Below are 72,089 nucleotides of genomic sequence, written 5' to 3'. Positions count from 1 at the left end.
TAGATATTTAAACAGTGAAAACCTGAAAGTTTAGGACTGTAAATCCCTGTAATATAAATATAACATGTACATTTTAACATCTAGACGAAGTTCCTGAGTTATCGGTGTTTGAATTATACAAAAAACAAAGAAAATTACTAATGTGACTAGATATAATTTTATTCAAATGTTTAATCTCATAGAATACCAATAATAATTTACAATACATATTCACGAAAGATGTAGGCTGTATCTAAAGAAGAGAAGGACTGAAAATTCCCATGAGTGCAAAGTAACTCAAACAAAAGAAAGAACACTATCACCCCAACACGGGGCGTTACTGTTCTCCTTCACCCCAACACCGGGGCGTTACTGTTCTTCTTCTTCTTTCCTTTGTTTGAGTTATTTGGCACTCATGGGAATTTTCAGTCCTTCTATTCTTTAGATACAGCCTACATCTTTCGTGAATATGTATTGTAAATTATTATTGGTATCCTATGATTAAACATATTTTAATAAATTTATCTCCATTTCCCTTATAGTTTTTCTCCACTCATACAAAAACCCTACTTAGGAATGGAGGAACAGTCTTTGGATAGAAAGAAGTGTGTGGCGGTCGGGACGCTCCTCCGAGGCCGGCTTAGCTCCTAGTAGAGGCTGTAGCTGTGCTCAGCCTGTGAGGAGCTTGGCAAGCGCTGCTGTGTGTCACTGCCTCCTAAGCGTCCTGACCCAGACTGCAGATGTCGGATCAGCTCAGACAGCAGCAGCCCTCCTGTAGGTGATGAGCTCCATGCAGCCACTCGCTCCTGCTGCCATGTAAGCCATATTGCTGTGCAGCAGGTGGTGAGGAGTGGGACTCGGGACACACAGGAGAGCAAAACGAAGGCAACATTACTGACTTTGGGGGCATTATTGCTTAACATGGGGGTATGTGAGGGTTATTACTTGTATTACATGTATTGTCTGTAGAAATCCATGCAAATTTACATTTTTTTTGTTTCTTCTTGGTTGGTACAGTGTGGCAGTGAAAGCCACTGAGATTTGCATACTAACCTGTACTGTATTTATATGCAGAGTCTAAAGACTCTTGTAAGTGCCTTCAAATTTCCCCTTACAATTTCCACAGCTGTCCAGTAGATTTCCTTTTCTTCCATGATCTGCATGATATCACGGACATGGCTAGCACTGTGGCCAAACTCCTGATTGGCTGGCTGCTAGCTCTAACAGCAACCAGCCAATTAGGACCACGGTCACATTGCTCTCCCCTTTTCTCCCTTTTGTCAGTCAGGCTGATTAAGCCAGTCGGCTGAAGAAATAAAAATCCGGAGGATGGTTGGCGGTGTAACTTGGGGGCACTTTCAGAATCTGTAGACCCTGCATCTATATAGAAGTAAATATATATGCCCCCTCCCTGCCCACTTATGAAATAGAAAAGTTTAGTTACTCTTTGAGAATTAACAGATAGTCCTCTTTTTTTTTTTTTTTTTTTTTACTTATTGCTTTTGACATATAACTAATTTTGAAATCTAGTTTGGTTTCAGTTACAGTATATGAAAATGGTCTGTAAATGCACTTAGCGTAGGCTGAGTTCACAAGGACAACGTATAGTTATATTCAGCTTCTCTGTCCAAAGGAGAGGCTGGACAGAACCAAATATAATAGTTTGCTTCCCTGTTTGCTGGAACGGGGACAGTAACTTACTGAACTGCTAGTGCTCAAAATATTAGCACTTTTTTTTCTTCCTACATGCAGGCCTTTTTTTTACCCCCCTATTTTAAAGCAGCCTTAACATTTCTAGTACGAGCAGTTCAGAAGGCTTGTATCCTTATTCAAGTTATCGGGGAAGCAAAAGTCTTTGTTTTGTTGTATTCAGCCTCTTATTTTTGACAGAGGAGCTGAATGAAACCCCCCTGACCCCCAGCCTTAGCTTTACAAGAAGTGTTTTAAAGAATAGCTAAACTTTCAAACCAGTTTAAATCAATTGGCTTCCCCACCCTCATTCTAACTTACCTTAGTCCTGCCAGTTTTGTGTTCCTACACTGTGGTATCAGCCATGGTTCTTGCCATTCACACCTGCTCTGTCTCCCTGACATCCACCCAATATTTTCTCTGGCAAGTGTCTACATGTGTAGTCACCCAAGATGGCATCAGCCCCAATCGGAGGCTTCCTTTTCCTGTGAAATCTGATTAGCAATAAGGAAAGGAAGGCTCTGATCAGTTCTGGTGCAATCTTGGGTGACTCCATATGTAGTCACCAGCAAGAGGAAATATCTGGTGGACATTGGGGAGACAGAGTGCGATGCAGCGGTCAGGAGCGCTGTACTGCTGCAGGACTAAGTAATGTCATAACAACAAGGCCCGAGGAGACAATAGAGGTAAACTTGCTTAAAAGTTTAGCTACTCTTTAAAGAGCGATTGTCTTTACTCATTTGTTATACCTGTAAACAGGAAAAGCTACATTTTAACATATATTACAACTTCTGCATTTCCACATAGTTTATGTGGGTCTACCGTTTTTACAGAGTAGCTCATGTCGTCGTAAACTTCCCAACAACTGTCCTTTCTTCTACAATATGAAATGTAGTGGTTTCCTTGAACATGCATTATAATGGCTCCTAATGTATAACGTATATCTGATATGATCACTTGAGTGGGGAATTCAGAGATTCGTTGCTTTCTCGGTAAACCAACACGTGGCTCTATTATAAGATGTGGTCCTGGTTTGTAGATAATCGTAGTACGTTGGCTGCAGTTGGGTGTACATGGTTTATTAATGACCTTAGATGAAATTTGCATAGCACGCTCAAAACCATGTTTTACATCATTAGTGTTGATTGGCCAAAAGATATTGCATCGTTCTTTGTTGTTTTTACATGTGACATTTTGACATGTAGATATTTCTGTTGAACTGGGGATGTCTTTTAAAAACAATTCTACTGTATGGCCAATGTAATCTTCTGCATCCAAACTCGTAATTCCACCTAGAAGTGTGTGGCTTGTGTAATTTTCCTGTATCAACTGAGCTCTCTTTCTGTACATGTTTTGATTTGCCCCAAATTCCACAAAATACTTAACAACACCCAAAAATGGGTTTTCTGAGTTAGTTATGAAGTTTCTGTATGAGTCATAATCAACAAACATGGTTGACAAACTATGAAGCAAAGAGTCAAATGGGCAAGTATTATTGACCTTATACACGTTATTATTTATATTAATGGTGTTCAAGAGATTCCCATTGCGCAGGATACCTAAAAGTTTTCGTGAACAAGGATCATCAATTATTTGACATATATTTGGATACGGCGTTAAATATGTTGGTCTCTTCTTGAAAGGTATGTTGAGTGGGAAAAAGTAAATCCTTGGACTTCAACGATTTGTTATCACATTCATTTTGTGCTATGGGAGTATGTACAATTTTCAATTGAGAGTTGGTTTTGCCCCGCCAACATTCTTCTTCCCTAAGCTCTACCACACTCTGTTCCGTGTTCCTACTTTCTAAAACACTTGTTTCTTTCATAAATTGTTGAAGAGGCAGGAGAGTGTCTGTCAGTTTCTTTATGTGTTCACTAACAACTTCTTTTTCATTACTTTTTTCCTGCTGCCCATGTTTGTCTATGGCAGATTCATCGATGACCTCTTCCTTTTGCAATGTTACTAAACTGTTACTTTCTGTGACATGTACAGCAGCTGCCATTTTTGAGCGCCCACACAGAGCACTTAAATGCAATGCAACAAATTTGTCAACTCGCATTGGAGTTTGAATATGCTGAAGAATGGAGTTCTTCAAAAGGCCAAAATCTCCCTCAACTGATGCAGAAGAGGCTGTTTTATTTGGTGATTTAAAAACTGGTTGCATCACAGATGTCCAAATAGGAAAATACTTCAGAAGGTGAACTAGTTTATGAGAAAAATCTGGACAGAAGTAAGGGTTTGGCTGTTCCCCTTGTTCTAGACTTGCAGTTTCTGCTTCTTGCACAATGTCATTTAGCCATCCTGACAGTGGCTCACTATAGTTCTTTTCATTTTCATCACTGAGTATTTCAGTCTCCTGACAATTCTCCAGATACTCATCAATAATTCTCAAATTCCCAGTCTCAATGCAATGGCAAAGGTATGCCTTTGATGTTTTATATTTTGATGTTTCACGATCACTGATGTTACCTGTTGTCTCAGATACACAAAGAATAAAGGTACTGAGAACAAGCTGTTTAAGAATGTCAAATGATTCACACTTGACCAGAAGTCCAACACATCGTATATAGAACTTCCTCACAAGTTTTGCATTTTTTGGAAAGCACTTCCACCGACATACAGTTTTAATCAGGTGGGCAACATCTCCTCGTATATAGCATTTCGGTTTTTCACTTTTATTGCCAAGTAGGAGGAACAAGCAAGTCCTCAAGTATGTGTTAAGGCTACAGTCATTTAGAGCTCGTGACAATGCACCAAGTAATGCATGAGAAAAGTCACAGACACATTCTTTAGGCAATTTCTGCACATCCTTTATCCATTTTTCCAGCCAAAAAGTTATAGTTGGAGTATCTTGAGTTTCACTCAACATTTGAGATACACTCATTTGTGTATTCTCAAAGTTAATAACAATCTCATATAAAAAAATATGAGCAGACAATTTATTTTCTCTTTTTATTTTTAATACCAAACTCCCTGTGGCATCTACTTGAATGCGAGGGAAGCAATGCTTTGAACAATACTTCTTAAAAATATATATTTGTTCCTTTGACCAATAATGAACAAAAAAACCATCATATGAGATAGTATGAATATCTCCTGCATACTTATGAGTACTCTTCATCTGAGACAGTGATAAAACTGGATCTTTCAACTTTGGTGTACCAAACATCCTATCCATAGCTTCTTGCCTAGCATCTTGACAAATTCTTAGTGATGGTATTGTTGGTGGTTCCTTTTCTCCAAATGCTATTTCGGAATCAATTGTTTCTCGTCTCCAATTGGAGGGTAAAGTTTTTAACATTTCTTCTCCAAGTTTCCTTCTCTTCTCACCTGTCAACTGATTTTTTTTGGAGTGTGGTATGGGTCTTGTGTCAGGGGCTCGAACATGAAGAATTAAAGGGTTTCCCAGATTAGGTTCCTCTTCTGCAGAAATATACACTGCTGCTTTGCACTCTGTGCAATGCCCATTTGCAGTTAAGAACTTTCTTGCTTTGTCTTCACCCATACGAACTTTGTTCCTCCTAAAGGAGAAGGCACATGGGAGTCCATGCTGTTTATAAAGAACCTCTGTTATAATAGAAGTCCATGCGTGTTTTTTGAGCACCCTGCGCCTTTTTGCTGTCACCCTCATTATAGAACACTGTTTTGGGCTTGATCTCTAAGTATTGGTCATAAGGGATTAATACATGCCATAGAAGTGTTGGTTCTCGTCCCTGTGTGCGCACAAAGCCACCCTCTGAAGAGTGTTCCTCTCAAGAGTTTTCATCAGATGTGCTTGTGTCAGGCCACAACTCCTTAATTTCTGTATCTTTTGATTGAGGCAAGATGTTATGTTCCATACGTAAGAACGTCTGCAGATCATACCTATTTTGAAATACATAGTCATGTATCTGTTTGGGTTTAAATATAGCCTGGGAAGTTTCTGATTCTTCCATCAAGGAGCTATATTTCTGCAAGGAGGGGTGAGAACATACTTCCCTCCAGATAGGATCAGAGGCTGACTTTAACTCTCCATTAGCATTGAAAATGCCAGGATAAGATTTTAATGTGTTTTTTAATGTCTGACTATCAATAGAGGGTTTTCGTGGCATCTAAAAACAAAAATAGGAAAACAATTAAATGGATAAGCTAGTATGTTTTTTTCTTGTCACTAATAAGATATTAAAAGGTATATGTCTAGTTAGTGTTATGCCACCCTCACATCAGCCATAGACTCAGTCGCTCCTCTCATGCATGTTAAAGTGCGACAAACCAATAGGCAACCCTGGCACAACAACCTCACCAAAAAACTTCGACAAGCATCCAGGGTCGCAGAGTGGCGTTGGAAGAAAACACGCCTGCCAGACGACTTCACTGCTTTCAAACAAGCTACACTTGCCTTTAAATCAGCCATCACCTCTGCTAAACAGACCTATTTAACAAGCCTTGTATCTTCACTATCCCACAACCCAAAACAACTGTTCAGCACATTCGACTCTCTCCTCCGCACACCACTGCCACCTCCAACTCCCCATATCTCTGCTGAGGACTTTGCCACCTACTTCAAAAACAAGATTGACCAAATAAGGCAAACCTTCACAGTTCCACCACCCCAACCGCTCCACATACCAGACCTCTGCCCCTCCCTAATAACCTCCCTCTCCAACATCACTGAAGGAGAGCTTACTCATCTCCTTTCCAAATCACGCCTCACCACCTGTGCACTTGACCCCATCCCTTCCCATCTGCTCCCCAACCTCACTAACATGATCATTCCAGCCCTAACCCATCTCTTCAACCTATCCCTAACTTCTGGTACCTTCCCCTCTGCCTTCAAACATGCCACCATAACACCCATCCTCAAAAAATCAAACCTTGACCCAACTGCTATGCACAGCTATCGCCCCATATCACTGCTCCCATTTGCTTCCAAACTCCTTGAATAGCATGTCCATGCTCAACTTTCCTCCCACCTCTCATCTAACTCCCACCTTGACATCATGCAATCTGGCTTCCACCCCCCACCACTCCACTGAAACTGCCCTGACCAAAATTACTAATGACTTACTAACAGCCAAAGCTAACGGACAATTCTCCATCCTCCTCCTTCTTGACCTGTCCTCTGCCTTTGACACAGTTGACCACTGCCTCCTGCTATATATTCTTTCTTCCTTTGGCATCAAAGACCTCGCCCTATCCTGGATTTTCTCATACCTTTCTGACCGCACATTCAACGTCTCCCACTCCCACAATACCTACTCATCCCGCCCCCTCTCTGTTGGAGTCCCCCAAGGCTCTGTCCTGGGGCCCCTACTTTTTTCTATCTATACTCTTGGCCTAGGATAACTCATAAAGTCCCATGGCTTCCAGTACCACCTGTATGCAGATGACATTCAGATCTACCTCTCTGGCCCAGATGTCACCTTTCTGCTGTCCAGAATCCCAGAGTGTCTATCAGCCATATCCTCATTTTTCACCTCTCGCTTCCTAAAACTCAACGTAGACAAAACTGAACTCATTATCTTTCCTCCACCTCATGTATCTTCCCTACCCGATCTATCTATTATGGTAAACAGCATCACGCTCTCTCCCACATCTGAAATCTGCTGCCTTGGAGTAACTCTCGACTCTGCCCTGTCCTTCAAACCGCACGTCCAATCTCTTGCCACCTCCTGTCGCCTGCAACTCAAAAATATTTCCAGAATCCACCACCCTCGGATCCTTCAAACAGAACCTGAAAACCCATCTTTTCAGGAAAGCTTACAGCCTGCAATAACCATTCTGCCGCCTCACCACCGCTGCCGCCTCACCACCACCAGAGCTGCTGCACCCCTGACCTTCTGTCTCTTCCCCACTATCCCGTAGAATGTAAGTCCGCAAGGACAGGGTCCTCTCCCCTCTGTACCAGTCTGTCATTGTAAATCTGTTTACTGTTAACGATATCTATAACTTTGTATGTAACCCCCCTTCTCATGTACAGCACCATGGAATTAATGGCGCTATAGAAATAAATAATAATAGTTTCAAATAAACATTACTGCATGTAACATGGAAAGTGATCCTACTTAATTGCCAATACACCATGGACATCTCAGTGTTTTGGTTGGAATTTCATTGTAAAGTTGAACTGTCATCAAAAAATAGATTTTGTTTAAAGGGTACCGGCACCTTTTTTTTATTTATTTTTTTTAATTCTGTCATGCTGTGGCTGCGGGCCACAGCATGACAGTAAGGTATGTGCGGCAGTGCGGCGGGACATGTCCACCAATGCCGCTGCACCGGCCGGGGGCCCCCCTACCCCTGCCGAATCTGGTGAGTGGAAACCTTCAATGATCTGGTGATGAACCAGTTCTTTAGGCATAACGCCACTGCCGCTGAAGCCCACCCACCCACAGCCATTGAATGGGCCAAGAGCCAACGTCACGTGACGCAGCAGTCTGCTGCATCATGTGATGTTGCAGGGGGCGTGGCCTTCATTCCAGGAAGTGACCGCATCGCAGCCACTCCTGGCCTGCCCCCGGCGCAAGGACCTTGACTCATTTAGCATTTTGCCAGATCAGTCAAGCGATTCCTGGCTCTGGTGGCGGTAGGAGGGGGGACGTTGCATTTGCAGCAGCACTGCGGGCTGCAGGAGGCCTCGGGCACAGCTGCAGCTGCACACCGTTTTCTGTCATGCTGTGGGCATCAGCCACAGCATGACAGAATGCAGAGTAAAGGTTCAGGTACTCTTTAAGGCTTTGTCCATGCTCACAATTTTTCCCCATCAATGACTGCCATCATGGCAGGAAAGAAAAAAAGGTGAGGTGACGGTCCCATTCACTTTGAATCGGACTATCATTACAATTTTTTGTTTCCCCACTACTTCACCGTCCCGTCATGTCATCGTAAGACTGGGTGGGAAAGTAGTGGGGAGAAAATGCTGCTAGCAGCCTTATTCTTGTCGTCATTCACTGATGGTCAGAGCACGGCCTGTCGTCTGCCCCTCAGAGAATTAATAATTTTCAATGCAGTTTCATTTCTCTGGCCCCTTCTCCTCTGGTTCATGAGCTGGAGGTGGTTGGATCGCTGACATCTGGCACACTCTCGTGTACTTGCAATCTGCACATGAGCCTGCATGGAAGAGAACAGTGCCAGCAGGGGAGATCATCAAGTATACTGGATGATGTCCGCCATCTAAACACAGAAGCTGGAGGAGGAGACAGATAAGATAATTAGCTGCCTCAGACGGCATGCCTCTGCACACCCATCAGTCTGGGAATGCCTCTTTAGTGGTCTGTGAGTGCCTCTTTAATGGGCATCATGCTTTTCTTTTGGATTTATATATGTTGGTGTGCTTAAAGGGAATCTTCCACCTAATGCTACCCTATGCAGCTGTCAGCAGGCCTGTATTGTCCTGCAGACACACAGAATAATGACACCAGTGGCGCTCCACTCCGAGGTGCTGTCTGGGTGCTGCAGCGCCCGGAACTGGGCGCATGCCAGCTATCTAATAGCACGACTAGGCTGGTCATGTGGTCACTAGCCCAGCTCTGCTGCCAGTTCTCAGCATTTCAGTGAAGCATTCAACACTCGTGTGAATGACTAATATCCTATATATGAATAAATTGGCAAACACAAATAACGTAATGGGGAGGCTTGAAGTAAAGGACTGGTGGCAGCTACTTGTCACATTTTCCTATTGTGCACTTATGTGCTTAAAGTGGGATTAAATTTCGTAACACACAGCTCTCTGCATCCATTCTCCTGCTGCCATCCATATCTGCACACACTGACCAGCAGATCCATACACACACTCATGCACAGATTACACACAGTGAATCAGACCTTCCTGCATAGAAATATGCCATACGTAGGAAATCAATACCGACCTTCACATTTAGTGATCACACTTGTACGAGGATGTGTTTCTCTGCCTGCTCTTATGACTGAAGTGAAGCTGAACATCCAAAGGGTCACACACAGGGTCAAACAGAGGGTGGGATCAAAATCACTCAAAAGTTGATACATTGTGTTGATAAAACTACATGCAAATGTAAAAGGAGCTAAGTGGGTTTTCAAGCCATTGCCCCACCTGGTTTTTCCACATGTGGTTTTCAGTGGCATCATGCAGTGCTTAGGGAGCTGATGAGTATGTGATCGGCTCCATCATGCTCCGCTCCTCTGTTCCGCCGCTATGCCACCTGTTGCATTTCCTGCCCTGTATTTAGCTTTCAGGTAACTTTTGATAAGTCATAGACGCATATCAATGTTTATCTGCTGACGTAGGCTAAGTTCACACTGCTTAAATATGACACCTGTTTTCTCTGAGCCGGAATTAAACTCTGAATGTGGTACTGCAGGGGTTCCTTGGTGTCTCCTGCTGGCGGGGTGACGTCGCCCCTCCAGTTTCCTATGCTGGGGAAACGCCAGGGAACCACAGACAAGCCCTGCAGTACAAGACCCACAGGTAGCCGACAGCAAGGGAGGCCATGAGTACCGGTGCCGCTGCAGCGAAGCGGGAGGACGATGTGCAGGGGAGCACTGCTCACCGGCATCCCTCTGTTGTGGCACTGTAAGGATTCCCTGAGCTTTCCCGCTGGCAGGGTGACGTCACCCCACCAGCGTTCTGCAGCCTGGGGAAATCCCGGGGAACCCCTTCAGCACCATACATCACATGCTCACATTGGATTACAGATCAGCTACTACCAGGGGTTAAGTTCTGGGAAAAAACTGTGGGAACGCACCAAGATTTCCTACTTGCCCCCACTCTGATGAGAGTTACACAAACGTAGTAATGAAACAATACTGCCATACTGTGACTGAATAAAACACCATGCAAAGACCAATATTACTCCTATAAAGTGACCGTACATAGGCAGAAACTAGCTACACGGGCGCTCTGCAGACCGCACTAGTGGTTATGTTACCTTTAGGCCTCTTTCACATGATCATATGCGTATGCGTGCGTTAAAAATGCAGCGTTGTCACTGCGCATTTCCCATCATATTTCACGCAGCCCAGTGATTTGTATTAATGGGCTAATCGTGTAATATGCTACAAAATAGAACATCCTGTAATTGTTATTTTTTTTTTACACGCATTTGCGTATGCATGAAAATAACGCATATGAGAATAAACGCATCGGTTTCAATGGGTACATTTCATCGTGAAGTACACATGCATGAAAAACACATCGTATTACACGACAAAACTAAGATCATGTGAAAGAGGCCTTATATCCAGTGGTCACATGCGACGTTTGCTGTTACTGGGGTCATTTGCTTTTCCTATTTCTAGTCTAGACCGCCACAATGAATTTTCCAAGCCGCTACTTGTCTCTGTAGGATTTTGCATTCAGACAGCTACGGGTTAGCCCTCCCCAGAAAATGATCGGAAATATCTCGGGAACGAAAGGAGATCTAACGTTAATTTTTGCTGATCAAACCGGATCTAACGAATATCTATCAGAATCCATCCAAAAAACGGCAAATTTCAAATTAGGGGGGGCTAACCCGTACCTAACCCCCCACCTGACACCCCCAATATCTCGGGAACGAAAGGAGATCTAACGTTAATTTTTGCTGATCAAACCGGATCTAACGAATATCTATCAGAATCCATCCAAAAAACGGCAAATTTCAAATTAGGGGGGGCTAACCCGTACCTAACCCCCCACCTGACACCCCCAATATCTTGGGAACGAAAGGAGATCTAACGTTAATTTTTGCTGATCAAACCGGATCTAACGAATATCTATCAGAATCCATCCAAAAAACGGCAAATTTCAAATTAGGGGGGGCTAACCCGTACCTAACCCCCCACCTGACACCCCCAATATCTCGGGAACGAAAGGAGATCTAACGTTAATTTTTGCTGATCAAACCGGATCTAACGAATATCTATCAGAATCCATCCAAAAAACGGCAAATTTCAAATTAGGGGGGGCTAACCCGTACCTAACCCCCCACCTGACACCCCCAATATTTCGGGAACGAAAGGAGATCTAACGTTAATTTTTGCTGATCAAACCGGATCTAACGAATATCTATCAGAATCCATCCAAAAAACGGTAAATTTCAAATTAGGGGGGGCTAACCCGTACCTAACCCCCCACCTGACACCCCCAATATCTCGGGAACGAAAGGAGATCTAACGTTAATTTTTGCTGATCAAACCGGATCTAACGAATATCTATCAGAATCCATCCAAAAAACGGCAAATTTCAAATTAGGGGGGCTAACCCGTACCTAACCCCCCACCTGACACCCCCAATATCTCGGGAACGAAAGGAGATCTAACGTTAATTTTTGCTGATCAAACCGGATCTAACGAATATCTATCAGAATCCATCCAAAAAACGGCAAATTTCAAATTAGGGGGGGCTAACCCGTACCTAACCCCCCACCTGACACCCCCAATATTTAGGGAACGAAAGGAGATCTAACGTTAATTTTTGCTGATCAAACCGGATCTAACGAACATCTATCAGAATCCATCCAAAAAACGGCAAATTTCAAATTAGGGGGGGCTAACCCGTACCTAACCCCCCACCTGACACCCCCAATATTTCGGGAACGAAAGGAGATCTAACGTTAATTTTTGCTGATCAAACCGGATCTAACGAATATCTATCAGAATCCATCCAAAAAACGGCAAATTTCAAATTAGGGGGGGCTAACCCGTACCTAACCCCCCACCTGACACCCCCAATATCTCGGGAACGAAAGGAGATCTAACGTTAATTTTTGCTGATCAAACCGGATCTAACGAATATCTATCAGAATCCATCCAAAAAATGGCAAATTTCAAATTAGGGGGGGCTAACCCCCCACCTGACACCCCCAATATCTCGGAAACGAAAGGAGATCTAACGCTAATTTTTGCTGATCAAACCGGATCTAACGAATATCTATCAGAATCCATCCAAAAAACGGCAAATTTCATAGTTGGGGGGGCTAGCTACGGGTTAGCCCCCCCCTGGAAAAGATCGTAAATATCTCATTTTGTAGGGGTGATCTAACGTTAGTTTTGGTTTATCAAACCGGATCTAACAAAGATCTAACGAATGTAGTCATTTTTTACCCAAATTCTCACTAAGGGGGGGCTAACCCGGGGGTGGTGTCTTGTGCTGCTGTATGGACCCGAATACCCGGCAGGGGACCTCTGAAGAATACGCCGGGGCGTCTATGTCCATGAGTAATGGTGAGACCGAACCATTTTGTAAATGAGCACTCATACGCACGAGCACTATTATGTCTGTTTATGTGATGTCTCAGGTTTTAATGATTAAAGGTTATGTTTTACTTTGAGGAGGTGGTAGCACCCTGACTATAGCGCAGACCAGGCGAGACACCTGTCGGTCCGTCCCAGCACTACACATAGCCAGCAGCAGGCGGTAGACAAACACCACGGCGTGCAGCAGGGCATCACCTCAGTCTAGGGTGCGCTTCTGCACGTATGGCGGTGCAAGCACGGAAGCAAGCTTCTATTTATAGAGGCGGTGCTAGCACGGAACCCCGGAAGTGCGTCATCACAGGTGCTGTGTCAGAAAAGACGGTCTCCAGTTGTCATGATCGCGGGGAGATGCCAGCGCATGCGCAGTGGCTCAAAGTGTGTAGAAAGGACATGTAGCGTGCCGTAGTCATGACAGCGGGTGGATGCGCGTGCACTCCTGGCTCCCACCACAGACATCCCTTCCAACTTTATGCGCCCCCAACTCCCACCACAGACATGACACTGCCCCTTTTCGCCTGCAGTTTCTCACTGACTATGGAACAATTCCTCGCAATCATCCCAACTCCATGGATGACCAATGCGTCGCATACCAGCAATCAAACGCGTGACGGAAATGACGTCATACCGACCAGACGCCCATACTGTCTACTGTTGTATGGCACGGGATGCCGGCAGTGACGTCACCGGCGCGTAGTCTGCACGTCCCGTTCTCTGGGCCAATAGGAAATGAGTTGTGACCCATAGTCTCCTCCCCTTCCTTGTGTCCGCCTGCGATCATTACGCCACAGGTACGAGCTACTGTGGAGACGGTTCCCGGCCCTACTGAGACTGGGAGTGATGGAGGGCGGCGACGCCAGGAAGGTGAGTGTGCAGCGGAGCGGCTCCCGCCGTGTGACTCCTTGTTGCAGGTGAATAACTCTCTTGTGCCGTTGCAGAGGGCGGCTGAGCCGGAGGAGGACGCGCTGTCAGACGACGACTACGTGCCCTATGTCCCGCTGAAGCAGCGCAAGCAGCAGCTGGTGAGGCCGCAGGGCTTTGTGTTTGGTCACTTTCCTGGGATCGTCCCCATTGTGTTCCTCAGTGGTGGTGACAGGCCGACACGCTGCGTATTCCCGTTACTGTGGGGTACGGGGACAGCACACTGCGTATTCCCATTACTGTGGGGTACGGGGACAGCACACTGCGTATTCCCATTACTGTGGGGTACGGGGACAGCACGCAGCGTATTCCCGTTACTGTGGGGTACGGGGACAGCACACTGCGTATTCCCATTACTGTGGGGTACGGGGACAGCACGCTGCGTATTCCCGTTACTGTGGGGTACGGGGACAGCACGCAGCGTATTCCCGTTACTGTGGGGTACGGGGACAGCACGCAGCGTATTCCCGTTACTGTGGGGTACAGGGACAGGACGCAGCGTATTCCCGTTACTGTGGGGTACGGGGACAGCACGCAGCGTATTCCCGTTACTGTGGGGTACGGAGACAGCACGCAGCGTATTCCCGTTACTGTGGGGTACGGGGACAGCACGCAGCGTATTCCCGTTACTGTGGGGTACGGGGACAGCACGCAGCGTATTCCCGTTACTGTGGGGTACGGGGACAGCACGCAGCGTATTCCCGTTACTGTGGGGTACGGGGACAGCACGCAGCGTATTCCCGTTACTGTGGGGTACGGGGACAGCACGCAGCGTATTCCCGTTACTGTGGGGTACGGGGACAGCACGCAGCGTATTCCCGTTACTGTGGGGTACGGGGACAGCACGCAGCGTATTCCCGTTACTGTGGGGTACGGGGACAGCACGCAGCGTATTCCCGTTACTGTGGGGTACGGGGACAGCACGCAGCGTATTCCCGTTACTGTGGGGTACGGGGACAGCACGCAGCGTATTCCCGTTACTGTGGGGTACGGGGACAGAACGCAGCGTATTCCCGTTACTGTGGGGTACGGGGACAGCACGCAGCGTATTCCCGTTACTGTGGGGTACGGGGACAGCACGCAGCGTATTCCCGTTACTGTGGGGTACGGGGACAGCACGCAGCGTATTCCCGTTACTGTGGGGTACGGGGACAGCACGCAGCGTATTCCCGTTACTGTGGGGTACGGGGACAGCACGCAGCGTATTCCCGTTACTGTGGGGTACGGGGACAGCACGCAGCGTATTCCCGTTACTGTGGGGTACGGGGACAGCACGCAGCGTATTCCCGTTACTGTGGGGTACGGGGACAGCACGCAGCGTATTCCCGTTACTGTGGGGTACGGGGACAGCACGCAGCGTATTCCCGTTACTGTGGGGTACGGGGACAGCACGCAGCGTATTCCCGTTACTGTGGGGTACGGGGACAGCACGCAGCGTATTCCCATTTGTTATGAATGAGTCACCGGAGGAGGAAAAAACAAAAATGCAAGCTAAGTCCAGAAAACCGGAGAGGTTGGTAGCTAGCGGATTGCAGACCCCTGATCCTATTCACAACAACTAACCGTAGCCGTGGAGCGTTCCTACGGTGGTCCTAGACTCCTCTTCACAGCCGGAGAACTAAATAAGCCTAAAGAAAGAAAGGGGAAATCTAAACTGCCCCAGAGCAGACCCCAAAGCAATAGACAGTCCCCAACATGTATTGTCGGTGAAAACAGATGAAAACACAGACAGAAAGACAGGCAGAGCAAACAATGGGGCCCAACTAACTAGATAGGAAAGGACAGAAAGATGCTGGCTGCAATCCGCAAAAACCCTACCAAAAATGTCCCAACACGTCTGATAGGAAAAACGTCCCTGAAGTCACTAGACTTCAAAATCCCTATATCAGCACTCCGCTATATTCTGAAGACAGAGCAAAAGAGATTTAACCGATCAGGGACAAAAATGGTAATTCAGCAGAGCCCCTTCCGGGGCTGGCAGAACACAAAACTAAGCAAATCAGACAAAATCTCATGGAACAATAACAGAGCAAAACTTAGCTTTAGAAGACAGGAACTGAACTGGAGGCCAGAGCTCAGAGCAGAGAAATCACCAGCAACCCTACAGGGCGTTGGCTGCCTTATATCCACTCAGAGATTCCGGATGTCCAATCGCAATCCACCTGTTCAGGTGACAGGTTTCTCCCATCCAAATCAGTTTTACCACCTCCTTTCAACCAGCAGAGGGAGTTCATCAGACATCAAAGGTGAACGAGAAAATGAGCTCACAACACCCATTACTGTGGGGTACGGGGACAGCACGCAGCGTATTCCCATTACTGTGGGGTACGGGGACAGCACGCAGCGTATTCCCATTACTGAGGGGTTTGGGGACAGCACGCAGCGTATTCCCATTACTGTGGGGTACGGAGACAGCACGCAGCGTCGCCGGTCCCCTCTACCCCAGTACAACCACTGTGTTTGCTGTCCAGGGTTGGGGTGACTGTGTGACCACAGACTGCTGACAGCGTGTGGTGTGTAAGCTGTCAGGATTCTCAGTATTGCACCCCCATGTTTGCTATGTGCATGCTCCGCTCACATCCCGACTAGACGTGCCCAGCCTTGCTCAGTGCGCTTGAGTTGAGAAGATGAGCATGTCTAGTCGGCACATGACCGCAAGTATGCAAATCCCCTGCTTATGTGTCTGCCGCTAACAGGCTGTCATTATACTGAAGTCTGCAGTCGCTCGTTGTGACTGCAGACTTTCATCTCGAGCGAACAACCCTCTGAAGGCCGGTTTCACTTGTCAGTGTGTCTTGTGCGTGTGATGACATGTTTCATACATACTGGAGAAACTTACACACATGGACACATTGAAATCTATGTTGCTGTGCACATGTCAGTGTGTTTCCACGGACCATGTGTCCGTGTGACCCACACGTAGACGTGTCTGTATTTTTACGGGCAGCACGGGCTGCAAAGCGTTCTGCACACGAATAACATCTGTGTGTAACATGTGCCGGCACCTGGGAAACAGCAGTACAGTAAGCGCTTTTCCCTTGCACCAGTAGAAGACATGTATCCATTACTAATCCTATAGTTATATTGTAAGTAAAGACACAGCCAGAAATAAGTCTTTTATTTGAAATAAAACAACACTTTTCCACTTTTATTTAAAAATAACAAATACAGTTTGTTATTGAGCTGTGGTATGATCAGTCCATGTCCCTGAACGATCAGACAGACTGTCACAATGTGGCACAACAGGTGGTCGGTCAGCGGACGGTGCAGCACTCACACAATGGGATGATATTAGGGAGAGGAAGGCCCTACCAATAGAGAATGAGGGATGGTCACCACCTGAGCTGAAATCTGAGCCTGTCCCTGCGCTCCCCTAACGCCCTACGTGGGTCCCCCCCCCCCCATCGACGTCAGGATACCTCGCCTCTCGCTGTCACCTAACATTGCCCTGGCTAGTGCACTGGCCGGTGTAGAGCGCTAGCCTAGCCACTACAGATAATACCACACAGGGGATAGTGACAAACTGGGAAAATAAAAACTTAGCTTTTAGACCACCCAGCTAAGCTCCACAGCGCAGATTGCACAGCAACTAGACTCCAAACACCAGACGTGGCTGACACCAGAGAGCTGCACCTGCTAGGCTGGTCTCCAGAGAGAAACTCTATCACCAACAGTCAGCCGATGCATCAGGTGACCTTTTAAAAGATGGTGGTAGTGGTCACTTCCCACATTAGCTGACCCAGCAGCACTGCAGTAACATCAGATTGCCAGCAGGAAAAAACTGACATTAACCCCCGATGGCCTGAAAGGAAAAAAAGTTTTAACTGCGTGAAACCAGAGCTGCCACAAATCTAAAAATGGATCGTGACACAGCCATTACACAGTACACAGCAGGGGCACATTTATTTATGATTATCTCAGCACAGGAACATTTTATTTAAGCAGAGGGAAAAGGTTCCAGTTTCGTTGATTGCAACATTTATTTATTTTGTCAAAGCTAGCTTTTTTCTTTTATCTCTGTTCGCAAGTGGTCCCTTAAGTTCTGTGTTTCAGGATGCCGGAAGATAGGGTGAGCTGGTCAATCTTTCTTTTTGTATTACAAGTTACTCTGTCGCCTCATTGGGGGACACAGAACCATGGGTGTTATGCTGCTGTCCACTAGGAGGCGACACTATGCATAATCTGAAAAAGATTAACTATAGCTCCTCCTCTGCAGTTTACACCCCTCGATGGCATCAGTCTTCTCCAGTTTTTGCTTAGCGTTGCATAGGAGGCACACCTAAGATTTTTTTTTTCACTCCATTTTTTTTTCGACGGGATTACAGATGAAGAAAAGTGGGTCTCTTGTGAGACTCCCGGCATGACTCCTTCCTCGGTCCCCTATTATGGGGTGCCCGGTTGAAGTCGAGATGGTTATTCCCTATGCCACTCCTTCCCCAGTCCCTCGGGTGCTGGTTCGAAGTCGAGAGCCCCCCTCCTTCCCCAGTTCCTTTTGGGTTCTGGGTCGAGGCGAGGATGAAGCCCCCTGATGGTGACAGCAGCACCCTCCCTAATCCCCCTCGGGTGGCATTAGGTTGAGACGCCTCAGGTAGGGTCTCTACAGACAGCACTCTGCAGCTCCCAGTAATGAGCCAGCACACTGCAGCTGCATCCAGGGACCCCAGCACAGCTGCGGGCTCCTGTCAGGGCCGGAGGGAGTGCAGGCAGGCATGGCACATTAGAGGCACAGGGCTCCCTGCGCCCCTGTCTCTGTTGAAGCACCAGCCCTATAGTGCTTCAGGGGGACCCCTCACAGGGCACCCCTTCCGCTTATATCCCCACCGCTATCCTGCCTTTCAATCTGGGGGGGTCCGGTTCAGATCCGACCCCCCCTCCGGGACTTCCGCGCCGGCCTGGAGCCTTCCTGTGCATCAGGCACCTAATTTAGGCCGCGGCTTCGGCCTAGCTGACGCCGCCGGCACCTCTCCGCCCCCCCCGGCCCGCCCCACCGATGACAAATATGACACTCTGCAGTGTCATAGAGGGGGCGGATCGAAGCAGAAAGTGCGCGTTTCCACACAGCTCTGCGCGCTTTTTTTTTTTCAGCTCTCCGCCCCCCTTCTTCCCCTTTTCTCGGCGGCCGTTTCTGCTGCAGGATAGAAAGCTCAGCAGGACGCCAGTCTCCGGGGGGCACAGGACTGTGGATCTTCGGTGCTGGACCTAGGGGCAAACTGGTGGGGTAAGATCACGGCTGGGTTTTTTACTAAGCTGTGAAGTCCATATCCCCCATAAGGCTCCGTTAGAGGTTTCCTCTGCATAGCCACCCCTGTAGGGTCCTCTGCATAGCCAGCCCTTCTGCACTCTTGCACTATGCTGGGCTCAAGGTCCAAGAGAACCAGGCAGGATTGTTTTTATGCATTCTGCACAGCCTGCAAAACCAATCTACCCAGTGGCAGCACGTACCCGCACTGCCGGGCCTGTATTCAGAATACTGGGTCAGAACCTCAAGAAGCCCCTACCAATGCCTCGGTATCGACTAACACGCCGGAATGGGCTACCCAGATGTCACAATCTGACGGTCTATAGATAACCTAACCTCCGCATTGCTTCAGGATCTGCAGGGTTATACCTCGGCTATGAATGTTACCCAGCAAAGGGAGAGCGTGACTCAGGGACATGCTGTTCTTGACGCACCCAGACGCAAGCGGACCCACAGGTCGCGTTCATCTGCGTCATCCCATAGCACACGGTCATCCCCCTCGAGGGAGAGACACCGTAGTTCCAGGTCACCTAGACCATCCCCTACCAGGGACAGACAACACGGATCTCCACAGCGATCCCCGACCACAGAAAACCTCCACCCCGGTTCACCCACCAGGGGACGCCTCAGCGATACACAAGATTCGGAAGGTATCTGTGACTCCGACTCAGACAACGAGACGGAGGGGTCCCTGATACCAATTCCCCCTAGCAATACAGCGCTAGTCGAGGACGTAATCTCTTCCATTCATCGGGTGCTGGATATTTCTGATCCGCCCCCAGAAGCGCCAGAACACAAGATTTACTTTGAAGGTGTTCTGAAACCGCCTAAGGTCTTCTCTAATCACCCAGAATTTAAGGCGATCCTTAACAAGCAGTTTTCACAGCCTGAGAAAAAATTGGCCAATCGCAAATATTTGGAGGCAAAGTATCCCTTCCCGCAGAAGGACACCAAGGAATGGACAGATCCACCCGAAGTGGACCCCCCCCAGTCTCTAGACTAGCAGCACAGACCCTGCTCTCATGATAGCTCAACCCTCGGGGACGCAGTAGACCGGCAGGTTGAACTCATGGCTCGTTCAATTTTTTAGGCTGCAGGGGCCTCCCTGGCTCCCGCGTTCGCTTCAGTTTTGGCTGCCAAGGCCATTCTGGCTTGGGCCAAAAAATTACACGCCAGCCTCCAAGCATCAACCCCTGAGCTGTCGGACCTAGTGGTTCAAATAGCAGTTGTAGCAGATTACATGCTTCATGCAGCTCTGGATTCTGCAAGGGGTGTAGCGGGGATAGCATCCAACGCCATCACGATTCGGCGTATCCTCTGGCTGCGGGAATGGAAAGCGGACACGGCCTCAAAGAAATCCCTCACGCACCTCCCGTACCTCAGTGGGCGGCTTTTCGGTGAAAAGTTGGACGCAATGATATCCAACGCCACCGGGGGTAAGAGTACCTTTCTCCCCCAACTAAAGGCTAAACGCACTTATAAAAGGCGTAACCAAACACGATTCCGATCCTTTCGGAATTCTTCGGGCTGTTCCATCTCGAGTCCAGAACAAAATTGTAACCGTTCCCCTCACAGGGACAACTCATGGCCGCCGCAAAGGCCGGACAAGACCTGGCAGTCAAAAGCAGGCCAGTCGAAGCCCAAAGGAGGGAAACCTCAGACTTTCTCCTCATCATGACTCACTAACTCCGGAAGACACCCCACCCGTAGGCGGACGACTTTTGCTCTTTCAGCAAGTCTGGCTGCCTATTACAGAAGACTGGTTGGTCAGGGAAATAGTGTCTTCTGGATACAAGATAGAGTTCACTTCCAACCCACCGAACCGGTTCTTCCTCTCTGTTCCCCCAAACCCGCCAGCCAAGGCTCGTACCTTTCACCAAGCGGTTTCTTCCCTTCTCCAAGCAGGAGTCATAGTACCGGTTCCCGCGGCCGAGCATTTCCGAGGGTTCTACTCCAATCTATTTGTAGTCCCCACGAAAGGAGGCAGCGTACGGCCCATATTGGACCTAAAACAACTCAACAAATACGTACGGGTTCGTCATTTTCGCATGGAGTCCCTTTGGTCCATCATTGCGTCCATGGAGCAGGGAGAATATCTCGCCTCCATAGACATACAGTCATATGTAAAAGTTTGGGCACCCCTATTAATGTTAACCTTTTTTCTTTATAACAATTTTGGTTTTTGCAACAGGTATTTCAATTTCATATATCTAATAACTGATGGACTCAGTTATATTTCTGGATTCAAATGAGGTTTATTGTACTAACAGAAAATGTGCAATCTGCATTTAAACAAAATTTGACCGGTGCAAAAGTATGGGCACCCTTATCATTTTCTTGATTTGAACACTCCTAACTACTTTTTACTGACTTCCTGAAGCACTAAATTGGTTTTGTATCCTCATTAAGCTTTGAACTTCATATCCAGTTGTATCAAATCATGAGAAAAGGTTTTTAAGCTGGCAACTTGCAAGTAGTTCTCCTATTAGATTCTCCTATGAAGAGTGGCATCATGGGCTCCTCAAAACAACTCTCAAATGATCTGAAAACAAAGATTATTCAACATAGCTTTTCAGGGGAAGGATACAAAAAGTTGTCTCAGAGATTTAACCTGTCAGTTTCCACTGTGAGGAACATAATAAGGAAATGGAAGAACACAGGTACAGTTCTTGTTAAGCCCAGAAGTGGCAGGCCAAGAAAAATATCAGAAAGGCAGAGAAGAAGAATGGTGAGAACAGTCAAGGACAATCCACAGACCACCTCCAAAGACCTGCAGCATCATCTTGCTGCAGATGGTGTCACTGTGCATCGGTCAACAATACAGCGCACTTTGCACAAGGAGAAGCTGTATGGGAGAGTGATGCGAAAGAAGCCGTTTCTGCAAGCACGCCACAAACAGAGTCGCCTGAGGTATGCAAAAAGCACATTTGGACAAGCCAGTTACATTTTGGAAGAAGGTCCTGTGGACTGATGAAACAAAGATTGAGTTGTTTGGTCATACAAAAAGGCGTTATGCATGCGCTGTATTGTTGACCGATGCACAGTGACACCATCTGCAGCAAGATGATGCTGCAGGTCTTTGGAGGTGGTCTGTGGATTGTCCTTGACTGTTCTCACCATTCTTCTTCTCTGCCTTTCTGATATTTTTCTTGGCCTGCCACTTCTGGGCTTAACAAGAACTGTACCTGTGTTCTTCCATTTCCTAACTATGTTCCTCACAGTGGAAACTGACAGGTTAAATCTCTGAGACAACTTTTTGTATCCTTCCCCTGAAAAGCTATGTTGAATAATCTTTGTTTTCAGATCATTTGAGAGTTGATTTGAGGAGCCCATGATGCCACTCTTTATAGGAGAATCAAATAGGAGAACTACTTGCAAGTGGCCACCTTAAATACCTTTTCTCATGATTTGATACACCTGGCTATGAAGTTCAAAGCTCAATGAGGTTACAAAACCAATTTAGTGCTTCAGGAAGTCAGTAAAAAGTAGTTAGGAGTGTTCAAATCAAGAAAATGATAAGGGTGCCCATACTTTTGCACCGGTCAAATTTTGTTTAAATGCAGATTGCACATTTTCTGTTAGTACAATAAACCTCATTTGAATCCAGAAATATAACTGAGTCCATCAGTTATTAGATATATGAAACTGAAATAGCTGTTGCAAAAACCAAAATTGTTATAAAGAAAAAAGGTTAACATTAATAGGGGTGCCCAAACTTTTACATATGACTGTACAAGATGCATACCTGCATATACCGATTGCTCCCACCCATCAAAGATTTCTCAGGTTCGCAATCAACCAGGACCACTACCAGTTCGTGGCTCTCCCGTTCAGACTCGCCACGGCTCCAAGAACGTTTTCCAAGATCATGGCAGCCACCATGGACGTTCTACACTCCAGAGGCATAGTAGTCGTTCCATACCTGGACGATCTCCTCATGAAGGCGTCCACCCTCAAAGACTGCAAGATCAGCGTCTCAATCACAATCGACACTCTGAGTCGCCTGGGCTGGTTAGTCAACCTACAAAAGTCATCGACTACCCAGAGTCAGTCTCTGACCTTCCTGGGGATGCTATTCGACACCTCTAGGGGTCTGGTGCTCCTTCCCAAAGACAAGGCACTGGCTCTCTGTCTAGGAGTTCGCATCCTCCGCTGCCCCCCCCCCCCCCCCACCGATCTCCGGTTTGTTATGAGAGTCCTCGGCAGGATGGCGGTAGCAATGGAAGCAGTCCCATTTGCCCAGTTTCACCTCAGGCCTCTCCAACTAGCCATTCTCAGGTCCTGGGACAGGAACCCTTTTTCCCTCGACAGGAAGTTCCGACTAACATCGTCAACCAGGAGGTCCCTGCACTGGTAGCTCAACCAATCTCGCTTGCAACGGGGAAATCCTTTCTCACAGGTCAATGGAAGGTCCTTACCACCGACGCAAACCTGACAGGTTGGGGTGCGCCTACATCACAGGGCAAGTGGTCACCAGTGGAAGCGAACATGCCTATCAATATCCTGGAAATTCGGGCCATCTTCCTGGCATTGAGAGCCTTTCGTCACTTACTGGCTGTCTCTCATATCAGAGTACAGTCGGACAATGCCACGGCAATGGCATATGTGAACCACCAAGGCGGGACCCGCAGTACCCAGGCGATGAAAGAGGTGATACATATCCTCCACTGGGCGGAAGTCACGGGGTCGGTACTCTCTGCGGTCCACATCCCGGGTGTGGACAACTGGGAAGCCGACTTCCTCAGCAGATAAGGAATGGACTCGGGAGAGTGGTCTCTCCACCCCAAAACTTTTCGCCAGATCTGCCATCGCTGGGGGATCCCGGACGTGGACCTCATGGCATCCCATCTCAATGCCAAGGTCTCCAAGTTCATGGCCAGAACACACGATCTGCGGTCGCTCGGAGCAGATGCCCTGGTTCAGGACTGGACCCAATTCCAGCTTCTGTACATCTTTCCACCTCTCCCCCTCATATCCAGAGTGGTGAGGAAGATCAAACAAGAGGGAGTTCCAACCATCCTAATCGTGCCGGACTGGCCCAGACATACATGGTACGCCGATATCATATAACTTAAGGCAGACGCCCCCTGGCGTCTCCCCGACCGTCCCGATCTTCTGTCACAAGGCCCGTTCTACCACCAGAACTCAGGGGCTCTCAATTTGACGGCGTGGCCCATGAGACCTGGGTTCTAACTCAGGCAGGGCTCTCACCAGATGTCATTAGAACCATGATCAGGGCACGGAAGCCAGCCTCCGGCAAGATTTATTGCCGTACTTGGAGAGCCTTCTTTACCTGGTGCGAATCTCGCAGCCAGAGCCCACTCCCTTATTCCCTTCCCAAAGTACTTGGTTTTCTCCAATCGGGTCTGGACGCCAAGCTGTCCCTCAGCTCGCTTAAGGGCTAGCTGTCAGCGCTCTCAGTGCTTTTTCAGAGACGCATTGCTAACAGGCCGCAAGTAAGGACCTTTCTTCAGGGGGTTTCCTGATTGGTACCCTCCTACAGATGTCCACTGGAAACGTGGGACCTCAACCTGGTCCTGACAGCATTGCAGGGACCACCTTTCGAACCTCTTAAGGAAGTCCCACTGCACCTTCTATCCCAGAAGGTGGTCTTTCTGGTGGCAATTACTTCGCTACGCAGGGTATCTAAACTGTCAACACTCTCCTGCAGACGGCCCTTCCTGGCTTTTCACCAGGACAAGGTGGTTCTCCGTACGGTCCCATCCTTCCTTCCGAAGGTTGTGTCCAACTTCCACCTCAATGAGGAAATTTCTCTGCCATCTCTTTGCCCGATTCCGGTTCATAGAGTGGAGAAGGCTCTGCATACGCTTGACCTTGTCAGGGCATTGCGTATATCCGTGTCTAGGACTGCGCCTTTCCGGAGGTCTGATTCCCTTTTCCTTCTTCCGGGAAGGTGTCCGTCAGGGTCTGCCGGCTTCCAAAGCTACCCTTGCCAGGTGGATCAAATCCACCATACAAGAGGCTTACCGCCTTAAAAATTCTCTTCCGGCCGGTATTACGGCACACTCTACTCGGGCGTGGGCCTCCTGGGCCATTCGGCACCAGTCTTCGGCACAACAGGTGTGTAAGGCGGCCACTTGGACTAGTCTACACACGTTTACGAAACACTACAGAGTCCATACCCAGTCTTCAGCGGACGCGAGCCTGGGTAGATGGGTTCTGCAGGTGGCGGTGCCCCAACTTTAGGGACCTGTCTGCACAATATTCGTCCATTGCTTCCCACCCAGGGACGGCTTTGGGACGTCCCATGGTTCTGTGTCCCCCAATGAGGCGACAGAGTAAAGGAGATTTTTGTGTACTCACCGTAAAATCTCATTCTCCTAGCCTCTAATTGGGGGGGACAGCTCCCACCCTGTTGCCCTTATGGGCCGTTGTTACGGTTGAGTTCTCATATTGTTCTTTGAGCTCGTACATGGTAGCCTTATTACAGGCATAGTTATGTTATTTCTGTTATCTTCCTCCTAATGCTTTTGCACAAAACTGGAGAAGGCTGACGCCATCCAGGGGTGTATACTGCAGAGGAGGAGCCATAGTTAATCTTTTTCAGATTATGCATAGTGTCGCCTCCTAGTGGATAGCAGCGTAACACCCATGGTTCTGTGTCCCCCAATTAGAGGCTAAGAGAGATTTTACGGTGAGTACACAAAAATCTCCTTTTTTTTTTTTACACACCTCCAATTGTGGAACTTATTTATTCCAAGATCTATAGATTAAAATAAACTTTGTTCATGGGAAATCCCCTTTAAATTGTCCTCCAGTTGAACAATCCCTTCTTAAATACTGTAGTCCCCCATTATAAAGAGAAAACAGATACTCTTCTCCCGCAAAGGTGCCATTCCTGGCCTGTGTCTCCCGTGGCTCTCGTGACATTGTTATGCTGCATCCAGGCTAGGCAACACAATGAAGCTGAGAAGTTAGGCTGGATTCACACATACTTGGTTTGGGGTTCGTGGACCAGCCATTGGTCTCCTGACTTGACCTCAACAGCCTTAAGGGCATATGATTTATGAAGCTATAGTATATGTGTCAGGAGAACTATGACTGCTATGTACTCGGACCACGAAAAAGGACACGTGACTCCTACCTTAAAAGTATTTTTCTTACTGTTTGCAGCTTCAGAAGCGTCTGCAGATGCGAAATAAAGGAGTCATAGAAGAGGAACAGAAGGACAGTGGCAGTGAGCATCGGGCGGATGAAGATGACATTCCTCTGGGCCCCCGATCTAACGTCAGCCTTTTGGATCAGCATCAACACCTTAAGGAGAAAGCAGAAGGTCCGTGTTTGTTTGTGTGGAACCTTTACTATTGTCTACATTACTTATGTTTTTTGCAGTTTTATCAACTGAATATTTGTAGCGGACCTACTTTAACACCTGAATATTCTGCTTTATGACAACAAACTAGAGGGCTAGGTCAGGTCTGCAATGAAGCCAAACACCACTGAATAATATTGTGCCATTTGGCTAATAGAAACAATGCAAGAATACAGGCGAGTCTGGTGTATCCATGTGGAGAGGGCTTCTGCTCCTCCCCTCCACATTCCATACAGTGTTTGACAGCCTACTATGTATTTGCATTAAAGTGGCCACCCATCAGTCACTGGTGACAGGTTCTTCTTATGAATACATTTTTATGCCAATCTGGCCGAATAGAGCTTACATAGAGCAGAGTATTTAAGTGACTGGTTCGCTATAAAAGGTCACTGCACTGTTTGTTTCTCTGCCTGATCTTATATTGGGCATATCTGTTGGTAGAGTTCCATAGACAGCTATATTATTCAGTTATTTATTTTCTTTTCTTGTATTGCTCCATATAATTCCACAGGGGCTTACAGTCTATTCCCTATCAATATGTCTTTGGGGTTTGGGAGGAAACCCATGCAAACATAGGGAGAACATACAAACTCCTTGTAGATTCTGTCCTTATAGAGATTTGATCCCAGCACCCAAGTGCTGCAAAGTAGCAGTGCTAACCACAGAGCCCCCATGATGACCTGTGGTGCATCATGCCCATGATAAGGCACAGCACACACTCGAGTCTTTTTGTTGGATGTAAAAGGTGAACAGGATGACACGCTTTAAAGCCACATAATGTCATATCTGATGTATAGTGCATGGCAGCAGATATAGTGGATGTTATTTTCATGCATATATTTATTTGACAGCAAGAAAAGAATCTGCAAAGGAGAAGCAGCTGAAAGAAGAAGAGAAGATCTTGGAGAGTGTGACAGAAGGAAGAGGTGAGCACAATCTTGAATTACCTAATGTGTGGGTGTATTTATGGCCTCAATACATATTTTATCCCTTCATCATAAAGAAGAAAACATTTTTTTTTTTGGTTTGGTATACAAGTAAAAATAATAGTAAAATTAATAGTATTGAATATTTTCCATATCGTGTCACTGATTTACTAATCATAGATAATTATATTTACTTGATGACAAAAAACGTTTGAATTACATAATTACATTTAAGGTGATCTCCACCTGTTTTCATTATTATTATTTCATTGTTTTCTTTCCATAAAGCTTTGATGTCTGTGAAAGAAATGGCAAAAGGCATTACATATTATGACCCGATAAAAACCAGGTAAGCCCACACTTTTAAAATACATTGCTGCAAATGTGCCTGTAAAAACTTTTTTTTTAGTCTTTAAATGGAGTCTGTCAGCTAAAACTGATAACATACATGAAATACATATGGTCCTGTTCATCAAAGCTTTCACGCTAGAATTCTGATGTAAAAGCTTTGAAAAGTCACAAAATGTAGGAGCGCCTCAGTGTTGCGCAAAAATTTTGTGACTTTTGGTGGTTTCACTCCAGTTTCTCCCAGCTCTGCCAAAATGGAGCTGGGAAGGGATGGGGGTGGGACGTCACAGCTTGTCTATTTCATGGCGAGTTGTGGCGGTCCTCACCCCAGAAAACTCACTCTAGTACCTGACTGGATTAAGAGTTCTGGTGTGGCGCACCTCTTCATAAATCCGGAGCAACTTGCCTACAGCACGCCCTCCACATCAAGATGGACTTTCAATCTGATTTTTGCTTTGTTGGGGAAATAACACACATGTATTACATATTTAGTGCTCTAATTGCTGCTTTTGATGAAATATGCTAATTAAAGTCCCTGGTACACCCTTGGTGTGGTCAAGCGGCTCTGTACTTTTTCTGTCCCGTGATTTTTTTGCATGTCTCTGCCTCTTATCCTCTCATATCTTCTCCCTCACTGATGATACAGCACTGACTTGCTTGACCTTTGCAGACATTGCTCACTCCAGTCAGGCCATTGCTGTCAGTCGCCAGTAAGAGAGATGAGGGCAAGCAAAATTAGTAAGTCGACTGGTACATTGAGCCTGTTGGCCACCCCAAGGTTGCATCATGCACCCTATAGCAGGGTGGATTGATTTAAATCACGCCGATTTAAATCATGATTTAAATCACGATTTAAATCAAAAGATTTTTTTCTATTTAAATCGGATCGATTTAAATCATGATTTTAATCATGATTTAAATCACTGATTTAAATCAAAAGGTTTTTTTTTAATATAAATCACGATTAAAATGAGAAGTGAGAGCAGTGTGCATGTGCGCCCATAGTTACACGGACGAAACTAGGGGCAACGATCTAACGCCAGGGTGAGGGGGGGGACCCCAAAGTAAGTAAAAATCTTTTTTGTTTTACTATATGGCAATAGGTAGGTGTTTAAAAGCAGCATGTCTTAATTGTATAAACTATTAATAGCCTCCACATTTTGTTCATACTGCCCCTTTAATTCCACACTTCTAGCTTGGTTTCAGTTTTGGTTTAGTTTCTTTTTCCCTGCATTCAGTTGACATGCCCAAACTTGTTGGATAGTCAGCAGTACTTGGCTCAGGCTGTAGTAACATCAGCAGTGCTTGGCTCAGGCTGTAGTAACAATCAAACTTCATAAGTGATCTGTGTGAGCCATGGCAGTAGGTCGTAAGAGAGACTCTATTTGGGTTCATTTTGTTGAGATGCCAGCAGCAGATCTTTGAAAGAAAGGTGCAAGAGCAAAGTGCAAATACTGTCAAAAGGATATCCAAGGACTTGTTTGCCGTTTGAAATCACATTATGAAAACTGCAACCAGAAGGGAAATGAAGATGTTGATAGTGATACAACTAATGTCAATGAACCCCCACAGCTTCTTATGCACCAGGAGCCTAGTACTAGTGGTAAGTCTGGCAATTAATTTACAACCTATTTTTTTAACAGACATTTTACTGGGATGGTTAAAGTCTATGAAAAGAAAAATGATTTAAATCAAAAAAATCTGATTTAAATAAAAAAAATCTGATTTTTTTTTATTTTTTTAAAAAAATCAAGATTTTTATCCACCCTGCCCTATAGCAATGAGGAAACGATTAGCTCTATATCCCCTTCAGTATTTTTTTGTGTGTTGTAATGGCTTTCTCTTGCACTGCCTGTACATGAATGGACTCCTAAACTTTGAACCAAACTGCTTATTGTAATGAGTAAGGTCACCGGTTACCTTGTTGTGCCGTTTGGCTCTGCCTGTGTGACGTTCATGCACATTAACTAGAATGGAATTCGGGTGGAAAAAGTGACATCCTGGAGCATAACTAAAGGGGATTCAGGCTTGAACTCTGTATTGTTTCATTTTGCAATCTAAACTGAATCAAATATTTGTTATTAATGTCATAGAATATTTATCTATTTCTAATGTTATACCTGTGGATAGGGGATGTGTTTTCCATGGGATAACCCCTCTATGCTGCATCCAATCCTTTATTCTTCAGGGTATATTTAGCTCTTTTTTAGCTATAAATTGTATTTTTAGTCTGTAGTTGGTAACCATAGTCTTTATTTTGTAAGCTGGAGAGCACCACGGAATATTCTTGGGATGTCACAAGCTCGGCATGAGCGTGTCCGGAGAAAATACCACATCTTGGTTGAAGGGGATGGCATTCCTCCTCCTATAAAGAGCTTCAAGGAGATGAAGTTTCCCGCAGGTGAGAATAGGCTACGGACACTTATATTATATACCGTGCCTACAAGTAGTATTCAACCCCCTGCAGATTTAGCAGGTTTGATAAGATGCAAATAAGTTAGAGCCTTCAAACTTCACACAAGAGCAGGATTTATTAACAGATGCATAAATCTTACAAACCAAAAAGTTATGTTGCTCAGTTAAATTTTAATAAATTTTAAACATACAAGTGTGGGTCAATTATTATTCAACCCCTAGGTTTAATATTTTGTGGAATAACCCTTGTTTGCAATTACAGCTAATAATCATCTTTTATAAGACCGGATCAGGCCGGCACAGGTCTCTGGAGTTATCTTGGCCCACTCCTCCATGCAGATCTTCTCCAAGTTATCTAGGTTCTTTGGGTGTCTCATGTGGACTTTAATCTTGAGCTCCTTCCACAAGTTTTCAATTGGGTTAAGGTCAGGAGACTGACTAGGCCACTCCAACACCTTGATTTTTTCCCTCTTGAACCAGGCCTTGGTTTTCTTGGCTGTGTGCTTTGGGTCATTGTCTTGTTGGAGGATGAAATGACGACCCATCTTAAGATCCTTGATGGAGGAGCGGATGTTCTTGGCCAAAATCTCCAGGTAGGCCGTGCTATCCATCTTCCCATGGATGCAGACCAGATGGCCAGGCCCCTTGGCTGAAAAACAGCCCCACAGCATGATGCTGCCACCACCATGCTTGACTGTAGGGATGGTATTCTTGGGGTCGTATGCAGTGCCATCCAGTCTCCAAACGTCACGTGTGTGGTTGGCATCAAAGATCTCGATCTTGGTCTCATCAGACCAGAGAACCTTGATCCAGTCTGTCTCAGAGTCCTCCAAGTGATCATGAGCAAACTGTAGACGAGCCTTGACATGACGCTTTGAAAGTAAAGGTACCTTACGGGCTCGTCTGGAACGGAGACCATTGCGGTGGAGTACGTTACTTATGGTATTGACTGAAACCAATGTCCCCACTGCCATGAGATCTTCCTGGAGCTCTTCCTTGTTGTCCTTGGGTTAGCCTTGACTCTTCGGACAAGCCTGGCCTCGGCACGGGAGGAAACTTTCAAAGGCTGTCCAGGCCGTGGAAGGCTAACAGTAGTTCCATAAGGCCTGTTTCACACTTCCGTTTTTGTGTCCGCCAAACGGATCCGTTTCCGTTTTTTTGACGGAAACGGATGCCAACGGATCCGTTTTTAACAAAACGGATCCGTTTTTTTGACGGATCCGCGGTAACCGTAATGGAAGTCTATGGGACAAAAAAAACGGATCCTGCAAAAAATGGCGGATCCGTTTTTTTACGGAAAACAACGGATTTTGACGGATTTGAAAAAACGGAAGTGTGAAACAGGCCTAAGCCTTCCACTTCCGGATGATGCTCCCAACAGTGGAGACAGGTAGGCCCAACTCCTTGGAAAGGGTTTTGTACCCCTTGCCAGCCTTGTGACCCTCCACGATCTTGTCTCTGATGGCCTTGGAATGCTCCTTTGTCTTTCCCATGTTGACCATGTATGAGTGCTGTTCACAAGTTTGGGGAGGGTCTTAAATAGTCAGAAAAGGCTGGAAAAAGAGATAATTAATCCAAACATGTGAAGCTCATTGTTCTTTGTGCCTGAAATACTTCTTAATACTTTAGGGGAACCAAACAGAATTTGGTGGTTTGAGGGGTTGAATAATAAATGACCCTCTGAATAAACTTTTCACAATTTAAAAAAAAAAAAAATTAAACAAAGAAATAACATTCTTTTTTGCTGCAGTGCATTTCACACTTCCAGGCTGATCTACAGTCCAAATGTCACAATGCCAAGTTAATTCCGAATGTGTAAACCTGCTAAATCTGCAGGGGGTTGAATACTACTTGTAGGCACTGTATATTATATTGTATGTATAATATTTGAGTAATACGTACGTTAACATTTTGTTCTAATTATCCTTTATGGAAATGTTCAGACTTATGGTCTGTATCCAAATATGCAGATTGGTAATTAACCCATGACTGACAGCTCATGTCCTAAATCATATCACCCAGCTTCTTCCTATGTGCTATGTCACATCTCTTTATAACGTTCCACTGAGCAGAGACCAGGCTTTATTGCACTGCCACTGGATTTTTTTGTGGGTGAAATATTAGGTGCCTAACATTAGAATATTTCCATTCTCCATTATGCCTCTTCCCAGCTTTAATACTCTTTCTGCAGTTTGGTATAATGCCATGTGAATGACAAATTGGTAATGTCAGGCTGGTTGTGTAGCAGGAAAACTGGAGAAGTACTCTGTAACTTAGTAAATATGCATGTTTGGTAAAAGTTGTGAATTTAATGACAGCTATTCTACGTGGACTGAAGAAGAAGGGAATTCTGCATCCTACACCTATCCAAATTCAAGGCATCCCAACAATGTGAGTACTACAGTTTATACTTATTTTCCCAATTTTTCTCAGAATGATGTGATATAACGTTTGTAAGAAAATTCTACCTGATACTTTTTTGACCACAAGATCTTTTCTCTCTCTCACAGCCTGTCCGGAAGGGATATGATTGGCATAGCATTCACAGGATCAGGAAAAACTCTGGTTTTTACATTACCAGTTATCATGTTCTGCTTGGAGCAAGAAAAGAGGTTGCCATTTACAAAGAGGGAGGGACCTTATGGACTCATTATTTGCCCGTCAGTATGTATCTTATGCGCTCCTCTTATTGTAATTATTGTTTGGTGCTAATGATAGAAATCTATTCATTTTGCCCAATTTATAAAAAAAAAAAAGCCTACAAATGGCGATTTAAATTTGCTTTCATAGGGCCTATAGTTTTACACAATGTTATGTAGAAGAGCAGTGCTCTGTGCATATTTTACTACATTTACACAGGTTGTCTGGCAGCGTAGCTGAATGTGTGTGGTAATAGGGGTTATCGATTGATTGTACCCAGAGTAGGTCAGTCTATACAATATAAATATAAGACGTGAGTCCGTGAGCCTGACAGTATGTGATTAAAAGAAATACTCATGAACACAATCAGACTTAGAGGACATATTCCTGGCATAATGAATTATACCTAGTTGACTCCGCCGTTGTGTAGGACCTAAATATAGATCAATCGCTAAAAAGCCAATACAAAACGGGTGGAAAAACCACTCATATGTGACTACAGATCCAGTATAAAAATATATATATCTTTATTGGACAGTTATACAGAACCAGACAACAACAGTGGTGCATTACAAGACAACCCACGCAAATATGGGAAACAAAGCGGACCCCCTTGAAAACTCCAGATAGTACAGTACAAAATCAGAACAGAGTTATAACAATTTTTACAATGTCACATCCATGAATTCTTATACGGTACCATTACCAATTAATATATTATGTGACTATAATTAAATAAAACAGTCTGAACAGAACCGACCCTACTTAGACATCACAAGATTATCATAACCACATAAATGGGTTTCTACATAAGTGTATGTACACATTTGTCGCCCCACTAGATCACTGTATAGCTGCATACTATAACTCAGAGCATGATTGGCAATTGCCAATCATGTGGCCGCTAACATCATAGTCTAATCAGCACACCTGTGTCGCCATACCAAGTCAATATAAAGCGCGAATGTATACATCTGGCAATTGCCAGTCTCAATCATGCTCTATCATGTGGCAACTATATCCATATATGGAACCCTATCCTATCTCACATGGGCGATGTGATGCGGTGTGGGAGTCCTAGGGGGGTCCGCGCGTCTGCCCCGATTTATGGGGGCAGACGTGCAGACCCCCCTGGGACTCCTACACCGCACCGCCCTGCATTGGTAAGGGTTATTGCTAATGTTTTTGGACATCACATCGCCCATTGTGAGATAGCATAGGGCTCCATATATGGATATAGTTGCCACATGATAGAGCATGATTGAGACTGGCAATTGCCAGATGTATACATTCGCGCTTTATATTGACTTGGTATGGCAACACAGGTGTGCTGATTAGAGTATGATGTTAGCGGCCACATGATAGAGCATGGTTGCGATTGGCAATTGCCAGAGTTATATTATGCAGTATGTGATTGTATAGCCATGTTAGAAGATATTTCCATGGATTTCCCTTATAGTGGTAATTTACTGAGCGCTGATCTTACTGAGTTTGCTAAGCACTGTTGGCTATTTTACTCACAGAGAGAATTGGCCCGTCAGACACACAGCATCATTGATTACTACTGCCGATTGCTGCAAGAAGACAACTTTCCAACCTTACGTACGGCACTGTGCATTGGTGGTATGTCTGTCAAGGAGCAGATGGAAACTATAAAGCAGTAAGTTCCACTTTCTTATGTGGCCTATATATAGAAACTATGACCAGACTAGATGGAGGCCCGATTATAATGTCATAAGGACAGGCTTTGCAGTGTTGAGAATTCCCCCCCCCATGTAGTCACCCACCTATCCACTCTCTCTTTCCCCATGTGCTGACTGCTCCTATCTGTGCTCTGTTCTTTGACCTGTCTACCCCATGTGCTATCCCCCTTGTCTGCTGTTTCTCCTTCCTGTGCTGTGTTCTCCTCTCATGTGCTGTCCCTTTTGAGCTGTCTCCCCCCTGTGCTCTCTCACCCCTGTGCACTTTCTCTCTCCCCCATCTGCTGTCTTCTCCTCTCTTGTCATCTCTTGTTTGACCTGTGTACCCCATCACTAAACAGTCAGGGCACAGCATGTCAGGAGAAATTTCTACGTAATTCTACTTAAAGGGGTTTTCCCACGAATGAAAGTTCATTTTAAAAATTGTCTGTGTGACCGTGTACAGAATATACCACAGCTCCTGGGCAAGGGAAAGGAAGCAAAAGACAATACTGACATTACAGCAGGAGATTGCAGAGGATACATTTTGTGAGGTAAAATATTGTTTAAAAAGTCAGTGAAATATTTTACCTCACAAAATGAATCCTCTGTGATCCCCTGCTGTAATGTCAGTATTGTCTGTTGCTTCCTCCCCTGCCCAGGAGATGTAGTATGCTCCGTACACGGTCAGACACAGACAATTTTTAAAATGAACTTTCATCTGTGGGAAAACCCCTTTAATAATAATAATCTTTATTTTTATGTAGCTCTAACATATTCCGCAGCGCTTTACAGTTTGCACACATTATAATCACTGTCCCCGATGGGGCTCACAATCTTAATTCCCTATCAGTATGTCTTTAGAGTGTGGGAGGAAACCGGAGTGCCCGGAGAAAACCCACGCAAACACGGGGAGAACATAGAAACTCCTTGCAGATGTTGTCCTTGGTGGGATTCGAACACAGGACTCCACGCAGGCGCAGTAAATCATTCGACTGATCCCAGCGGCTAACCACTGAGCCACCGTGCTGTGACCGGCTTCCTTTGCCTGTAGATGCGTCGCGTATCTGCCGCTGGGATCAGGCGAATGATTCACTGCGCCTGCGTGGAATTCGCGCAGGCGCAGTGCGACGGTGTTCCGCTGGTGGTACCGCGCATGAGGCTGCGTGAATGTGTGGGTGTGGTGCGACTGCTTCGCTGGTGGTACTGCGTGATAGGTTGATACCAGCAGCAGTTTTCATATTGAGACACCCATCACTTGGGTGTCCCAATGTGGCGGTCGGTGAACTTCCTCCGCTTGGAATTCTGGGATACAGTGACATCTGGACAGAACAGGAAATGAAACCATTACAAGGCAATTATATAAATAGATATATCTTTAAACCTTAAAGCAAATCTGTGATCACAATTTAACCCCCTACACTATTTATGTTCATGTAGCTCTTGCAAAGGAAAGTCCAGATATAATCTTAGCTAGACAGTCCGTCCGTTCCTTGGTTAGCAAGAAATCTGTGTTTGAATTGTAAGCAGGTAAAGTGCTTTGGATGCATGAAGGCTCATCCCAAAAGTGTCACTCTGGCTCTTTTCCCCACTGAGCGCTGCCTTCTCCTGTCTGACAAACTGTATACTACGTGGCTTCAAGCAAAGGAACTGTCAGTCAAGCAGGAGATGAGAGTGCTGGGCAGGGAATAGAGCTGGACAGACTGAGGCTTGAGAAATGCTTCCATGCTACGCTTTAATTTTCTAATTGATTGAAACGCGGATGTTTCGGTAACAGAGGATGAATGGTCTAGGTAAAGGTAATTTTGGACTTGCTTAATGCGCATATAAATAGCTTGGGAGGAGGGGGCTTGAAAAGCTGCTGGCAGATTCCCTTTAACATTATAGTCGGGGATTCCTGTTTTTAAGAAAAATGAATTGGACTTAGTATATGTGCTGGGCAAGACTCCACAATGCGAATTGAACCTAATTTGGCCAGTTGTCATGATAAATTGCTCATAAAAAAATTGTGAATGGAAAACTTTTTAAGCTCTTTCTGCACATGTGAATGTACATGTATGTAATCAGAACAGCGGTGGTGTAGGCGTTCTGTCATTACCACCTCTAGCAGAAGCCACTTGTAGTATAGTTTAACCCCTTTCTGACCTTAGACGTACTATTCCGTCCATGCGCTCTGGGACTTAATGCCCATGGACGGAATACAGGGCCTTGCGACAGTATTCGGGCCCCCTGGAACTTTTCAGCCTTTTCCCACATATCATGCTTCAAACATAAAGATACCAAATGTAAATTTTTGGTTAAGAATCAACAGCAAGTGGGACACAATTGTGAAGTTGAACGAAATTTATTGGTTATTTTAAATTTTTGTGGAAAGTCAAAAACTGAAAAGTGGGGCGTGCAATATTATTCGGCCCCTATTGAGGCTGCCTATGCAGCATCAGTAGTAAAAAGATAGAATGAAAAAAAAATAATAAAAAAAAATTTGACATTCTCACCTTCCGGTGTCCCGCGTAGCATCCCCAGGCCTCAGCGATGCTCCCGGCAAGTCCCGTTCCCAGCGATACCTTGCGACAATGACCCCAGATGACGTAGCATCTCATGAGACCGCTATGTCATCACAGGTCATTGTCGCAAAGCATCGCGCCTGGAGCATCGCTGAGGCCTGGGGACGCTGCGGGGGCCGCCGGAAGGTGAGAATATCACAATTTTTTTTTTTTTTAAACTCTATTTTTTACAGGGATACAGTACCCAGGGCCTGGAGGAGTCTCCTCCCCTCCAGACTGTGGGTACCATCCGCACATTTTCCGCTTACTTTGCATATGGTGGGCCTATAGCCACAATCAGAAAGTAAGCGGAACAATGCTTTCCTATGTGTACGGAATTCCCGCAATTCCGCAAAAAGAATGAGCATGCTGTGTATCTTTCCGCGATGCGATTCCGCCGCGGAAAAATACGCAGCATTAGCACAGCATGTGTGAAATGCCATTGAATGCAATGGGTCGCTTATTTTATGCGTTTTCGCGGCGAAAAAACGCATAAAATCCGCGGGAATTCCGCACGTGTGCACATAGCCTTAAAAGTTGTAAATTATGAATTGGTCTAAAACTTTCAGATGATGGAAACCTTGCTCATAACAGCAAAACAAAATAAATCCCACAAAACCATGTAAAGCTAATCTTAAAAAGTGCTCAAATTAAATAAAGAATTAGAACTAGAGATAAGCGAATCAATTTGCAGGAGCCCGGTCCATAGGCCACATCAGTATTCTAAGGCCACTGAATGGAAGCCCTGCAAACCAGCCTCCTACCTGCCATCATCCCTGGTGTGTTTTCTGATTCATTGGGCCACCGTGTTGGCATGTGTTCATAATGCTGCAATTATGATGTTGTGCCAGATCTACATGTTTTGCTGTAAAGCTCTGTTCTTACAAGGTACCATAAAATATAACTTTTATTAATCACTTTAAAGTTTGAAAATGGATGACTATAACCACCACCAATTATAAAAAATAAATAACAATAACGGGGTAAACAGTGCCTCACCCAGTTAGACCACTATCATATGCCTACCTTGCCGCGGAGGTAGGCACCTTAAAATGCGCATATAGTGTCCCCGTTCACTACGTCTGACCCTTTTGGACCCTAGTTTTCATTATGAATCAACACTATATCAATTGTATGCTATACAAATGGTGTCACACAACTGTTTCAACAGATAAAGTGATAAGTGAATGTTAATACAACAATACATCAATCAATCATGTGCACCTTAGGAATGCTGGGACAGGGCATAGCTACATAAAACAGTAGTGCTCACGTTTACCCAATGTTTGACCCAAAACAATAGGATTTGATAGTGAAGAATCAATCGTAATCAATGTATTTCACCAGTTTAAGATCTAATTTGGGGCAGCACGGTGGCTCAGTGGTTAGCGCTGCAGCCTTGCAGCGCTGGAGTCCTGGGTTCGAATCCCACCAAGGACAACATCTGCAAGGAGTTTGTATGTTCTCCCCGTGTTTGCGTGGGTTTCCTCCGGGCACTCCGGTTTCCTCCCACACTCCAAAGACATACTGATAGGGAATATAGATTGTGAGCCCCACCCGGGACAGTGATGAAAATGTGTGCAAACTGTAAAGCGCTGCGGAATATGTTAGCGCTATATAAAAATAAAGATTTATTTATTTATTTTATTTATCTAATTTGGTCCTGACAGCAAGTGTTAGATGTGCGATATAAGATGCATTAGAAATCCATTAGAAATCATTGCTAAACAATTTGGAGCTTATTGCCATAACGACTGCATTTCCCCTGTTAAGGTTCATCAGGAGTATTAAATAAGGTAATTAGGAATACAATAGTCTACTTAGCTAACAGTTGTCCTCAAATAGTATGGTCTTGAGTTCACAAGGTCCATTCCCTCCAGATGTGCGCCAGATCTACAAATCCGAGGAGGCACGAGTATTCTGGGAGCTGGGGGGGGGTTACAGGGCTCCCATCAAGTTCCTTCAGGGTACTTATGTGGCCGCTGGACCTAATTACTGCAAAACGATTCACTCATCCCTTATAAAAATGGCTTTCTGAAAGCTGAAACATCATGAAAATAGCACTAGAAGTAAAGACAGGTAAATCAAGGTTAATTCTCTATGTAATAGTCTTCTCCTTAGTCCCAGAACAGTTTGCACCACACTTTATGGCCCATCCTCTGGTCTAATGATACTAATTGTCAGCATTATATGCATCTGTTCTGCTTGTGTGAGACTGTGCCAATGGTGCGGCTGTACACCAGGCCAAGCTCTGCTTTGTTCAAGCGTTATCTGTTTGGAGAGCTTGGTTGTCCTAACTATAAGAAATACTAGTATTTTGCATGGATACATTTTAAAGGAAATCTGTCACCCTTTTTTTCGACTATGAACTGCCTCCACTAGCATCAGGGGCTTATCTACAGCATTCTGTAGATAAGCCCCCGATGTAACCTGAAAGATGAGAAAAAAAGAGTTAGATTATACTCACCGGGGGCGGTCCAGTCTTGGTCTGATGGGTGTTGCGGTCCGGCGCCTCCCATCTTCTTAACAGTGACGTCCTCTTCTTCCCTTCCTGTCGTGGCTCCGGCACAGGCGCACTACTCTGCCCTGTTGAGGTCAGAGCAGAATACTGCAGTGCGCAGGTGCCGGACCTCTCCACTGTCCTGTCCACGGTGCACAACATAATGAAGTTTACAACCTATGGCACTGTAGCTAATATCCTTGCACGTTGGACGACACAGAAAAATTGATGGGTTGTAACACAGGATAATCCGGGTGATGGATAAGCAGCTCCAATCAAGTTACAAAGAAATTCAAGCTTTCCTGCAGGTACGGACCTGTAGAGGCGATAGTGAAGTGTAAAAAGGTCATTGTCCGCCATGTCTTTCGTTTTCTTCTGAAATCCGTTCACCTGCATTGCAATATTAGTACTACCACACTTTGTTATTGTCCAGTATGTCAAGATAATAAAAATGGACTGATTTACCTGCAGACCAGGTGAGTGCTGACATTCCTTCTTCTCTTTGAAAGCTAGAGACATAAAAGAGACTGCAGTTTGCCAAAATGTATGTAAGCCGGAAAGTGTGTGGTGAACCGATGTGACCAAGCTAGAGCTTTTTGGTGAAGCACATCATTATACTGTTTACTGAAAATGGAATGAGGTCTACAAAGAAACCACATTACCTAAAGTAAAATATGATGGAGATTCAAAGATGTTTTGGGGTTGTTTTGCTGCCTCTGGCACTGGGTGCCCTGACTGTGTGCAAGGCATCATCAAAGGATTTTAGTTCACATTCCCAGTGTCAGAAAGCTGGGTTTGCATCCTAGGTCATGGGTCTTCAAACAGGATGATGACCCCAAAAGTACTTCAAGAAGCACCCAGAAATGGATGGAAGCAAAGCGCTGGAGAGTTTTGAAGTGACCAGCAATGAGTTTGGCTCTAAATCCTGTTGAAAACCTGTGGAGAGATTTTACAATTGCTGTTGGGAGAAGGCATCCTTCAAATATGAGAGATCTGGAGCAGTCTGCAAAAGAGTGGTCCAAAATTCCAATTTAGAGGTATAGGACGCCTGTTGGTGGTTATAGGAAGTGATTGATTGCAATTATTTATTCCAAATGTTGTGCAACCAAATATTATGTTGAGGGTGCCAACAATTTTTTTTTGTCCTGACCACTTTTGGGGTTTTGTGTGAAATTTCCAATTTGCCTTTTTTTCTGTTTTGTTTTTATGTTGTTCAATACACAAAGGAAATAAATGTGTATAACAAAACGTGTAATTGCAATAATTTTCTTGGATATATATTTATAAATTGTACTATTTCTCTCATAGTGTGTGATTTATACATGCATATTAAAAAAAAAAAAATACTTCCTGCAGGGGTGTGCACATGATGGTGGCAACTCCAGGGCGGCTTATGGACCTGCTTCAGAAAAAGATGGTGAGCTTGGATATCTGCAGGTATCTTGCCTTGGACGAGGCTGATCGTATGATTGACATGGGCTTTGAAGAAGACATTAGGACAATATTTTCTTACTTCAAGGTACTTTTTTTTTTTTTTTTAATTGAATATGTATTATTGCTTTGTGCATGTTTTCTATTTTCATAATGTGCAAGATTTTCCGTAAAGCTTTAAAGCATATCAGTACCCCAATTTAGTTTTTTTTTTTTTTTTAATCACATATTGATAACCCAGGCCAGTGTGCCGCATTTTAATTTATTTCTGAAGCTTTTTGTATAAATTATGGTAATTAGTAATTTATAAATGGTACTGGTTAGAGGGTGCTCTGTTAGAAGATGTGAGGGATACTCTACTATAGTCTGGTACTTTAATACTTTTATTTGGGATGTATTTTTCTGTTAAGAACTGTACATTTCTTTAGGGTCAGCGACAAACTCTACTTTTCAGTGCCACTATGCCCAAGAAGATCCAGAACTTTGCTAAAAGTGCTTTAGTGAAGCCAATAACTATCAATGTTGGGCGAGCAGGCGCTGCCAGTTTGGATGTCATACAGGTGAGTGATCTCTAAGTACTTGCTTAATAGGCGTTGCTGGGCATGTTTTCCTTGAATATTTGAATATTGAGCTTGACTTTTCATTTGTCAGTGAGACACACATTTGTAAATTAGGATCCTAGAATTGCGAGTACTTGTAATTTTACATGGTATCTATGCAGTTGCATGCCTGCATCGGTCAGTTGTATGTAGAAGGGGTCCTCTGGCATATGAATAAATTGACTTCTGGGTATTAAGGCCCTCATACACATTAGTGGAAGTTTTGACAACTTCACCAATTTCAGCCAGGCTAGTTGACCAGCCGATGTTTTTGGGGTCTCTTTCGTCCCGCCTCCGAAAGATATGATTGAGGTGGTAGTTGAGAATCAGAAGTGAAAACAAATTAGAATATGTATTACACCTTAGATTCATTCCTTAAAGCACCCCCTTTACCCACTTTTACCTCTGATGACAGCCTTACACACCCTTGGCATTCTCTGATGCCGCTTCATCGGGGGGGTGACCTGGGATGGCTTTCCAACAGTCTTGAAGTAGTTTCCAGATGTATTGAGCACTTGTTGGCTGCTTTACCTGCACTGTATGGACCAAATCGGATCTCTGGTGATTGTGCAAATCATGTCATCTGACACCGCCCTCCATTCTTTTACTTATTGGTCACGTAGCCCTTACTTAGCCTGTAGGTGTGGCTTTGGTCCTTGTCCTATTGTAACACAAATGATGGTCCCACTAACTGATAACCATATGGGATGGCGTGTCATTGCAGAATGCTGTAGTGCCACGCTGGGTTAGATTACTTTACGAATGGTGTCACCAGAAAAGCATCCAAACACCATCACATGACCCCCTCCATGCTTCGGCGTGGGCTTGACACATGTACAAACCATCCAGTTACCTTTCCTGCTTCTCTCAAAAACATGGCGGCAGTTATTAAAATCACAAACTTTGAATCATCAGACCACATTTTCATTGATGTAATGTCAAGTCCCTTGTGTTGCTTAACCCAAACAAGAGTCTTATTGTTGGCATTTCTCAGTAGTTAAAATCCTGCTTATCTTAGTTTTCTCTGGACAGTTGATGTTAAGATTAGAGATGATCGATTTATTTTTTTTTTTTGTCCCCGAATCTGATTTTGACAAATTCATGCCATGTTCGAACACTATTCGTCCTGAATGTATGTTTGATGATCGGTTCTGAAATGTATTCGGTAATTTCTACTCCCTGTGACTCTAATGACGTTCGGCTGTGTTCGACAAATATTGCAAAAACAATATTCAGTGCCAATCGTATTCGAATCCGAACAAATTGGCTCATCTCTGGTTAAGTTGTGTCTACTGTTTGACATCTGTGCATTATTTATGATGGCTGTTCTCTGAGGTGCTGGTAACTCTGATGTCCTCTGCAGCAGAGCAATCCTTTCATAGGCCTCATGGGAACCAGTTTAATTGTAGTGATTGATGGTTTTTATGACTGTACTTGAAGATATCATCAAGGTTTTAGCAATTATGTGGATTGGCTGACCTTCATGCCTTAGAGTAATGATGGACTGTCTTTTTTTTCTCTTAGTTGAGTGATTCTTGACATGTTATGGCTTACAGCAGTTGTGCAATAGGGCTCAGCACTGTGTATTTAGCTGTGTACCAACACGGACTCTGGAAAACGCACCTGATGGTCCCACTTTCTGATGGGCGTAATTCCACAAATGTACTCTACACTTCGACATATCTGTTCATTGGATGCTATTCCTGGTGACTACCTTGTGAAGCTGCTTGAGAGAATGCTGTGGGGATATAAAGTTATCATCAGAATAAAAGGAGGGTACTTTGAGGATGGTTTAACACATACTCTGGTTTGTTTCATTAGCATTTCTTTACTCTGATTCCCAATATGTTCCTTTTGTGGTTTTAGTTTTACAGCCTTAAATCTGAATCTAAAATATGCACATTCTCATAAAACCTAGAAAACCATTGCAGGAACAGGTGTGTCCAAACTTTTGAGTGGTACGCTTATATATTCACTGAAACAGATATGTTTGTTGGGTGAGTTGTGATTGATTGCAAGAAAGACAGCACTTTTAGACAGGTTTGTGTCTTGCCCATTTAGAATCTTCATAGGGACAAGGGAGGCACAATTGGGTGGTAAGGGGTCTGATCGCTGCACAGAGGGTTTGATGCTCTTGCTCACATGGAATTGGAGACTGACTTTTTGTCTACATGTGATTGCAAGTACTGGACTGGTTGTCAGACTGGAGATCACATGACACGTTCGATCACATTAAAATTTTTCTAAACGGTATAGATGAGATTTGCCAACGGTACCATATTATACTGTGCGTTTTCTGAAACCTGCACAGAAAATCCACACGTACCGTATGCCATGAAGGTATCTACGTTGTCTAGCTTTGCAGTAGGTGGTGGGGATCATCTTCCATCAGTCATCATTCATCATTATCGGGTTGCTGGTCTTTCTAGTCTTCCGACCGTGGTGTCCTTCTCCAATGATTGCTTTAACTGAGTGGGATGCAAAATCAACATCCGACACAGTACTTAGTGTGGTGTTTTAAAGGGTATCTTTTGATGTGAAATTCTACTTAATGTTCCCTTTATTATTCTTTTTTTACCCATACTTCAACATTTAATAGCAGAATCAAATATGTTATTATGTTACAAGGTTGTCTAGTATTAGATAGAAGCGGTCTGTTTTTTTTAAACCAATTTTGTGAGACTGCGTATGATTTCACATGGCGGTATTCAGAAGTTACAGAAGTGTAACAACTTGTTTGTTTTCCTATCATATGCTGTAAATATTGTTTAGGGATAGGATAACTCCGTATTAGAACTTATTCACACCATATACCATAATCATGAGCATATAGAGGCCAGCTTTTACATTCCTCGTTATTCCCTGCTGTCGGGCCGTTAATTGCAGATGTAAAACAGACCGTGAAATATGGCTGCTGTACATCTGTGTAAATGGGCCTTAAGGTGCCACAGCTTGTTACCTATTACAGAACCACAAGGAATCGTCGTGTCTCTGCGCTTTTTCAAATAGAGCTGCTATGTGTACAAGGCTTAAGTTGTTGCTTGTCTGTTTATTCTAGTAATGTTCTTTAAAAAAATGTCGTGTCATTGAAAATCTTTGTCACTGATGTTCTGGTTTGGCCCCATTTCAGGAAGTTGAATATGTCAAGGAGGAGGCCAAGATGGTTTATTTACTGGAGTGTCTGCAGAAGACTCCACCTCCTGTGAGTTACTCTTAAGATTTTCTAAAGGACAAGTTGATATGTTGTCTGATGTCTATAATCGTTACTTAGTCCTGCACCTTTCCTTTTGTCTCTTGAGCCTTTCCTTAGTGAGTACATAGTTCTCCAGTTTGAAATAATGACAGTTATTCCTACCTATGACGCCATTCCAGCGATGTCTGTACTGACTCTCCTAGGGCTTGAGTGACAATATGTCACTCGATCCCTGCAGCCAAAGGTGTTTCACTGTCTCCTCTTTCCAATGTAGTTGATATTTGGAGGAAGTCAATGCTGTGGCTGCTTTCACTTCGTCTGGATGTGTAATTTGTAGAAAGGAGGAGACTGTGAAGCGGCTGCTAACTGGTCTCAGCGATCAGGTGACATAATGTCACGTGAGCCCCATGAGAGCAAGTGCGGACACTGCTGGAACGGTGCCGACACCAGAGGTGAGTATAGGTTTCGGAACATAGTGATAGGGCATTGCCCGAGTAGTGGTCAACTTCTTTAAGTGCAACAGCAATGTAATTAGGTTACTGGTGGGCAGCAGCCTCTGTCCTTGTTTAGAAGTTGGTCTGGGTAAGGGGGGCAAGCTTTTGCACCAGGCACCATGAGCCTAGCTGCACCCCTGATCAGAAGTAATGAACGTTTGTTTGTTTTTTTCCATTTGTTAAACCACACTAGAAGTCAATAAGGTATTTAGCGTGACCAATTTGACAATCAACTATGGTCTTTAGAGATGGTATGCCTTATTTTGTGCATCTTTTAACAAATGCAGATTCTCAAACGTTATCAACGGCTATAATATTGGTATAGCACGGATTGGTATGGCCATAGATTGCTTTTCTAACCTTTCTTGGTCATGTCATTTGTCATTTGTACATCTTGTTCCAGGTGCTGATCTTTGCAGAAAAGAAAGCTGATGTAGATGCTATCCATGAGTATCTTCTATTGAAGGGAGTGGAGGCAGTAGCCATACATGGAGGCAAAGGTTTGTGAAATCTTTTGCTTTGCCTTATTTAAAATGAGTTGTTTAGGATTGGAAAAACGTGGCTGCATTTTTCCGAAAACAGAACATCAGTCCAATAGTCGTATTGCAGCTCAATGGCGCCAATCTGCAATACCAGATGAATGCACATGGATTAGTGTGGTACTGTTTCTGGATGAATGCAGCCATATTTTTTTATGTTTTTCCCGCCTTATACATAGATTTGCGTATGTATAATTTTGATTACACTGTGGGAAATAATCTTGATTAAATTGCCCATAAGTATAAGCACATGGGCCTCAAATAGAGGAATGCATTAACTTTTTTGGCTATTAGCTAGGCATATGGCTTGGGTCTCTCCTTTCCTCTAATTAAAAGAAGCATATAGCATAGAATCATAAAATGTTTGTTAGAGATGACCTCCATAGTCATCGTGTCCAACCCCCTTCTTAATGCAGGATTAACTAAACCATCTCAGACAGATGTCTGTCCAGCCTGTTTGAAGACTTCATTGAAGGAGAGCGCACCACCTCTCATGGCAGCTTTTTCCACTCATTGGATCACCTTCAATGTCAAATTTTTTTTTTCTAATATCTAATCTGTATCTCCTTCCTTTCAGTTTCATTCCATTGCTTCATGTTTCCATGTGCAAATGAGAATAAAGATGATCCCTCGACACTGACATTTCTTCAGCTATTAAGCCTCATCTTTGCCTTTTTTGCAAGCTAAACATTGCCAGATCCTTTAATCGTTCCGTGTAGAACATACTTTGCAGTTGGCTCACTATCCTAGTCGCTCTTCTCTGAAATTGCTCCAGTTTTTCAATATTTTTTTTTAATGTGGTGCCAAGAACTAGACACAGTATTCCAGATGAGACCTGACCAAGGAGTAGTAGAGGGGGGATAATTGCTTCACATGCTCTAGACTCTATGCTTCTCTTAATTCATCCCAGCATTGTTTGCTTTTTTTTTTTTCTGTTATGTTACACTGTTGACTTGTGCAGTCTGTGATTTATTAGTATACCCAAGGCTTTTTCACATGTGCTGTTGTTTAGTTCTTTTCCTCCCCTTCTATAGATGTAATTTCCGTTTTTCTTGCGCAGATGTAGAATCTTGCATTTCTCTTTCCTCCATGACGGCACGACGGAGAGAGGGATCCGCCCTCAGGGACAGGAAACCTACAGATGAAAAAGGCGGTACCTCTCTCCCACATCAGTTGGTTTCCTCTCCCTGACAGGGAACCTACAGCACGTTACCTGCAGATTGACGCGGGATGCCGGTACCGAACCAGTGCGGTAACAGGCAGTGGGGCTCCCTGCCTCGGCTGGGTCGGGGCCATGTGCTGGCTTCCCCCGAAGCACCACCACCGGGGTCGGCGGGCCTTGTGGGTGAGTGGGGAGAGGCAGTGAAGATGGAAAAAGTCTGCCGATCCTAAAGAAGAAAAAAAAAAAAAAAAAAAAAAAAAAGGGGGTGCTGCCTCCTCCAAGAATAGTGGCGGAGGTCACTAATGGAGAGCCTCCTGCCGGGCCTCGGAGCGGCCAGTGGAGGGTGGTGGTGGCCACCGGGAGCTGCGGCATACAGGGCCTCTGCAGACGCCGGGCCTCGGAGCGGCCAGTGGAGGGTGGCGGCGGCCACCGGGAGCTGTGGTATACAGGGCCTCTGCAGCAGGACGCCGGCATTGGGTGCGCGCGCAGCTCCCTTAAGAAAGGGAGGCGCAGTGCACTGCTGAGAAATTCGCAGTACGCATGCGTGGGCGGCCACTTCCGGCGGGGGCGCAGAGCACCACTGGGAAGGGGAAGCACGCGGTGCCGCGCTCCAAAGAAGAAAAAAAAAAAAAGGGCCCATATGTAAAACCCCACTAAAGGGGAGAGGAGCGATCACCATGAGTGAAAAGCCACAGAAAGAGGAGACGCGGCGGCGGTCCCCGAAGCAGCGGCAAACGCAAGAGCAGCGCCAGCATTCACAGCGCCAGCACAACTCTTTCCAGCAGCGCAGCGGTCATGCAGGATCGCAGTGCAGCCAAAGCCTCCACCATGGCGGCACAGCCAGAAGTGGACTCGGCAATGGAAATAATCCCTACGCCCGAGACGGTATCTCTCATTCCACAAGGAAGGTGAGTGATCTCCGTGAAAGCCCGCTCGCTAATGTGCGATTATTAATTTCATTCAGGGGCGTAAATGCACAGCCAAATCCAAACACACGGTATGTGTTATATGCATGGAGGAGCTACCCCCTACGTGGGAGAAAAAGCTCTGTGCGGCGTGCATAGAACAGACAATCCAGGAGGAATCCCCGAGGTTTGCTTCAGACCTCAAAACACTGATAAGGACCCAGGTCGCAGACGCCCTTAAGGGCGTTAGAACCTCAAAGAAAAACGTAGATCCAGGCATAAGTCTCCAGAGTCCAGTGTTAGTGAGTCAGGAAGTGAACTATCTGACTCAATTCATCATCCTCCCAGTCCTCTTAATCATCCTCAGAAGGGGGACGCAGCTGCTTTCCTATTGAAGAAACTGATGCCCTGGTAAAAGCCGTGAGGACAACTAGGGGGCTGATAGATGAACGCCCTAAGAAAATGGCCCAAGACTTAATGTTCAGTGGGCTAGAACAAAAAAAACGGAGGGCTTTTCCGGTCAATGAGAAACTCCACTCCCTAATTAAACGAGAATGGAAAAAGCCAGACAAGAAAGTCCTCCTAACACCCAAGAGAAAATACCCCTTTGATGACCCGGCCTGCTCCCTGTGGAGTAAAGCACCTAAATTAGACGTAGCTGTGGCAAAAGCTTCTAAAAAATTTGCCCTGCCCTTCAAAGACATGGGCACCCTGAAGGACCCAATGGATAAAAAAGCAGAAACTTTTTAAAAAAATCCTTGGGAGGCTGCAGGAGGTGGACTAAATCCAGCCATAGCAGCCACGTGCACGGCACGTGCCCTAATGGTCTGGCTGGATCACTTAGATTCCCAAATAAAGGAAAAAGTCCCAAGAGAAACAATGCAAAGATCAGTTTCTGTAATGAAGGGAGAAGCAGCTTTCCTGGCGGATGTGTCAGTAGACTCGACTAGGTTGGCAGCCAGATCAGCCTCCTTCTCAAATGCTGCGAGACGCGCCTTATGGCTGAAATGCTGGCCGGGAGACTTGCAGACTTAAACCAAATTGTGTGCAATCCCGTGTGGGGGGGAATTTTTATTTGGGCCAACGCTAGACGACATCTTGGACAAGGCAGGTGACAAGAAAAAATCCTTTCCCGGGTTCTCTAGTCAGTCATACAAACGGCCTTTTCGGAACAGAAGATTTATGCGATGAAGACCCTCAAAAGGGAGCAAAGAAGGATGGGAGGATAAAAGAAATAAAAACAAAGGGTTTATGTTTAATAAACCCCCCCGACAACAAAAAGCCCACAATGAAGGTGCTCCCCTGGTCGGGGGGAAGATTGTCCTACTTTCTCCAGGCCTGGGAAAAAATATCCGAGTTCGTGGATACTGAGCATAATAAAGGAAGGTCTGAGGCTAAAATTCAATACCTTCCCAAACAATTCTTTTGTGATAACGCCCCAAAAGACATCACACGGAGCAGCTGGCTCTGCAACAAGAAATCGCGAATCTAAGGGAGAAGGACGTATTACAAGAAGTCCCCTACCAGGACAGAGGCAAAGGCTTCTACTCCCCTCTCTTCCTTCGCAGAAAGCCAGACGGAACGTACAGGGCGATCATAAATCTAAAAACACTGAACAAGTTCCTGGAAGTTCAGCATTTCAAAATGGAGACCATAAAATCTTGTGTAAAAATGCTTCCCCCATCGTGCTTCATGGCTGTATTAGACTTGAGAGACGCATATTACCATGTACCTATTCACAGAGACCACAAGAAATGCCTCAGGGTGGCGGTGACGATCCACGGGGAGATAAAACATTATCAGTTCAGAGCTCTACCCTTCGGGCTAGCTATTGCTCCAAGAGTATTTACAAAGATAATGTCAGAAGTAATGGCCCACATAAGAGAGCAAAACATCCTGATAGTCCCATACCTGGACGATCTCTTAGTAGTAGCCGTCACCTTTCACCACTGCAGACAACAATTGGACAGGGTCATGAGATCTCTACTGAGTCTAGGATGGATGCTGAATTTGCTCAAATCCAGACTTGTACCAAGTCAGGTACAGGAGTACTCGGAGATAATACTGGACTCAACCGAACAGAAATCTTATCTTCCGCAGACGAAGATTCAAAAGACACTAATGGTGTCACAAATGATAGCTTCCCCAGTCACTACCATGAGAAAAGCAATGTCTCTATTGGGGTCAATGACAGCCTGCATGCCAGCAGTACAGTGGGCACAAAGCCATACTTGAGACTTACAGTGGGAAATATTAGACGCAGATGTTTCCCTACACGGGAATTTAGACAGGCAATTAGACATCTCACCAAACACAATACACTCCTTAACATGGTGGACAGAGCCAGCCAATCTAACCAAGGGGGTTCCATGGGCGTTACCAGCGACAAAGATCCTAACTATGGACGCAAGTCCCTGGGGGTGGGGTGCACATCTAGGCAGCCAGGTGGCGCAAGGGCCCTGGACTCAGGGAAGAGAGTCAGCTTCCTCAAACATGAAGGAGTTGCTGGCAGTAAAGCTAGCTCTTGTTCATTTTCTGGATTCACTTCGCTCACAACACACAAGGGTCTTCTCAGACAACCGGGTAATGGTAGCATATCTAAACCACCAGGGGGGCACCAGATCTCGAGCGCTGATGGAGGTAACAAAATCCATCTTTCACCTAGCAGAACACAATCTAGAATCCCTGACAGCCCTCCACATAAAAGGTTTGGAAAACCGAACAGCAGACTTCTTAAGCAGAACACGTCTAAAACGGGGGAGTGGGAACTAAGTCAGTTAGTCTTCGACCGGATTGTGAAACTCTGGGGCCGGCCAGAAATAGACTTATTTGCGAACAGTCAGAACCGGAAATTGGAAACCTTCTGCTCGGTCGATCCCCCGGGGGGCCCAGTAGCTCTAGACGCCTTCATGATACCCTGGGATTATCATCTGGCTTACGCTTTCCCACCAATATCTCTCATCCCCTCAGTACTGAGGAATATACGGGGGGACAAAGCGACGGTAGTGGTAATAGCGCCCATCTGGCCCCAGAGAATATGGTTCCCCTGGCTGAGAAGAATGTCCGTTACAGACCCCTGGGTTCTACCAGAAACTCTAGACCTTCTATCCCAGGGACCAGTGTATCACCCCCATATAAAAAACTTACACATGACAGCTTGGCTTTTGAGGGAACTCCTAAGCAATAGGGGCTTCTCGTCAAACTTGGTAACCACACTACTACAAAGTAGAAAGCCAGTAACCACTAAGGCATACGGGAAAGTATAGAAAAAATTCATGTCAGTATCAGGTTCTGACCCAACGGGAGAAATCCCAATAAACAACATTCTGGAATTCCTACAGAGGGGGCTGGAAAAGGGGTTAGCTACCAGCACCTTGAAAGTACAGGTGGCGGCCTTAGGAGCTTTGTATAACCATGATTTAGCCAGAAATCGGTTGGTTAGAAGATTCATGAGAGCCTCAAGTAGATCCAGGCCGATCCCTCTACGCAGCCCCCCCCCCGGATCTAAACCTAGTGTTAAACGCACTGACCAACTCTCCCTTCGAACCCCTAGAGGAAGCTCCCCTAAAAATATTGTCCCTTAAGACCTCCCTCCTCGTAGCCTTAACTTCTGCCCGTTGTATTAGTGATATGCAAGCTTTATCTGCCCACTCACCATTCACTCAAGTACTGGATGATAGGCCGGGTCGGTTTTGAGAATTACCCTATCTCCCCAAGGTTCCATCACAGTTTCTTAGGACCTAGGAGCTCTCCTTACCCTCCTTCTGTCCCAATCCCAAGAACAAAAGAAAAGAGGTACTGCAGATGTAAAGAGGTGCCTGGTCTAATACTTGTTAACCACAAGGGAGTTTAGGAAGGATAGGGCTCTGTCTGTTTTCAGGGTCCATGGAAGGGTCAAAAAGGCCACACTGGCGAGATGGATAAGAGAGGCCATCACCCTATCCTACTCCTCTTGCGGGGCGGCCATCCCAGAGGACGTAAGGGCCCATTCAACCAGGTCAGTGGCGTCATCCTGGGCGGAGAAAGCCGGCGCTTCAATAGACCAGATATGTAGAGCTGCCAATTAGTCTTCCCCCTCTACATTTTTCAAACATTACCGTCTAGACTTGACCTCCTCTTCAGATCTCACCTTTGGGAAAAGGGTCCTGGAGGCGGTGGTCCCTTCCTAGATGTACAATCTTTGTAATTCTCTCCGTGGTGCCGTCATAGGGGAAAGAGAAAATCGTAGTTACTTACCGATAACGTTATTTCTCTGATCCCATGACGGCACCCGTACATCCCCTCCCTTTCACACACAGGTGTGCACATTAGAGTGAGTTAATTAGCTTTAGTACTTAGCCACGCGGTGCCTCTATTAAGCTTAATTTGGTTAATTTTGGATTTTTTTCATCTGTGTGTTTCCTGTCCCTGAGGGCGGATCCCTCTCTCTGTGGTGCCATCATGGGATCAGAGAAATACCATTGTCGGTAAGTAACTACGATTTTCTCCCTGTTAAATGCCATTCTATGAATTGCTGCCCATTGCTCAAATTTATCTAGATCCTTCCAAATCCATTCTGTCTTCTCTAGTATTGGCTATCCCTCCTAGCCTTGCATCGTCTGCAAATTTGATCAGTTTACCTTCAGTCCTTATCTAGATCACTCATAAAAATGTTGAACAACACTGGTGCCGGACAGAGCCTTGTGGTACCCCACTTGAAACACTCTTTCAATTTTGATGTGCAACCATTTATTACCACTCTTTGAGTACAATCACTGAGACAGATATGAATCCACCTAATCATAGCCTAGTTAATCCCATACTTGATCATTTTTTCAATGAGGAAAGTATGACATACTTTTTCAAATGCTTTGCCGAAGTTGAGATATACTGTATCTGCCGCATTTCCCTGATCCACCCAGTCAGTGATTCCATTACAGAAGGAAATTAGATTAGTCTGGCATGACTTATTTGCTCAAAACCCATGCTGGCTCCTGATAGTCTTCCCAGAATCTACACATCATGTTTTATTTTCTGAACTCTCCAGATTATAAAGAAAGATACAAAAAGCTGTGGTTATAACTGAATCCTAACTTGTGTTGTCAATCTCTTCTCCATATCTACAAAAGTAGAGGTAGTTATCCATTCAAAAACATTGATTTTTTTTCTCCTGCTACACCCAATGAGAAAATCCAGCTGATGTGTTATGGAGTAATATTTCATTAGACTCTCATTTACTTGGAAAAAGATACATTAAAAGCTTACTACATTAGTTCACCAATGACCTGCTTCCAAGAAGATGTGATGACCGGCAGGTATCAGTGGTGCAGTTGTTTTAATGTATATACAGGGCTACTTGCATGGGCATCACATGTGACTGTCCAATGTTGTACGCTACCACAAACTGCAGGAATACCCCCTAAACAAATGGGGAAAGGCTGTGGAGTCGAGACAAATTCTCCAATGTCGAGACAAATTCTCCAATGTCGAGACAAATTCTCCAATGTCGAGACAAATTCTCCAATGTCGAGACAAATTCTCCAATGTCAAGGACCATATGTAGACCCTGGTCTCTGAGAGCCCTAAAGTGGGTTATTTCTGCATGCTTTACCAAAATGCGACCCTGGAGCTGTCTCTGGCAGGAGGACACCTTACCTGTAGGAGTGTTAAAGCAGCGTGCTGTCAAAAGGAAGTGGAGAATCAACTGTGTTTTATTATTTTTCAGACCAGGAAGAGCGAACCAAAGCTATTGAGGCTTTCAGGGAAGAAAAAAAAGATGTCTTGGTCGCTACAGATGTTGCTTCTAAAGGTTTAGACTTTCCAGCTATCCAACATGTTGTCAACTATGATATGCCTGAAGAAATTGAGAACTATGGTGAGTTTTGAATACCTAGTGATGACTGATTATTGGGATGTAAGGAAATCACTGTCTTCCCTGAGAGCAGGCACTTCAAGGAGCATTATTGTTTTCCTGCAGACTACATTTTATGGTATATGAATAGCACCACTCATATCTCGCACATAATTCAGGTGACTTCTCAAGTCTTCCATCCTGATGGATACAGAGAGTCATGCTTTGTTATGCGCATGGGGTTTTCTATGGTCTGTCCCTGTGATACTGATCCTCCACTGATATGTGGCAGCTTCAGCTAACTACATCTCTTCATATTTAGTTCACAGAATAGGACGTACAGGACGATCTGGTAACACAGGAATCGCTACCACTTTCATTAACAAGGCATGTGGTAAGTGTTCATGCAGAGATGATATAGTATGTGGGCATTAGTGTATGGCCATGCTGCCTGATTTCTGTAATTAACCTTCCCTTTCCCACAGATGAGTCTGTACTAATGGACTTGAAAGCTCTACTTATGGAGGCAAAGCAGCGAGTTCCCCCTGTGCTGCAGGTAGTCAGCCCAGTCGAGACCATGCTGGACATTGGAGGTGAGTAATACAAAGCCTCTCCCTGTCATTTTATGGGTTAGCTGTGTCTACTCGTAGCTCATTGTTTAGGGATTTTCACACAAATGAGAGGAACTGAATTTTAGAGATTAAGGTTTGTAACTGATTCATCTTAATGAATGCCCTTAGGATAGGAACCCATTATGATAAAGGGTGGTGCCTTAAAAGATGTGAATATGGTATGTTGGAGCACTGTGCCTACTCCAGGAAGTACAGGAAAAAGTGTTTAGATTTTTCAGGACCGTCTTGTAAATACAAGGACTAGTTTCACAGTTAGGACAGTGAGGTGCTCTATAAGCTGTGCTGTGGTAATTGCGCCTTCTCTTTTCCTAGGTGAACAAGGCTGTGCTTTTTGTGGAGGTTTGGGTCATCGTATTACGGACTGTCCTAAATTGGAGGCTATGCAGACCAAACAAGTCAGCACCATTGGAAGGAAGGACTACTTGGCCACCAGTTCCATGGACTTCTAAGGGAAGAACTTTACATGTGGAACTTGGTTGGATTGAAAACCTTGACTGTAGTATGTTAACTCTTTGCCTCTACTCTACAGGGGCAAAATTTCAGGTTTCTGTGAAACATTTTCTGTTAAAATATGAGGAGTAAAAAATATATCTCCCCAAAAACCGGCATGTCTGTAGATAATTTTGTTTGATATCTTTTTAGCTGCTATGTTAATCCATCATTGTCTTGTCTACTGTTTATACTAAAGAAAAGTGTGAAATTTCTGCTGATTTTTATGTACATTATTTTTCTGTATAATTTACAGCACCAGTACATCATTTGTGTTATTTCAGTGCTGGAGTAGTGCTACTAATCTAAGTTCCCTGACCCTAGTGTATTTTTGCCAGCCGCTGTCTTCTGTTCTTCTTTGCTCCATTCCGGTCCCACACTGCAATCTTGTGGCCACAGCTCCTGACTTTTGAAAGTCCGAGGTAATGGTTACAAGCGCTCAGTGTAAGTCTATGGCTCTCATAGACTTGTATTGAGAAGTGACTTCCAAATCACTCCAGCAGGTCACAAACTGTTGGAAAACGATGGGTACGGCACTGACAAAAGATGAAGACAGCGACTGGTAAGTATAAGACTAAATGCAGGGAACTTAGGTGAGTGGCACCACTCCAACACTGCAATAAAAACACAGTATAATGGTTCTTTAAACTAATGCTTTATCCCATCTCAGTACATTACCACCTAGGATATGTGATAATCTTCTGATTGCAGGTGTTCTGACCGTTTGGGCACTAATGTGACAGAAAGGAGAGGTGGGTGAGCATACGCATCTCTTTGCTGGTTATCAGACTGCAAGCCATAGCCAAGCACTGCATTCAGCAGACCAACAAACAATAAGTGGCCAAGGTTCCATTCTGACTTGTCCTTTTAGAGGCCTGTAATTTGGGACAGTCTTTTTAAGTTTGTTAGAATCATTGTGTATTTCACAATATTGGTATAAAACATTCTAGCCAAACTTTTTGTTATTCTGTGTGAGCAAATGTACACCTTTTTCATATATTTCAGTTTGTGCATTATCTCTTTAAATATGTAAATGGTATTTGTGGTGCAATAGGCATGATCAAACTACCACAGTGGAATCATAACATGACTTAATGAGATTCTTTTACCAGCATAGACACAGATTTTTTTTTTTACTGCAAGAATGAGTCCATGGAGCATTCTGTATGAATTGTTGAATTTAAAAAAAATCATTTAAAAGCAGCCTGGATGTTTTGAACGATTTTAGCAATATTAAAAGTGATGGTTATCAAATTTATGGAGATGGGTTGTTGATCCAGATATTAATTCTGACATTTGGATTTGGTAAAGACTTCTTTCATGTAATATGTAGAAATTGAGTTTTTCCCTTCTCCTATGACTGCACCACCTGACAAGAGGGTATCTGCCCACTCGGACAGGAAACGTGCTGAATAAAAAGGCGGTACTTTTCCTCCACATCAGTTCGGTTTCCTTTCCTCGTGGGAATCTGCAGAATGAAACGGTACACTTACCCGGGAGTGTCCAGGAACGTAGGATGCCATCCACGGGTGATGTAACGCTGACCGGGAGGTTGGTGCAGCTCTGTGCAGGCTGAGACCTTCCGGGTCTTCACACGGCGGTGGACGCTGGAAGAAGCCGGCGTGGCCTGGGTCTGCGCAGGATGCATGAGGATAATCTGCGTGTCCCGGGGACGTAGCGCGCCGGGTCTTCAGCGGCCATCTGGGTCTGCGCATGCACAGGGCTAAGGGAATCCCTGCACACAGCGTGCCAGATTTGAAACATCAGGGCACGAGGTGGGCGGGGCCACCCGATATTTAAAGGGAAGTGCCCAGGAAGATTGTGGCATTTCCAGCAGCATCCGAATCATTGATGAGCTACAGCAGCAGCGTCGCCCAACGCAGCAGCAGCTGCCACCACTTGCAACATTTTCTTCACTGTAGTCAACACAGCATCAGCGCTGCCAGCAGTATCGGCACGGACTCAATGGCAGTCATATAAGCAGCAGGACCAGCCTGAAGAGCAAGGCAGGTCACGAGCCCACAGCCAGGGGGAGACGTTATTTGGTACCAGCTCAGCCTCTGTCTGCGATACCGTTGATTGATCAGCTCATTGGTGAGTGAGCTACATGAAAATGCACTGTATTAAAACAGGCTCTCCTTTCTCTGTGTGTTCCTTTACTAGGGAAGTCCCCTGAAGCATAGTTCAAAGCGGAACAAAAGGGAGTGTGCCCTGTGCAAGGGGGATCTACCCGGTACTTATGATAAGAGACTCTGCCTTGGGTGTATACAGCAGACGGTCTCAAAAGAAACCCCCGGGTTTGCTGTGTACCTGAAAGCCATCATTAGATCGGAGGTCCAAGAGTCCTTAAAACACCTGATGGGGCAAAGAGAAGAGGAGAAGCCAGAACTACTGTTGTCAGTCTGAAGGATCAGTAGACTTCAAGGGGGAGAATTTGGACCTGACAGTCATCCTCCTCTGATGAGGACATGGTGGGGGTAGGCCCTGCTTCCCAGCTAAGGATACTGACAGGCTGGTTAGGGCAATAAGGTCCATTATGGGCTTATCTGATCCCAAGACTATCAAAACAGTTCAGGACATATGTTTGATGGCTTGGATCAGAGGAAGAGGCATTCCTTTCCGGTTAATGAAAAAATCAAAATGCTCATTAATAGAGAGTGGAAAAGGCCGGAAAGGAAAAGGCCACTACTATCCTTTTGATGAGGAAGAGGCGGGCATATGGGAGAAGACCCTAAAGATCGACGTCGCAGTTGCGAAGTCGGTTAAAAAAAAAAAAAAATCTACGTTGCCCTTTGAAGACCTAGGGACTCTTGGGGATCCCTAGGAGAAGACAGGTCTTCCTAAAATAAGCCTGGGAGTCATCGGCAGGCTCATTAAAGCCGGCAATAACAGCAACCTGCACGGCAAGATCAATGGTGTGGCCACAGCAGCTTGGCTACCATCTAAGAGACAACACCCCAAGAGAGAAGATCCTGGCGGAGCTTCTGCTGTTGCAAGGAGCAGCTTTCTTTTTGGCCGATGCCTCTGCCGACTTTGTTAGGTTAGCGGCTAGATCAGCAAACCTCTCTAATGCTGCCCATAGAGCCCTATGGCTCAAAAGCTGGCCGGGAGATGCTCAGTCAAAAACTAGGCTATGTTCTATTCTGTGTGCAGGGAAATATCTTTTTGGTCAAGCCCTGGATGATGTACTCGACAAGGCAGCAGACAGAAAAAAAAAAGGTTTTCCTAGTGTCCCATCCTCAGTTTTAGGCTATGTGCCCACGTAGAGATTCTCATGCAGAATAAACCTGAGCAGAATCGCACACCCTGCTCCTAAGCGTTTTTGGCCATATAATTGATGGTATGTGGAATCGCGGGGGATTCCGCAAAATTAATGAACAGGCTGCGTTTTTTTACCGCTAAGTAATTCCGCAGCGGTAAAAAACGCACCAATGGCACAACATGTGCGTTTTCTATTAAAAATGCATGGAATGCTTTTTTTAAGCGTTTCCGTGGCAGATTCGCGCATTTAAAAACGCTGCGGAAACGCTTAAAAAGCTACCTGGGCACACAGCCTAAAAGTTCCTTTCGTAGGAGAAGGTATAGCAGGAGTAGACCTTCCAAGGAACAGAGTGGAAGGATAAGAAACCGAAGGGCAAGTGTTTCATGGTCGGGGGGGGGGGGGGTTCCTCGACGAGGAGACCCGAAAATCCTCCAAGTGATGGGCTGTTCCAGGTAGGTGAAAGACTGTCCCACTTCCAACTTGACTGGGAGGAAATCTCGGCCAGTGCCTGAGTGAGTGCTCAGTATAATAAAATCAGGGATGAGACTAGAGTTCACATCTACCCCCAGGCACATCTTCAGGATCTTGTCCCCCAGATCCTGTAAGCATAAGTTTTACTCCTACTTCTTAAGAGGGTGCTGGTGGAGGTGCCCATTCAGCAGCAGGGGAGGAGGTTTTTATTCTCCCCTGTTTCTGATAAAAGAAGCCCGACTGGTCATTCAGGACAATTGTCAATCTGAAAGGCCTCAACTAGTTCCTGGTCTACAGACCATTTAAGATGGAGTCGATAAAGACACCAATAAAGGTCTTGTTCCCGGGCTGTTACATGAGTGTCTTAAATTTAAAGGATGCATATTACCATGTCCCCATTCATCAGGAAGACCAGCATTTCCTGAGGGTAGCAGTATATTTAGTGGGGGAAATAATTATTTGATCCCTTGCTGATTTTGTAAGTTTGCCCACTGAAAATGACATGAGCAGTCTATCATTTTAAGGGTAAGTTAATTTTAACATTGAGATATAGAATATCAAAAATAAAATCCAGAAAATCACATTGTATAAATTATTTAAATTTATTTGCACTTTGCAGTGGGAAATAAGTGTTTGATCCCTTGCCAACCATTAAGAGTTCTGGTTCCTACAGACCAGTTAGACGCTCCTAATCAACTCGTTACCTACCTGCATTAAAGACCGCTGTCTTACATTGTCACCTTTATAAAAGACTCCTGTCCACAGATTCAATTAATCATTGTCTGTAATAGGGAGAAGGGACTCAGTGAGTGAGTGTAAATTGATGTGTTTGAGATTTCTGCGAGGGTGAGTGAGTTTGTGGAGTGGGGGTTGCACACTAGGAGAGGGAAGAGAATGTCAGTAGGTTGTGGTCAGACAGATGGGGAGGGGTAAGTTAGGCTACTTTTCACATTAGCGTTTTTTAGCACTGCGCTTCGTGCGCAATAGAAACGCATGCAAAAAACGCATCATGCGTTTTGCATGTTTGCATTTTTTAGGCGCATGCGTTTTAACCAGTTTCTAGCCATGTTAACTCTTAAAACGCATGTGATTTTAAACGCAGGCGTGCGCATGGATATGCGCACCCCTGCCTTCCCATAGACTGTAATGCGTCATTTTGTCGCATTCCATGCGCATGCGGTTTTTTTACGCTGTTGGATGGACCCAAAGATGGAATAAGTTGCATCGGGCGTGCCTATGCGCACACTACAAAAAAAACGCATGCGCACGAAAACGCATACGAGCGCGTGCAAACGCTAGACCATGCGCCGCAATGTTAAACATACTGGTGCATGGACGCGCACGATGCGCTGCGCTAAAAAACGCAAATGTGAAACCAGCCTTAGTGAGATAAGGGAACAGAGAGGGGTGAAGACTAGGTCCAGCGTGTGGCCATCTTAGTGAGTGGCCGCGGAGTACCATTGAGTGAGGCCAAAGGAGGCAGTCAGCAATAAAAGTTTAGAGGCAGATGAGGTGGAAGTGTCAATGGGGGTGTTGAAGTCATCCATGATAGTGGGGATGTCAGCAGAAAGGAAATGAAGTAGCCAGGTGGTGAAATGGTTGAGAAAAGTGGGGATGGCTAGTTCTGGGGGGCGGCAGATGATAGCCGGTTGGAGGGGATGTATAAGCAGACCGAGTGCACCTCAAGCGAGGGAAGAGTAGAGGAGGGTGGTAGTGGAATTGAGGTAAAGGAGCAGGTACCGGACAGGAGCAAGCCAACTCCACCACGTTTGTTGTTGGGGTGAGGGGTGTGAGAGAGATTGAATCCACCATAAGAAAGTGCAGCTGGAGAGGCAGAGTCAAAGGAGGTGAGCCAGGTTTCAGTGATGCCAAGGAAGGAGAGTTTGTTGGTGATAAAGAGGTCATGAATAAACGACAGCCGGGGGGGGGGGGGGGGGGCTGGATGAATGGGTATGAGGTTATTGTGGTTGCAAAGATGTGTAGAGGATCAAGGCAGGGTGTTAGAAGCGAGTGTGAGGATGTGTTGAGGAGGGCCAAGATTTGAGGATACGTCGCCAGCAATGAGGAGTAGAAGACAGAGCGTTAGGAGCAGGATAGGACATGATGCGGTCATGTGTGTCTGGAGAAAAAGGATTGCATGTGGAGGTACAGTTGTGAGAGGAGGAGGTGAGATGGCTGGAAAGGATGGAGGGAGAAATGACATCAAGAAAGAAAGTAGTATGGGGGTGAAAGTGAAAAAATAAACATTGTAGTGGTTTTCTATCCAATTACCTTACAGTCGAATTCTAGTCTAATTCAAAGTAGTATAATTAGAAATCTGTAATTTGAAAGATGCCTAGATCAGACTACATCTGGATCAGACTCATGGCTCTGAATATATCTGCAACTAAGGACAGTCAGCTGTGAGTTTTGTCTACTGCATCACTCAAGGCCCTCCTGATGTCTAGTGTGTGAAGTCTGTGTTCTTTCGCAGTCTTTGGTTTTCTACAGAAGGAGGGAAGAAATACCTCCTGACCCATATGAAACCTCAAGGCCACTTTGGGGAGATATGCTGGATCTGGCCTCAAAGCCACTCTATCATCTGAAACCTGCATAAAAGGATGATTAATAGATGGTGCCTGTAAATCACTAGAATCACTGTTTTTAGTGTTAGTATCTTATCTAACACTTCCTGAAGGGGCTCGAAGGGCAATTTTGTTAAGGCTGCCAAGACTAGATTTAAGTCCCTCGGAGGCTTTTTTGGAGCTGGTATAGCCTAAAGGTACTGTCACACTTAGCGATGTACCAGCGATCCCGACCAGCGATATGATGCGGTCAGGATCGCTGGTACATCGCTAAGTGGTCGCTAGTGAGCTGCCACACAGGCAGATCTCACCAGCGACATCGCTGGGGACGGGGGTCGCTACTTACCTGTCACACCAGGCGATCCTGCGTCCTCCCGCCCGGCTCCACGCGTCGCTCGTCGTCACAGCAGGAAGCGCCGCAGGAAGCTGACGACGAGAAACAGTCCTGAACGTTCTCGCGCGATCAGCGATAACCAGCGGGGGAGCCGGTCGTAGGTAAGTATCAGACAGCGATATCGCTAGCAATATCGCTATAACGTCACTAGTTATAGCGATATTGCTAGCGATATCTCTTAGTGTGACATGCCCTATAGACCTCTGGCATGCTTTTAATGCAGGGTTCCCCAACTCCAGTCCTCAAGGCCCACCAACAGATCATGTTTTCAGGATTTCCTTTGAATTGGACAGGTGAAGCAATTATCACCTGAGCAATACTAAGGAAATCCTGAAAACATGATCTGTTGGTGGGCCTTGAGGACTAGAGTTGGAAAACCCTGCTTTAATGAACCTAGTGGCCCTTCTATCCGCCGCCAGGTTATAGTTGTACAGGGCCGCTAAGGCGGATACCTGTACCTTAAGGGTGCTGGTGGCTAGGTCCATCTCTATACCCCTCTGAAGGAATTCATCCTACACTCTGATGCCCGACTAATCCACCTGTCTCCCCATTATACCCCAGCCTCTCCTCTCTGCCAAGCCCTTCACTGGCTTCCTATTGTTCAGAGGCTCCAGTTCAAAACCCTAACTATGACATACAAAGCCATCCACAACCTGTCTCCTCCATACATCTGTGACATGGTCTCCTGGTACTTACCTACATGCAACCTTCAATCCTCTCATGACCGCCTTCTCTACTCCCCTCTTATCTCTTCTTCCCACAACCGCATACAGGACTTCACCTATACTTTGGAATGCTCCACCTCAACACATCAGCCTTACGCCTACCACGGAAACTTTCAAAAGGAATCTGAAGACCCATCTCTTACGACAAGCCTACAACCTGCAGTGATCCTCAGTCTGCTGAACCGCCGCATGCCCAACTCTACCCTCTCCTAGTGTAACCTCACCCATCCCCTGTAGACTGTGAGCCCTTGCTGGCAGGGTCCTTTCTCCTATACTTGTGTGTCCCTGTTTTGCTCAGGTTTATTGTACTTGTCTGTATTTGCCCCTTTCACATGTAATGCGCCATAGAATAAATGGCGCTATAAACATGTATAATAATAAAAAAATAATTTCGCAATGGAGGAATGATGAGGCCTTATTTGTGTCATTCCAGGGAATTAGGAAGGGGTGTGGTGTGGTGTTACAAGGGGGACCATAGCTACATGGATGAGGGATGCCATTAGCTTAGATTACACCTCTAGTAATAGGCCAGTTCCTGGAAACCTGAAAACCCATTCCACCAGGGCCATGGCGACCTCCTGGGCTGAAAGAACGATGGTGTCGATCGACAAGATATGTAAGGCAGCCACATGGTCTTCCCCTTCGATCTTCTATAGACCCTATCGCCTCAAACTGTCCTCCTCTCTTGACCTGTCCTTTGGGAGGAAGGTATTGCAAGCTGTGATCCCTCCCTAGGGTGCTTTTGATCTATTTTAATCTCTCAGGTGGTGCTGTCATGGGAGAAGGGAAAAAATATTATTTACTTACCGGTAACGGGATTTTACAGAGCCCATGACAGCACCTTTATATTCCTTCCCCCGCTTTGTCACTCGTGGTGTGTTGTGTATTTGGTGATGGTTATATTACTGTATGGATGTGCTCTCATACTCTGAAACCCAAACTGATGTGGAGGAGAGGCACCACCTTTTTATTCAGTAGGTTTCCTGTCCTGGTGGGTGGCTACCCTCTCTCAGGTGGTGCTGTCAGGGGCTCTGTAAAATCCCGTTACCGGTAAGTACCGTATTTTTAGGACTATGAAACGGACTCTTTTCCCCAAAAATTTGGACAGATTGAGATCTCGGCTCCAGTGATCTCGGGATGAGATCTCGTTCCCGAGATCTCAATCTGCGCAGGTGCTGCCTCTGGCGGCCATTTTCCCGGGGGCCACAGCATCGAGGCAATAGAAGTGCGGGGCTCTGGGCTTTCAGAAAATGTTGCCGGAGCCCCCTACACTACCGAGCACCGCCACACCAGGCTGTAATGGGAGCGAGATCATCGCCCTGCAGCATTGAACCACCGGAAGAATCGCCCGACTCCTGCCACCATCGCTGCTGATTCCACCCGTGTAAGCTAAATTCAGGACTGTAGGACAAACCCCCTTTGACAAATCAATTTTTTTCCCCATTTTATGATATGGGGTGCTTCTTACTGTCTGGTCTGTCTTATAGTCCGAAAAATATGGTAATTAAGGTTTTTTTCTATATGGGGATATTTACCTTCTTTATCAATATTGAAATAGGCTGAACCAGATGAACTTTTGTGGGTGTGTGGTTTTTTTTGTATTGTATTTGATCCTTAGAGGGTCATTTCAATCTTGGGAAAAAAATAATTCCATTCCTATGCTGAACACTAGAGGTGGGCTTTGGGAACAACCAGAAGTGGAGTAACGGAAACTTGGCTCTTTCTGTAGCACCACCTCCATTATTAGGTGCATGGACTAAACTATTCCTGCCATTATGTATTCTACGGCAGCACACTGAAAATAGGTAAGGCCAGTCTTCTAAGAGCAGATAGTGTTCACAAACTCTGAACATTATAAATTAAGGTGCAATACCTATTGTGCCTTTCCAATGTATTACAATACACAGTGGCCCGGATCATAAAGTAGATATAGCTAGTTTTCTGGCATGGAACTACTTGGAATGTTGCAAAATGTATGCACCATGTGCAGTTGCACAGAAAAATTGGCGTCTTTTATGCGAGTTACGCCAACTTTTCAAAAGTCCACATTGTCCAAGCGCACCCACAGAATCATAACAGAAATGTATTGGTTAGTCGCTGGCTAATAAATATTTGTCATTGGTGCATGGCAGCTGAAAGATGCTCAAAATTTATTAACAGGAGCACACTACTCCAGAGCACACGTCATTAAAACAAGATTACAAAACACTAGGCTTGATGTGTCCGGCCAGCGTATCCTAAAATTGTTTTTTTCACTTAGTCAAACAAAACTGCTGGACTGGGCGATTTCTTCTAGGAAGACTATGTCCACCTTGATGGAATCCAACCTATCCGTCTGTGAGTCCGATGTAGCTGGTGTCCACTTTGCGGTGGTTCTGACTCTGATTTGTTCCTGGTATGGATGAAAATCACAATACTAATGTGAACAGTGTTAAGCTGCATTTATACTGCAAGTTTGTTGTGAATGAGCTTTCTTAACCACTCATTTAATGATTATCTTTCAGTGTGAACTTTATTAGGTCATATGTGTTGACTGCTGATTCCCGAGCGAAATCAAACGAACCAATAATTGTGAAACACAAGCACAGAAAACTTTTTTTATACCAAATTTTATTGCAAATCACATTCCTGTAATTTTGTTTAGTGCCTGAAATTTATAATCCAACCAACTTCTTTGAAAAAGACGATAAAAATGTCAAACTCCGATTCACAAAGCATCATCTTTCATCACTGAGAAGAGGGAAACCCATCGGGAAGAAATCTCTTAGGAACCAGGGATAGATTATTGCCATTTATGTAAGCTTAGAAGGTTAATAACAAGATGCATCAATATATTTTATTAGAAATAAGGAATTGTTTCATACAACTCAAATTTAGAAAATGGGACACTGTGTAAAATGTCTGGAAAACAAGAATGCAATGATTTGGGAATCTCTTACAGCCATATTTTATTCACAACAGAGCATAGAACACAGATCACAAAGTAAACGTTCATTTGAATAAATTACATATAGAAATTGATGGCTTGGTGAACCCTGACCCAACATAATCAACGCCGCACAGGGTGTAAATCATAGCAGAACTCTACTCCAGCTCACGGATGTAGTAGATTTTTGATTATGGCATGGGGGCAGGCTGAGGATGCACTAAATTCTTTTTTAATGTGGTATATCTTACACCCCTGGCCATTTTTTTTCAATACATAAAACACAAGTGTTGATTAAGTAACCCCATACCGTTCATGATGTGGATGCACTTATGTGTTAAAATGCAAAATATTCCATTACCATAAATGTAGTAAACTCTTGCGGTGTTTTTGTTTTTTTTCAAATAGCGATCAGATTTTTTTTGCAAATATCACAGATGGGTGACAGGTAAGGATGATGCAGTTGCGTTATAGATTGTTTTAGTACTTGTTTTGATGATTTCGACATTGGAATGTGATCTGCTATCTCACCGCTGGGATAAATAAACCCTAAGGCCTGTTTCACATTTCCATTTTTTGACGTCAGTCAAAATCCGCCACTTTTAGAAAAAAAACTGATCTGCCCGTTTTTTGGTGGATCCGGTTTTTCTCCATAAACTTGCATTAACGGCTGATTTTTGACTGATGGTCGTCCGTCGCATCCGTTTTTTGACGGATCCGTTAGAATTGTAGTGTCTCCCGGGCGGAGGAGACGGACTCTGAAATGTTTTTTTTTGGAGCGATGGACCGCTATTTTCAATTGCGCATGCCCGACAGATTTGCTCTGCCAAGTATTTTAACCCTGAATAGTGTTCTGGAAACGCCGTGAAAATTCTCTCTCTCCTCTCTCTCTCCTCTCCTTTTTCCAGACTGCGGTTGCTTTAAATTTCAGCCACAGGCCGGCTGCAGCGGATCCGCCCAAAAAACGGATCCAGTGGCATCCTTTTGTCCCAAGACGGAAACGGATACGTTTTTTAACACTCTGGCGGATTTTGACTGACCTGAAAAGATGGAAATGTGAAACAGGCCTAAAGCATCAGAACGATCATGAGCTCGGTTTTGCTACAGCGTTGGATTTATTCACATTACAACATGTAAGAGCATATGATTAAAATATTCCTATCGTAGGCACATGATTTTTAAGAAAACACCTTAAAAAGAAAAAATTAAAAGTTGGGTTGTTTTCCTGTCCATAATCAAGCGACAATTGACTGTATACAATTTTTTTTACATGACCCGCTATCAATTGTTTAGGAACAGACAATTGGTTCCATACGCTATATATACTGTTGGAAGTTCCTTCCCTGGTTAAATGGCTAGCAGCAATGATTTTCATGCCATCATAAACAATCCAACCGACAAACATGGAGTCCCTCATAAGAGCACACATTTGTAAATCCGGTGTTGTCTAAAGCACTTGATACAACAAATCATGAGAAAAAAAACATCAAATAACTGGACTGGCTAGGGTATTCTTGACTGTGATATTTTATTGCATGATAGAAATATGGCCAGTCAAAAGAGTGGTCCACACAGTTAAAGGGGTTGTCCACTACTGATTCCTGATAAGACAGGTAATAATAATAATCTTTATATAGCGCCAACATATTCCGCAGTGCTTTACAGTTTAACAGTTCCTAACATAAGTCATAAGTAACAACGTTAACAATACAATAATGAAAGCAAAATAAGACGACCTTGCTCGCGAGAGCTTACAATCTACAATGAGGTGGGGGAGATACAGAGTACAGGTGTGTATTTACAATGATGTATTTACAATGATGGTCCGGCCATCTTGAGGGAGTGAGGGATGGATGGAGATAGTGAATGGGCTACACATGCACACTTACACATGGAATGATTTTGATTAGTGAACGCGATAGGCCGCTCTGAACAAATGTGCTTTGATGGAGCGCCTGAAACGATGCAAATTGTGGATAGTCCTACTAGTTTCTTGGGGTAGAGCATTCCAGAGGATTGGCACAGCACGGGAGAAGTCTTGGAGTTGGAAGTGGGAGGTACAGATTAGTGCAGAGGTTAGTCGAAAGTCGTTTGCAGAGCGCAGCGGTCGGTTAGGCCGATAGACAGAAATGAGGGAGGAGATGTAGGGGGGTGCTGCACTGTGGAGAGCTTTGTGGGTGAGAACAAGTACTTTGAATTGGATCCTATAATGAATGGGCAGTCAATGTAAGGACTGGCGAAGAACAGACATGTCCGAGTACCGATTAGCCAGTATGAAATGGAGAGGGGATAGTTGAGTAACGGGGAGGCCAATTAATAGAGCGTTGGAGTAATCCAGATGGGAGTGGATCAATGCTACAGTGAGGGTTTTTGTTGTTTCCATGGTGAGAAATGGGCGAATTCTAGAGTGGTTAAAAACCCTTGAGTATCTGCAAAACCCCTTCAATATGATTTGACGGCAGTAGGCATTGAGGTTTCAGCTTGCACAGTAAGGTGGATATGAAAACCAAACCACAAGAAAAGTTGGCTCCAGTATGCTCAAAATCATATCAATAAGCCGCAGAAGTTTTGGGATTCATTTCTATGGAGCGATGAAGCAAATGTGGAATTGTTTAGCCCTATAGATCAGAATTATGTCTTCAGAGGGAAGAGTGAAACATACACTGAAAAGAACCCCTGCCTACAATGAGAAGGGAGGTGGTTCAGTGGTGCTTTGGGCCTGCTTTGCTTCCTCTGGCACTGGAAACCTGCAGCCTATGTAGGGTAGGGTGGATTTAGGTATCAGAAAATCCTAGAGGAATAGGTCATGCCTTCTTTGAAGAAGTTTGTGTGATTGAACTTTCCAACTTGGACAATGATTTCAAGTAGGGCTGCTTCTGCCAGGAAGTGAGATGGGCATATCTACTTAAGTGGCTATCATAAGGGTCTCCCTGGGTGAGGAATTTTGATGTCCCCCAAGAGTGACAAGACCATACTTTTATTTTGCATTGCAACCACAGCTATATCTGTGCCTGCAATGCACTCCAGCGGCCGTTATACCTTTCTATGTGCATCCTGGGGGACACATAGCGACCCTCACAAATAACACCTTTCACTGGCCCACATATCTCCCCCCCTTTGTTCAAACTTGTGGGGTTGAACATTTGTCAATCTAAAATATAATCCTTCAAGGGTTCTCAAATAAACTCATATATTTATTCCCTAAAATGATACTTTATTATTTAAAAACCACGAGTGTGGTATACACCAGAAAAAATGTGACAGGAAATGAAAATAAACAAACAAAAGTGTTCAAACAAAGCCCACACTGAGGTGACACCTTCGAGTCCCTAATTCGTTGCTGAGCTGTACCCTGCCTGGCCGCGGAGGTTGGCACCCTAGGGGGGAACGTTGTGGCGCCCCCGCTCACGATGGCTATCCCTGGGGGCCCTGACAAACCCTACAGCCACTAGTGGTCCCTTCTACCCGATATATAGGGAACCCCTACTTCTAAACAGAGATCAAACCTGCTCTATAGAGGACCCTGTGTCCCAAAGAAAGAGGTTAAAAATAAATTTAGAACACACATGGCATTAGGTGGTCATATTAATGTCCCACAAAAAAGCAGACAGCCATAAGGCAAAACAATGGGATAAAACAATTCAGATAATGCCTAAATCTTGTACAGAAGATTCATAACCAAGAGAGGCACTTATTACATTGACTTAATGATAAGCCATAGCCCAAAATAAGGCCATCAACAGTATCCCATTGTTAAAAGTATAGGGAACGCAGAGCTGCAACAGCGGTACTTATCTGCGTTTGTCGCCACCTGCCATCCAGTAGTTAATGCCTCAACGCGTTTCGCCTTCTAGGGCTCATCAGGAGGCCTGATGCTGCGATAATTTGTGTCCCATAAAGGTGCAAATAGCTTACCGATATTCAATACTGCTCCACTCTTTAAACCTGCCGCGCAGAGCCTAAGCTCCGCCCACTCACATCCTATGGCATCTCTGAGCGCCACCCCTTTTACTGTTACTCCAATCAGCTATCAGATCTCTCATGCAGCGTCATGATGACCAATCATGTGTCCCCACACAGAGGGTTCCCCAGCACTCTCCAATCGTCCGGGCTTAGACTGGTTACCGCATCTGACGTGAATGCAGCGTCGCTGCTGACTCACCAATCACATGTCCTTAGACAAAGAGTCTCACGGCAATCGCCAATCACTGCACCTCAGACATATTGTCAGCTCTGAGATATATCCCCATATACACAGTAGACGCTCCACAAACCAGGCATATATGTCCACATCACTATATTTGACCTACAATCTCATGCCTGACGGTCTCATTAAATATGTTACCTATATTACATTAATAATTAGCGTTTTGCTCGGTATGTAAAATCGCATAATACCCTTCAGCAATGTGAGCAGGCGTCTATATATAACTACCTCATCATATGTAATCAACGGGTTACCAATTAAGAACTCGGTTCAACCATTAAAAGGTCAGATTTTGAACCTGTCCTCGCACATCCTTACTAGGGATGAGCAGAGTGTCCTCTCTAGAGGCCTAAATTTTGTGCCAGTGAACAGGTTCAACTGTTTTGAATGGGTCAAAGATCTGAATTTGTTTTGCAGAAAACTCAAGTGGAAAAAGTTTTTTAGACACAATAGCCGTGAGGCTTGTAGACAACAGGGCCTTAATGAGGAAGATATTGAAGGATATGAGGCGCTCATTGGACTTTTGAATGAAAATGATAGAGTTCCCACTGCTGGGAAGGGTCCCTTCACTACTTTAAGAAATAAAAGTGAAAAGATGCCACCCTTAGGTGATATGGGAAATATCGAAATCTTCGCCAGCTTGGTGGAGAGGGACCTTAAGAAATTAACAGGACCAGAGTGGGAAAATAATGATAATCTGCTGGCCAGTGAGCGATCAGCACTTGAGGCCTTAAAGAAAAATGATCAAATAGTGGTAAAACCCTCCGACAAAGGGGGCAATATGGTAATTTTGAACCACATTGAATATCGTGAAATGTGTTATGCTATATTGCAGGACAACTCAACATATGAGGTGTTAAAAGAGAATCCTATGGTCTCCTATAAAGAGGAGCTGCAGCTGATTCTTGATGGGGCCTTAGCGGAGGGTGTGGTCTCAAAGACAGAATTTGATTTCATTCTTCCTAAGTTCCCACTGGTGGCCACGTTTTATGCATTACCAAAGATACATAAGGGCCTGAATCCCCTGAAGGGGAGGCCGATTGTATCAGGTGTGGACTCGTTGACACAAAATAGTGGCCTATATATTGACCAGATTTTACGCCCCTTTGTGGTTTCTATGGCGTCATACTTGAGGGATACATCAGACCTATTGTTAAAATTGGAGGGCGTACATCTGGAAGGGAATGCTTGGCTGGCTTCCATCGACATAGAAGCGCTCTACAGTAATATACCACATGATGTAGGCATCAAAGGTGTGGGACACTTTCTAAGTCAGAGGTCAACAGCCTGTAGAGGGCATAACATTTTTTTGTCCTCTCTATTGCGGTATATATTGACCCACAATGCATTCTGTTTTGATGGCAAATTCTACCACCAGCTCAGGGGCACTGCGATGGGGTGCCCCTGTGCCCCTTCGTATGCAAATTTGTTCCTGGGCTGGTGGGAGGAGACCATTGTGTTTGGAGGAGAGGAGAAGTGGTGGCACTGTCTGATCTCTCTATGGTACAGGTTCATAGACGATGTCTTTATGGTATGGACAGGGGATAAAGATCAGTTTGAAGAATTTGTGAGAGAACTGAACCAAAATAGTGTTAACTTGAGATTTACCTCAGAAATTCAGAAAACCGAAATACCATTTCTGGATATTAAAATCCAAAAAGATCGGATGGGAGGTATTTCTACAAGTATATTTCGGAAACCTACGAGTACAAATAGTTTGTTACATTGGCAGAGCCACCATCCAGTCCCCCTCAAGAGAGGCATTCCGAAGGGACAGTTCCTACGATTGAGGAGGAATTGTTCCAGGAATGATCTGTTCCAAAAACAGGCTGGGGACATGTTTTGTCGGTTTAAGGACAAGGGGTACCCGCAACATGTTCTAGACACTGCGTATGACTTTGCAAGAAAAGCAGACAGGGGTAAATTGCTGCAGAAACGTGAGACTGAAGACTTGACAGAATTAATAAGAGTGATTGGGACATTTGACGTTAACCATCAGGAGGTCAGAAAGGTCCTGTCTAAGCACTGGGATGTTCTCAGGTTGGATCCAGATTTGAAAAATATAATTGGTGAGCGTCCCAACATTACCTTTAGAAAGGGTAAATCAATTAGGGATATGTTGGTCCACAGCCAATATAGGAGACCATTGGCTGGTGGTACCTGGCTAGACAGGAGACCATGTGGTTTTTTTAAATGCGGGGACTGTAGTTTTTGCAAATATATGAGACCGGGGAAGTCTTTTTGTAGTGCAAGCACTGGTAAGATGTTTTTTCAACGTGACTTCTCAAATTGCAAAACTACAGGGGTCATTTATATGGCCACATGTTCATGCCCTAAAAATTATATAGGGAAGACCAGGAGAGAATTCAGAAGAAGAGTGGGAGAACATCTTGGAGACATCAGACACAAAAGAGAAACCCCGCTTGCTAAGCACATGCGGATGTGTCATAAAGGTGACCCCGGTGACATAAAATTCTGTGTTATAGAGGTAGTCAATGTGAACCCAAGAGGAGGGAATATGGATAAGGTGATTCTTAGGAGAGAATGTGAATGGATATTCAGGATGGAGTCACTCGAGCCGAGGGGGCTGAATGAGCAACTGTCATATGCCTGCTTCTTATGAGCCACAATTGAATAATATGTTCCCTTCTTTGAGGATACCGGCCTTCTGGGTTTTGTTTTGTTGGTTCCCTGTTATAGTGGAATCTCTATGCATTGTCGTGGAATATTGAATATATATAAAATCTCCCTCTTTACTGCCGTAGTTATACATCCACTCCCTAAATGATTTATGAGCAATTTTAATCCTAACCCCGGTTGCATATAAATAAGGTCCTCACTACATGACTTTGATAGGGCAG

The 72,089-nt window shown here is 44.9% G+C and overlaps 1 protein-coding gene across 1 annotated transcript; it reads left to right on the top strand.

Annotated features, from left to right (window-relative positions):
- The first annotated feature begins 13,565 nt into the window (after nucleotides 1–13,565).
- On the top strand, nucleotides 13,566–54,894 carry DDX41 (DEAD-box helicase 41). The gene is made up of 17 exons (XM_073568364.1): nucleotides 13,566–13,725; nucleotides 13,800–13,883; nucleotides 26,156–26,315; nucleotides 27,206–27,280; nucleotides 27,569–27,629; nucleotides 29,893–30,029; nucleotides 32,362–32,434; nucleotides 32,554–32,707; nucleotides 34,207–34,343; nucleotides 40,762–40,924; nucleotides 41,265–41,396; nucleotides 44,566–44,637; nucleotides 45,526–45,622; nucleotides 53,433–53,582; nucleotides 53,881–53,952; nucleotides 54,044–54,151; nucleotides 54,503–54,894. Exons 1-17 carry the CDS (start codon nucleotides 13,702–13,704, stop codon nucleotides 54,637–54,639), a joined length of 1,836 nt encoding a protein of 611 aa, XP_073424465.1. The 5' UTR covers nucleotides 13,566–13,701; the 3' UTR covers nucleotides 54,640–54,894.
- The last annotated feature ends 17,195 nt before the right edge of the window (nucleotides 54,895–72,089 follow it).

Source organism: Dendrobates tinctorius, unplaced genomic scaffold (assembly GCF_039654945.1).
Source record: "Dendrobates tinctorius isolate UK_male_01 unplaced genomic scaffold, ASM3965494v1 ptg000001l, whole genome shotgun sequence".
NCBI classification, from domain to species: domain Eukaryota; kingdom Metazoa; phylum Chordata; class Amphibia; order Anura; family Dendrobatidae; genus Dendrobates; species Dendrobates tinctorius.
The sequence above is the reverse complement of the archived record's forward strand: the minus strand, read 5'-3'. Positions and strand labels throughout refer to the sequence as shown.

Bases quoted from the DNA above. Each gene is read 5' to 3' on its own strand.
- DDX41 (XM_073568364.1), top strand. From the start codon at position 13,702: ATGGAGGGCGGCGACGCCAGGAAG. The intron at 13,726-13,799 runs GTGAGTGTGCAG...GTGCCGTTGCAG, and splicing joins AGGGCGGCGACGCCAGGAAG to AGGGCGGCTGAGCCGGAGGA. The intron at 27,630-29,892 runs GTAAGCCCACAC...TTATTTTGTAAG, and splicing joins TATGACCCGATAAAAACCAG to CTGGAGAGCACCACGGAATA.